The 70,457-nt window shown below is 56.1% G+C and overlaps 1 protein-coding gene across 1 annotated transcript; it reads right to left on the bottom strand.

The window, feature by feature from the left end:
• Positions 1 to 15,838: 15,838 nt before the first annotated feature.
• SH3RF3 (SH3 domain containing ring finger 3) lies at positions 15,839 to 39,054 on the bottom strand. Its single transcript, XM_030762821.2, has 3 exons — positions 38,681 to 39,054; positions 27,584 to 27,657; positions 15,839 to 17,129 (listed from the first exon to the last, which is right to left on the bottom strand). Exons 1-3 carry the CDS (start codon positions 39,008 to 39,010, stop codon positions 16,955 to 16,957), a joined length of 579 nt encoding a protein of 192 aa, XP_030618681.2. The 5' UTR covers positions 39,011 to 39,054; the 3' UTR covers positions 15,839 to 16,954.
• Between the last annotated feature and the right edge of the window lie 31,403 nt (positions 39,055 to 70,457).

The raw sequence follows: 70,457 nt of genomic DNA on the forward strand, positions 1-70,457 counted from the left end.
CCCTGGTCAGGCCTGGCCCCACCATGCCCCCGCCGGGCAGCCGGACTGACGTGAGCCGCCTGCCCCCCCCCCCAGTGTCTCTGGGGCTCCTCAACTTCAGGCCACCTCCTTTGGCCTGTGCTCGGGCTATAGCTCCCAGGAGGCCTCCCAGTCCCAAGGCGACCCTGCTCCCCGGCCTCAGGCCCGTCGACCAGTGCCCAGAGCTCCGCCTGGCCCGGCGCCTGCCGTGTGACAGACAAGCGAGTGCGGAGTGACGTCCAGCTGGCCGGTCAGGAGGGCTCTAGCGCCAGATGCTCTCGGCTGCAGGGTGACCGCGAGCTGCTTCCACCTTCCTGGGGACCCAGGACTCCCCTTTCTGGTGAGTTTCCCTGGAGTCACCCCGAGGGATAAGGATCCCTGCCACCTGGTGCTAATGTGCTCATAAAACCTCAAAGACAGGAAACAGCCGCTGAGGGACATGAGAGGTGAAATCTGGTAGTTGTTTCAAGCACAAAATAGATTTTCTAAGTGCAAAAGGGTTAACTGAAATCCTACGGAGCACCTTCTTAAAAGGCTTCCAAGATTTGGTTCCTACTCTGCGATTTCTGGGTGCCAGAAAGATGACCCCAAAAGCAGGATCCCTCCTTCAGAAGCACTAGATCCAAGTCCTTCAACGGGAAGATATGACTCCCACCCGCTGCACTTTCCCAAGATGAAACCTCCCTGTCTCCACTCCCGGGGCCTCCCCCACGCCCTGGGGCCTCTAATCTTTCCACCCCTGGGGGCTGGGGGATCCCGCACTGACAGCTGCCCCGAGGGTCTGCTTCAGACTGGCAGCTTCGAAGTACTTGTACTTCCAGGTCTCCTCGGAAGCACAGGCCCCTCCCATCCAGGGCCAACCCAGGCAGACCCATCCCCAAGCAGAACAGATGCCTGGTCGGGCCAAGGGACCCAGGTTCCGGGAAAGTCTGCGGTGCTGGATCAGAACCAGCCCCCCCAGGCCCCCCGCCCACCCCCGGCTCCACACTCCGCCCTGCATTCCCTCAACCCTGTGGGCTGCAGGGCCGTGGTCACGGGCTCACTGCAGACCCCCGAGCTGCTCTGTGCCAGCGGCCCGGCCGCAGGGCAGGCCCTGCAGGGAGCGGGTGCGACCAGGCCGGGGGGTGGGTGCGGGCATGCGGGAAGAGCGCTGGGAGAGCAGCTGGGGGGTGCACACGCTGGCTCAGGGCCCTCCTGCCGCACGTGAGTCTCTCTGACCCCCACCCCCCGAGGCCGAGCAGGGCCCACGTGCAGGGCCCGCCTGGAGCAGGGCTGACAGGCCCGACCCCCAGGGGCATAGCTAGCGACGCCCGCCTGCCAGGGACCCCCAGCAGCACCCCTACACGCAGGGCCGCCGCGCTCGGAGGGCCGGATGGGATTTCAGCGGAGCTCGGCACCGGGAACGCAGGCGCTGAGGTTCGGGTCTCTGCGGACGGTGCAGGTGGAGCTCACTGCCTTTTCCTGAGGAAAATTCAGTAACAGAAACAGCCTGGAGAATACTGCCAATTACCTTAAAAAACCTTTTGCCGTAACTAAACACGTGTGCATCTACGATGGGCTCACCCAGGGACAGACGGGAAGCAGCTCGCTGCGCTCTCAGTGGGTGAAATCTGTGGCTCTGGTCTCAGGGGGCAGGGGCAGCCCAGGACCCCGCGGGCAGGCCCCTGGCGCCCAGCTTGCCCCGGCTTCCCTCCAACGGCCGCCGGCAGCCCTGCTGCCAGGAACGGCAGCTGCGGCGCCTTGCACTTCACTCTAAATTGGGAAAAATTCACCTGGGGGTGCAGGAGGGAAAACACCCACAGGCGCCTTTTCACACCACTGCTTCTCGCTGTGTCTGACAGGTGAGAAAAGCAAGCCACACAGACAACGTGCTTGTCTCCCGGCTTTGACGCTGCCGGTCACGGCTGCACCTGCGGACACCTGCCCACTTCCTGCCACCAGATCCACATCACCTCTGCCGAGAGCGAGGTGGGAACCCCACACCCCCAGCTCGGCTGGCACGGGCTGCTGCCTGGCCAACCCGGAGCCGCCTGAGCTGAGGTGACACGGCTGTTCCTCGTTAGGCAGGAGCTGCTGGCAGAGCGCGGGCCTCGAGCGAAGCCAAGTGCCCCTAAGAGCGGAGCCAGTGACCACGGAGGAGGGCGGAGGGGTATCACTCCCCACGAGGCCCCCAAACACCCGACCCCGCTCAGGCAGCAGCCCCGTCTCTTTCACAAACTAGAAGGGGGGAACTTGCGGCCAAGAACCAGAATCGGTCACGGAGCTAGCACGGCTCTTCCCTTTCTGAGTCAGAGGTCCCAGGGAGCTTGTCTTCCAGGAAGGTCGTCCAAGGGAGAGGGTGGGACCACCCGCCCTCCTGGGGGGACCCGGCTATGTCTCCCGCCCAGGCAGCAAGGTGGAAAGAGTGGACCACGACGGGTGATCTTCAAGCAGACGTGGACGCAAAACACAGAGCAATGAGTCCCTTCATGCCCAGCCACCTGCCGGTCTCAGGACGAGGCAGCCGTCAGGGCCGAGACGGAGGCCTCTCCCTCTCCAGGGAGCGTGGGGAGAGCATCCCTCTGGAACAGGGCACAGGCGGTGAGGAAGCCTGAGCCTCTCTGCGAGGTGCCTGGGCCCCGAGAGCACGGGGTGGTGAGGGGTGGATGTGCCTCTGGGGTCCCAGGCAGACAGCCTGAGCCATCTGGATTGGGTACCGTCCCCAAGGGAGAGGAGAGGCTGCCGGCTAGGTCGAGCGGCACACTCTAATCAAAGGCTGGCTTTACAGTGAAAGGTTTGAAAATATCCACAGACCATGGCAAAGCCAAGAGAGAGAACAAGCCATTTCGAGAGCAAGGCCAATAAAGGGAGTGGCCCCTGCCGGAGACCCAGCACCCCCTCCAGCACAGCCCAGGCAGCGCGGAGGCCCGACCACCCGACACGTCTCATTGGCTTTGAATGTGAAAAAGGTGAAACAGCTCATCAACCACTTTTTAATGCAGATTACGTGTTGAAATGACAATGTTTCTGGATACTGGGTCTAATAGATTATACCATTAAAATGAATTTCATGTTTTATCTTTTTTTTAAATTGTTTTAACTTTCAAAAATGTGACTTATTGGAAGATTATAAGTTACATATGTGGCTTGAATTATGGTTTCATCGGACAGCACAGACTTAGAAATCTGGACTCTCATGGTGGCTTGGTGGCTCACCTGATGTCTAGCTGGTGGCAACTGAGGCAAGCTCCCTGGACTCGGATTTCTTTCTGAAATCAGCCCAACTTCCTTCACTGTTAAAGAAGAGCTGAAATGCCATCCACACCCACTAGGAGGCTGGCCTCCTCCTCTGGCTGCTGCCCCGTGGCTGAGCGGGTTGTGCACTGCACGAGGACAGCACATCGAGGGAGAAGGCCCTGCTCACGTAGCACGTGAGTAGATCTGTGGATTTGTTCTTAGAGATCTTGGCACTTGGCAGAAGGTGTCTAATCCCAGCAAAGTGAGTAGTTTACAATGACTTTGCAACAGGAGGAACGAAGCATCTTGAGGGGCCACTTTTTCTCATGTGTGAGAAAACTAGCTGGGCTCCGGTCACCCCTCCCCGAACCTGCGGCCACTGGAGCGCCACCGCTTTGCTGGCTTGGCCTCCCTCTGTGTCACGCGCCTGGTGCCCGCACGCGAGCCTTAATTTACAAAACGGGATTGGCGTCTGGTGCCCAAGAGGGTCAACAACCAGCTGGGCCTGGGCCGCCCAGGGTGGGCCACTTACCCTTTCGCTTCTCCTCTCGTCGGGTCTACCTCCTGCACTGGTGGGGCTGGGTGCCGACCGGCCGCCGGCAGGGCCCGCTCCGGCCTCCCCGTGGAGGTGGACGGCGCTGACGTTAGGAGGAGTGACGGCCGAGGCTGCCGACGAGAGCGGGATGGCTGGCCGGGGGCTGTGCTGCGGGGACCCGATGGCGGGCAGGCTCTGGGCGCGCAGGGGCGACACTGCGGCGGTGGGCCGGCCCTGCACCTGGGCCGGGTGGGCAGCTGGGAGAGAGGGGCGGAGAGAGCAGGGGGAGGTGAGTCTGCAGCCGGCAGCGTGGGGGCCACGGCCCGCCCTCCCGCCCACACCTCTGCTGAGTCTCCAGCCCCAGCCGCAGCCGCAGGCGGGGCAAGGAGGCCTCTGGGCAGCCGGCCGCCCCCGCCCCACCAGGAGCCGGGAGGCGGCCTCTGAGGCTGCCGCAGACGAGGCCCTTCCCAGTTTCTCCGTCTTTGAACTGGTGCTCTATGCTGTAAGGAACCAGTACGCTCAGGAGGGTTTCAGAACCACCCTGTTCGGCCCTTCGCAGACCTGAAGCCCGTGCAGGAGCCCGGGAGAGGCCCAGGGAGGCCCTGGGCTGCCGGGCTCCGCTGCGCGTGAGAGGACCTCTGTGGACAGCGCCGCCCCGGTCAGCCTCCACCCGCAAGTGGAGCGGCCCAGCCCTCGGCCGCCACGCCCGCTGCTCCAGCTGGCAGAGTGGGGGCGGTTGTGTGAGGATCCACGGACCGATGGCTCACCGTCTGCCTCCCCACTCCAGCGTAAGCTCCACGGGTGGGACTTTCGTGACTAATTCACTAACGTGTTCCAAACAACTGGAACAGTGCCTGGCATGTAGTACATGCTTAATAAAATTTGTCCAGAATGAACGAGTCTTTGAGAAAGGAGAACCCTGGCTAAAACATCTCTACAGATTTCCCAGAACTGAACGGCTGGAGAAGAAAACAATACTCCATGAGAGAGAGGCATGGCTCACAGCACAGACTGGTGGCAGGGTCGGAATCCACGGCCCTTCGGTACAATTCACCCTCAACCTCACCCGCCCGGCAGGACCCAGACACACGCGGCCGACCCGTCGCCCTGCTGGGCCTGCTGGTCAGCGACGTCAAAGCAGGCGTGGGCTGCTTGAGGACGAGCGTGGACACGCCGTTACTCCCAGTCTCTGCCCCTCCTCTCCTCTCTATCCCATTGTTTCAGTAGCTCTGGAGCCCCCAGATCCCGCTACCCCGCACGGGTCCACTCTGCCTCCCAGGACCAAGGTCCAGTGGTGCTTTAAAGAGAGCAGGTGAATGAGTAAGTGACCTACCTTATCATCCACTCTGTCCTTGCCTTACTCTCAGGCTATCACTTCCCACTTCATGGATGGAACGAACGCTGGAGACTCCCCCAGCGTCAGGGCAACCTCTGTCCAGCCCCAGCCCCTCAGCCTCCAGGGTGCAGGGTCCCACGGGGTGACCCTTCACCCTCACTGACACCTCCCGCACCCCATCTCTCCTGTCCTCGACTCCGCCCCTCCTATAACTGACTAACCCCCTCCTGTCTACCGGCACCTCCTTTCCTGCTGCCTTGACCCCTAGGTGCTCGGAACAGTGTCCACATGGCCCTTCCTTCCTTTTCACTCGACTCTCTGACGGGCCTGTGTTTGGTGTCTGCTTGTCCTCTGAGGATTCACAGTTACGGCGAGTTCAGGTTTGCATTTGTGGCTGTGATTCCGACTCACACGAGGGCCCATCTTCCGTCTGGGGGACCCCGCCGTGATCATCCTCGAGGATTCTCTCTCCTGGCCTCTGCTCTCTGCTTCTGAAAGTCGTGTTAGAAGTCATCTGGAGCTCGGCGTCCACCCCGTGTGTACTTTCTTCTTGCTTCGCCTCTGCTCCATCTCTGGACTAGCTTCTCTGTGGGGCTTCCGGTGTGGCCAAGTCCATCTCAGCTGTGTCCAGTCCAGAGCGTGTGTCACCCACAGAGGTTTCGTATTTAAATATATGTTTCCTTTCCAAAGTTTCAAGTTGCTTCTGTCCTATCCAGTGGTTTCTGATTCACATCCATCTACCTGCTGTTTTAATTTTCTTCTTCATAATACTATTTTTTCTTCCTTTTGGTGGGATGGACATTATTCCTTCCTTTTCCTTTTGGAGGAGCGGAAATGTGCCGATTTCAAAGCCTTCTTCGGTTCTCCTGCCCGTTCTTCAGGCTGCTGGCCTCTGTGATGCAGGACTTTCCCACGAACTGAGTGCAGGCTTGCCCTGAGCGTGAGTGTCTCGCTGCCCTGTTTCCTCTCTTTTATCCCCTCCTGCAGTTTTGTTGCTGCTTCTGCCTGGCCTCTGGGACCTCCCCTCAGAACCAGGTGTAATCGGGTGGCTTGAGTCTGGTCCTGCAGGAAAGGTGCAGATCTAGGCCTCAGGCCAGAGCCAGACTCCAACTCCAGGTGGGGCTCCATTCCCCCCCTCATCCCAGGCAGGGGCTCAGTACTGACCACTCCCAGGAGGGGGCTCAGCCCTTAGACCAGTGCGCCTGGCCTGGATCCCTGACGCCCTCCAGGGGCTGCCTGTCCGTGTTCTCCTGCAGGAGGGGAAAGCCGGCCACCACCACCTGCTTCATCCCGGAACCCAGGAGGCCAGCGTATCAACTCTCTTGTGTTCCATTCGTTTACCTCCAGAGTATTAAGAACCAACCAACCTCTCTGTGTTCAGAGTAGAGGGGGGTGGGATTTCCACATGAATCACTCTCCCAGGCTTCCAGAAGTCCTCCACTCACTTCTGTCTCCTGAAATACGGTTTCTCACCCCATCGTTCCATCAAATGTATCTGGACAAGATCAATTATGACTCCCCTGTCACCAAACTTAATGGACACTTTTCTGTTTTCAGAAAAAGTATCTATTAATCTAGCCATTTGTCTTCACACCAATATCACACTGATTACTGTGGCTTTTTAATATGTCTTGAAATCAGTGTTAAGCTTTCCAACTTTTTCTTTTCAAGGTTGTTTTGACTATTCTAGGTCCTCTGCATGCCAGTATGAATCTGGGAACCAGATTGTCAATTTCTACCAAAAAGTTGGGTGAGATCTTGATTGGTATTCCATGGAAGCTATAGGTCAGTTTTTGGCGAATGAACACCTTAACAATACTGTTTTCTCACTTCTGAATAAAGTATACCTCTCTACTTATTGAAGACTTCTTTCTTTCTTTACTTTGCAATATTTTGGAGTGTTCATTGTGCTGGTCTTACTCATCTTTTGTCAGATTTATTCCTAAGTAATTTATATTTTTGATGCTATTAAAATTGGTATCATTTTTTAAATGTCAATTTCCAATTATTCATTGCTGGTGTAGAGAAACAAAACTGACTTTTGTATATTGATCTTGTATCCTGTAACCTTGCTGAAACTAATTCACTGTCTCTAAAAAAGTCTTTGTCTGTGTCTGAGTGTGTGTGACTGTGGATTCCTTAAGGTTCTCTATGTACAAGGTCACGTCATCTCAGACACAGATGGTCTTCCTCTTTCCTCTCCCATCTCCACACCTCTTCCTCTACCTTGACTAACTGCTCTGGCTAGAACTTAACAGCACAATGTTGAGTAGAACTGGTAAGAATGGACATCCCTAACTGGACCCTGATCCTGGGGAAAGCTTTCAGTTTTGGGGTTTTTCTTAATTAATTTTATTTATTTTTGGCTGTGTTTGGTCTTCGTTGCTGCACCCGGGCTTCCTCTAGTTGCGGCGAGCTGTGGCTTCTCTTGTTGCAGAGCACAGGCTCTAGGTGCGCGGGCTTCAGTAGTTGTGGCGCATGGGCTTAGTTGCTCTGCGGTGGCATGTGGGATCTTCCCAGACCCGGCCTCAAACCGGTGTCCCCTGCATTGGCAGGTGGATTCTTAATCTCTGTGCCACCAGGGAAGTCCCAGCTTTTAGTTTCTCACCATTAAGTCTGAGGTTAGCTGTGGGTTTTCACAGATACCCTTTATCAGGCTGAGAAGCTCACTTCTCTTTTCTCATTTTCTGAGAGTTTTAATGTGCAGACGTGGACAGCGCAGCAAAAAAACTTGAGTCATTTGGCGCACGTCTTTGTTCTGAATCCTACTCTATGTTGGATTTTGTCAAAATTTTTTTCCACATCTACTGAAATGATCATGTTATGTTCATTTTTGAGTTTGTTAATACACTGAATTGTATTGACTGTCAAACATTAATCAAAGCTTAAGTTCCTGGGATAAACTCTACTTGATCAGGATGTATTATCCTTTTTACTTATCGCTGTATTTGACTTGCTAAAATTTTGCTGAGCATTTTTACACCTCTGTTTTGAGTGATATTGGTCTGTAGTTTTACTTTTTAATGTCTTTGCCTGGTTTTGTTACGAGGGTAATGCTGGCTTCACAGAAAGAGTCAGGAAGCATTCTCTCTTCTTTTCAATTTTCTGGAAGAGTTTCCGTAGAATTGTTATAATTTCTTCCTTAACCAACAGGTATAACTCATCAATACAGCCACTTAGGCCTGCAGTTTTCTTTGTGAAAGGTTTTAAACTAATTCAATTTCTTTAATAAACAGAGGTCTATCCAGGTTTTTTAGTTCACCTTAAGTTATCAATTTGTGTCTTTTAAGAAATATATCCATTTTGTCTAATTTGTTAAGTTTATTGGCATAAAGTTTTTTAAAATAATAATCCCTTATCATTCTGTAGAATCTGCAGTGATGTCAATTTTATTATCTGTGGTATTGATAATTTGTGTACCTCTCTTTATTCTTTATCCAGCTGTCTAGAGGTTTAACAGTTCTGAATCAGTTTGGATCCTGACTCCATCCGTCACCTGTTAGTCAGGCAGCCTCAGGCAAGTCACTTCATACTTCTGAACCTCATTTTCTCTTTTGTAAAACAAAGAAAATAGAATCTACCCTGATGGGTTGTTTTTAGTATTTAAGATTGTAGTCTGCGTGCAACGTACACATCTCACTTAGGGGCAACAGCTCAGTATTCACTAATTCAGTGCTCATGGAAACCTTACAGAACACCATAAAACCATAGAGGCTGCGAGTAATGGGATCAACTGTGTGGCCTTCTAATTTTAACTGATTTATGGTTTTATATTCAAAGTATTAAAATCTGTTTTCTGTTCACAGCATATGGTTGGGTCTTGTCTTTTTTTTTTTTCGTAACAAGCTCTGAATTCTCCTTGAGGCTATTCAGATGATTTGTATTTAATGTGATTATTTACATGATTAGGTATAAACCTACATTTTACTACAGGTTTTCTATCTGACCCATGTACTTTGTTCCCGTTCCCCTCTTTTTACACCTTCTTTTGGATTAATGGAAGTTTCTGTGATTCTATTTTATCGCCTCTGTTAGCCTGTTTGCTGAAACTCTTTGCTTTGACGTTTAGTGGTTGCCTGCGTCTCTAGTTTATGGTCACCTACCTACACGTCCTCACGCAGCACACGAATAGACAAGACTCCCGACAATGTGCATGGTGCTTCTGGGCCTCCCCTCCCACCCTCTGTGCATCTGCTACCACATACTTTACTTTTATATACATTTTTAATCCCAAACTGCACTATTTCTATTTTTGTTTAAACAGTCAGTTTTATTTTAAAGATTTTTAAATAGTAAGGAAAAAATCTGATGCATTTATCCACGTAGTTACCGTTTCTACTGCTCCTCATTCCTTTGTATAGACCCATTGCCAACTGGTGTCACTTCCCTTCTTCCTAAAGAACGCTGTTCAACATTTTTCATAGTGTGGGTCCATTGGTGATGAAATCTTTTAGCTTTACTGTGTCTGAATGATTCTTTATTTTGCTTTGATTTATGAGAGATTTTGTTTGCTTTTTGGCTGCACTGGGTCTTCGTTACAGCACGCAGGCTTCTCTAGTTGTGGCACACAGGCTTAGCTGCCCCTCGGCGTGTGGGACCTTAGTTCCCCAACCAGGGATCGAACCCCTGTCCCCTGTATTGGAAGGCAGATTCTTAACCACTGGACCACCAGGGAAGTCCCGCTTTCATTTATGAAAGATACTTTTACTGCGTATAGGATCCTAACTTGACAGATTCATTTCTTTCATGATTTATTTAGTTTCCTACTGTCTTCTCACCTGCAGAATTCCTCACAAGAAATCCACCTTCATCCTTATTTTTTCCTACTTCACATGTATTTTTTTCTCTTGCTACCTTTAAGGTTTTCTTCATCACAGATTGTGAACGATTTGATGATAATTTGCCTTGGTGTAGTTTTCTCCACGTTCCTTGTGCTTGGGATTCGCCAGCTGTCACTGATCTGTGAGTTTATAGTTTTCATCAAATTCAGAACAACTTTGGTCATTATTTCTTCAAATAATTTTTCTGTCCCACCCTTTTCTCCTTTAGTTTGGGGACTCCAGTTAGAAATATATTTGGCCACTTGAAGTTGCCCCATTGCTCACTGATGCTCTTTTAATTTAAAACAATTCTCTTTTATCTCTGTTTCATTTTTCATGGTTTCTATCACTATACCGTCAAGTTCACTAATATTTTCTTAGCAACGTCTAACCTGCCGTTAATGCCATCCAGGGTATTCTTGATCTCACACGTGTAGTTATTTCTTAAAGTTTGGTTTTGGTCTTTAAAGTATCTTCCATGTTTCTGCTTACCTTTCTGAGCATACTGAATGCAATTATAACATCTGTGTTAATATCTTTGTCCGCTAATTCAAACATCTGTGTCAGTTCTGAGTCAGCTTTCATTGACTGGTTGGTTGATCTCGTTGCGGTGGGGCATGTTTTCCTGCTCCTCCCCACGCCCAGTGCTTCTTTACTGCCATCAGACACAGGTGGGACGAGAGCGGTGCTGCCACTACCAGGCGAGGCCCCTCTGCACGGACGGCCCGGTGCCCTGGGAGCCGGCTGGCGGGAACAGGCACCTTCCAGCGGCGTATCTACGGACACTGAGAGGGAGGACCCTTCCTGTCACCGTGCTCCTGGCTCCGTGCGTTCCTCACACACACCTGCCTATTAGTTCTCAGCGTCCTGGTCCAGGGATGCTCTGTACCCGCTGGGCTTTTCTCTCTGTGCAGATCCCTCCCCACTGGGGCTCGGTCACCCAGACCCTCGTCTCCGCACCACCCCTCCAGGGCACCTGCTGGGCTCACCTTCGCTACCCTCGCCATGCCAACGCCCAGCCTTCTCTCCAGGCAGTGAGCTGGGATCCTCCTGTTTGTTCTCGTCTATCATGGATCACTGTCCTTAGTTTTCTAGTATCTAGTGTCTCACAAACCACTGTTTTATATATTTGTCTGTTTTTTCAGTTGTTTCTGATGGGAAGGTAAATCCTGACCTCGTTACTTTATCTTAGCTGTAAGCAGAAATCTAGCTTTATCCTTTGGATACAAAAATCTGATCACATCCATTATTTAAAACCCTTCAGGAGCCCTGCTGCCCTCAGGATAAAAGCTGAGGTTCCCTGACACAGGGGAAGAGAGCCATCCAGCTCTGCTCCCTCCTGCACTGGGCCACTCGGGTCCTCAGGCCCCGGCCCTCGGCGGGCTCCAGCCCCTCCCGCGCTCCACCACTCACCCCTGCACACTCAGCTCCACCGCTTTAAGACCTAAAGTAAACTTTGCCTCTGCAGAGAACCGCCACCGACACGCAGCTTCTCCTGCCTACCTCCGTCTCAGTCACATCAAATTAGGTCAAGTCACCCCACGTAGAAACCACGGTCTCTCTCCTCTCCCCGCTCTGCCCGCTCATCCCTCTGCTGGACTCCCTTTCTGCTTTGTCAGCCCACATACTTCCTCTCAGTCCTTTAAGAAGCAAGGCAGCATCACCTCTGGAAGACGGTTCACAGGCCCCTCTGCAGCTGCTCCCACTCCCTCCCTGGTCTGAGTGAGGTACCCTCCCACTCCATGCACCTTAGTACCTGCCAGGCCTCCACCCCAGTGCTTTTCAAATTCCACTGTAAGCGTGTGTTTCCTCGTCCTCCTCTCAGAGTGGGGGCAGAAACGGGTTTCTGGCTCTTCTCTGTATGTCTGGACCCCGGCAGAGGCCCCGGGTGCCCAGCTCTCCTCCAGTGCTTTTTGCTGATGAGTGAATGGCCGTACAGGGCTCTTGCCCCCCGGTGCCATGGCCAGTGCAATCGGGCCTTTGTTCAACTGCCTGACTTTGGCTCGGGCTGAGAACACTGACGAGGGCCGCTCAGGTGCCTTGGCTGGGGTTTGCGGAAACGGGCAATCCACTGCCTGTGCTGTCAGCAGTGTGCTCTGCCCTCTAGATGCAGAGTGACGTGCAAAGTGCCGTGGGAACTCTGTGGCATTTAATTACTGAAATGATGGGGGGAGCCTCCCGTAGCCTGGCTGTGGCAGCACAAGCATGGGGACAAGCCCTGGGCTGGAACGCGCTGGGGAAGCCGTTAAACCATCCTGCACCTCGCTCTTCCCACACGTAAAATTAAACAGATGGAAGAGCACGCCTGTCACCCGTGGTGGTTACCATGGTGATCGAGGACAGACACGCAGTGTTGTTCTGCCCTGGCCGTGCCAATTTCTTTTATTCTGCTCTCATTCCGTTCCATAAATGAGACGGGCAGGTCACGTTCTGCTTTGAATTGGGGAGGGTGCTGTAACGGCGGGGCATGGAAAGGCCACTGCAGGGCACCTGGTGCAGAGCCAGGGCAGCCATGCTGGAGGCACGCCCCAACCTCTCAGGGTCACCAGGCACAGGGAAATGCGTGAGGCGGGCTGGGTGAGTGGATGAGTGGTTCACAGGCAGAAGGGACCTGGCTTGGGACGCGGGCTGCCCAGAACCTGCTCGGGTGCTCCCAGGGCCTAGGAGACCAGCATCTCGGTGCACGTCTCACCAGCCATGGAGCAGCAGTCAGGGAGTTCCCGGGCTCACTTGATCATTAGGCGCTCAGTGGCCGCATCACAGCCAGAGGCTAAAATAAACACCATCAGCTGCTCTAAGCCAGGGCCAGCGAGAAGGTAGCGGCTGGGGCAAGAGGTCTGGCACAGATAATACTCCTGCAGAGACTCCTTTAGGACACAAACAGCTGGCTCTTCCCCAGGGCCCCGGAGGCCAGCTGCAAGAACAGACCTTACTTTTCATTAATTTAAGCAAAACCCACATATGAAGGACTATAAGCATTTACAGGGTCCCTGGGATGGCAGAGTCAGTCTTGGAGGCTCTACACCAGGGAAGTGCCAAGCCCACCCATGAGGCTTCCTTGTTACAGATCCCACTGCTGCTGTTTGGGAATACCACCCAGCACGAGGCTGAACACCAGGCACCAGAAGTAGGCCCTGCACCTACGGATGACCGGGCACTGGGCACAGGCAGTCCACCCTGCACCCATGGACAACCAGGCACTGGGCACAGGAAGTCCACCCTGTACCCATGGATGACCAGGTACTGGGCACAGGAAGTCCACCCTGTACCCACTATGACCGGGCACTGGGCACAGGAAGTCCACCCTGGTCCCCTGAAAAGCTGGGTGTTTCACCACCACCTTCACCCCCAAAAGGGACCCAGGGGCCCCTCAAGTTTTGTCCTCTGAAAGGAAGCCACATTCAGGATGTCTGTCCAGAGTCCAGGCCGGTGCCAGCACCTCACCCGCCAGGCGTGGACGAGCAGCACCGCCCCCACCGTGGCGAGGGGGGATTCACACACGGACGGGAGCCCCACATCTGGAGGCCGGTCCAGGTCAGCCAGGGCCACAGTGGACCAGCGCCCACGACACCCCTCAGAGCCACAGGCCAACCTTCCCCCGTAAGCCAGACCCCTCTGGGCGCCTCTAGGTCAGGGGACGGCACCGGCAAACTGCACCAGCAGCCCTGCCCCTCCCAGCTCTTCCACACGGCCCCTGTGCCCCCTAAATAGCTCATTATTTTGTCCCAGTTCTGCAACCCCAGCCCTGGGGCCAGACCACTGTCACCTCTCACCTGGACAGCAGCACCTCGCCAGTCCCCAAGCCAATTCTTCCTCCCCACTGTGCCCGGGGACGTCTGGTAAAGCGTCACCTCTTGTTCAGAAGCCCTGGGGGTTCCCGCGGCCTGGACCAGAGTTCGGCCCTGACCACTGGTAATGAATCACATTCGCCTTGCTGACTCCGTGCCCTGCGCGCTCCAGGGCTGTCCTCTGACAGGACGGTACCGGCGGCTGCGCGGAGCACGCGCCACGCCCGCCGGGGGCACGTCCTCGCACACCAACCCAGTAGGAGGGGCCCCAGCGCAGGACCCCCGCTGCCCCCCGGCCCTTCAACCCGCCCTGCTCGCTGCCCTCACTGCACCGCTCCAGCTGGAGGACAAGGACGTGCTTCTCGCACTTCTGTGCCTTTGTTCCCTCCCCCCTGCCTGGGTGCTACAGGCAGCTCCGCCTGGGACCGACCCCTCACCAGCCTCGTCACAGCGCCCGCCCCCCGCCACCGGCCCCGCCGCCCTAAGGGCCAGTCCCAGGGCTGAGAGCAGGGCCGGCTCTGAAACGCTGGGCTTCCTGCCAGCGCTCAGCAATGCGTCCCGACAATGGGGGGCGGGGGGCGCCCGGACACCCGCCCCGCTCGTGTCCCTTGGCCGCGACTGGGAGGGACTGTGGCCCCACTGTGCTGAGTGTCGTCTGGGCTTCTCACACCAAGGAGATGCTTTCTGGAGACTCCTAGCGGGCCGTCTCTGGCTGGCCAGAGTCTAGAAAACAGTGTACTTTACTGCTCTAAATAATTTACATTTATTATCCTTTAAGCTTTACTTTGAGAAGAAGAGAGATGATTTCTGAGAATGAGGCTGGGGTGGGAAAAGGAATTCTGTGTCATTTAAGTGAAATTCAGCGGTACATTCTCCTGTCCTGGGTCCCTTGTCACTACACGGTGACAATGTTACTGGTTCTACGTGTCGGAAAGTTACTGGCCTGGTTCCCAGGAGCATCATGTGAGCCATGCTTAGCAGCTCCTCTTAGCTCACTGCCAAGCTTCCAAGCAAGACGTGCTAACCCCTCTTCATGCCTGCACCATCCACCCCACACTTTCCGTCCTCTCACGCTACACTGGGAGCGACCTGGGTTCTCCTGAATTCTGGTCAGTCTGCCTATTGGTGAAGCCGCATGAAGGTGAAGAGTCGATGGCCATCACTCCCTCCAGCCTCAAAGCATTTCAGGAAGGGACCCTGTGGATCTGTCTCATTACCAGCTCTGTCCTGGGGGTGCTGCCTAATCGGGAGACCCCCTTAGCACCTGGCATTTGGACGTAGGTGACCCACAGCGGCTGACGAGGGTGCCCAGAGGCGCCAAGGTAACCTCACTGGTCCACCCAGTCCTCTGGCTACATGAAGTGTATAAACACCTGTGAATTCTCTACTCCATTCCAGCGGCCAGAACAGGCTAACATGATTAAGTCAACACATCCCCCAAGATTAGCAGAAGTTCATGTTACGACGGGCCCTTCCATGGACTGCTCGAGGCCTGGGCCAAAAGGATGCTCGTGACTTCTGACCCTGAGACCACCCTCCTCAAATTTTCCAGCAGAATGAGGCCCGTGGGAGCCTGCTACATACCGGGGGGGCCGGCGCTCCGGGCTTGGCTGGCCGCCGGCTGAACTGAGTGCCGCAGACAACTGCTCAGTGCGGGCGAGACTGCCTGGTGCTGGGCCGGAGCCTGGGCCATGGTGAGGGGGAGGGCCGGCCTCAGGGCCGTGGCCAGGCTACTCAGACTCCCACCGCCTGGGTGAAGCGTTGTGGCCATCCCCTTGGCCAGCGGAGACCCTCCGACCGCATTATTCCGGGGTGGCCCAGCCCCACCTACAGGAACCCTGAGGAAGTAAACAGAATGAAGTCAGGGGAGGGCACAGATGCAACCACGCCACACAGGCCACGTGGTCCGGGGACAAACCCTGAAGCACCACCAAGAGAACACCTGCAGGCATGCGATGCCCAGAGCTCAGGCTGGCAGCAGAGCCCCCTGTACCATGGCATGGTCTCTCGATGCAAATATCTGAGAAACAGCAAGAGAACCCTAAGAAACAAATGATGCTAATCAGATATTTTGTTCCAGAGCCACTGCCTTGATTTAGTCTAACAAACAGCTGTGTGTCCCCAACATGTGCAGAAGGAATGGGCTTGGACGCATCTGGCAGGCGGCAGGCGGCAGGAAGCAGGACCCGTCTCCCTCTGGACACAGCTTCCTGGCTCTGGGGCCTCCAGGAAAGGGTGCAGACAAGCCCTGCGCTCCTGACGGACGCCGGGGAACTTGCGGTTTCGCCCATAGTTTCCAGATGAAGCCGGTGTTGACAGCCCAGGAACACAAAGGAGCACAGGACCCCGAGACGGGCTCTGAGGGTCTGTTCTGCACGTGCCGGCGCTGAGCCGTGCACCAGCTCTGAGTATGTGGGTCTGGGCTGGGAAGCTCCTGGGGTCCGGTTTCGGGGATCAAATGCCTTCCATTTGTCTAAGAGCTGGGAAAACATCCCTTCTGTCCCCTCAGGATCTCAGTCGTGAAACCCCAGAGCCACACGTGGGGCACTGCCGCCGGGGTCCGGGGCCATGTGGGAGGGCCCCAGGGAAGCAGAGCCTCTGCGGAGCAGCTGTGGGGAGAAGGGCCTCCTCGTCCAGGGCCATGGGGCCACGGGGCTCACAAATGGTGGGCCTTTCCAGGAGGGACCGTGGGTGGCGTGGCTCCCCTCCCCGCTGCTTCAAAGGTGCGAGTCGGTCCGTCGTCAGTGCAGGTTTGGGCATTGTTCAGTTGTCTTCCTGGAAGTCTTGTTCCAAAGAGAGCAGAGGCCCGGGGGCAAGCCTCCAGCGGACCTGCGTGTCCTGAGCTGTGAACTAGGGCTGGGTAATCCAGGGTTCCACCCTGCAGTGGACGCTCCCCTCCATGGAAACATCTGACAACCCTGGGTCATCTCTAGCGAATTTTTTAACTTGCTTTTCCGAGGTTATAAAAACTACCAGTAAATTTGTAAAACACAGGAAATCACAAGGAAGAAAAGAAACTAATCACACATAATGCTCCGCTCAATAATAATGGTTAACTTCTGGGAATATGTAATCTTGCCTTCACATGTGTGAATGGCATGTGCTTCTCGCACACACACCCGCTGTACTCACACGTGCACACACGCACACGCATTCACACATGCCCACGTGCCCACGAGGTCCCGCCCTGGAATGCCCGCCCCCGTGTGCAGCTGCCACGCGCGGCTCTGCCCCTCACACCTCACCTGGAGACGGGCGTCACGTAGTTCCCCGGGAACACGCCCGAGAGCCCCGTCCGCAGCGCTGTGCCCTTGAACCAGCCATCCCGACACTTCTCCAGCACGCGGTACGTGTCGCCCTTGCGCAGCTCCAGCTCGTCGCTCTTCTGGGGCTTGTAGGCATAGAGCGCCAGGTACCTGCGGCAGGAGAGGCAGGCCGGTGAGGGGGCGCAGCTGGGATCAGCTACCAGGAGCGGCGGGCAGGGAAGGGACCGAGCTCCCCCGGTGACCCAGCAGCCACGGCCCCCACGCCCTGCACTGAGCCGGCCGGCGGAGTGCACGGCGGCCACACGACTCGCCCGAGGCCCTGCCAGACGGGATGGTGGCGCCAGCTCTCTGGGCCCCTGCTTCATTCTCTTCTCTCTGCTTCATGCCTGACACTCTGGGCAAGAGAAAGCCTTCGGGAAAACGGGGCTGAGCTACACAGCCCCGGGCTGGGTTTTCCTTGTTTCATCTCACCTGCTGCTTACTCATCCATCTAAGCTGGAAGAGACTCAGGGGCCCTTTTAAAGAAAAGGCAGCCCAGTTAGGGACTCCTCAGATCTGTGGCTGATTGAAATTCTGCTTTTCTTTTAAGCCTCTTGGAACAATTTAGTGGTGTGAACCCTGGCCTAGGGCTTAGAAGCTGCGCCCTCAGGCACCAGCTGTAAGTGCTCTGCTACCTTGGGGCTTTGTGGACCCAGTGAGTTTGACCTAACGAGAGAGTGGTTTCAGGCAAATACACTGCTCACGCGATCTGGGCAGGAAAAGTGGCGTGGCTTTCACTCCAACAGGGAACCAGATGCATTTAAAGACATTTGTTCTGGCCACACCACGCAACATGTGGGATCGTAGGTCCCCGACTAGAGATCGAACCCACGCCCCCTGCAATAGAAGCACGGAGTCTTGACCACTGGACCGACAGGGAAGTCCCAAGCTGCATTTTTAAGAAGTGTCATCTCCTGGGCAGCCTACCAGGATGTGCCTGGTGGGCACACTGCCCCTCCCAGGCTGGCTCCTGAAGACAGGAGCTCACCGACTCCCAGAGCACCCTCCTGACCCTGGAGGCCCTTCTTAGAAGGTGACGCAGAGATGGGACACAACTCACTGGGGTCAGGCGAGGAGAAGGGAGGCCCCCTGGCTCAGAGGGGCCTTGGGAGGAAGAGGCTAGAACAGGCGGAGAGCCCTGCAGAGCACAGACGTCCCGGCTGTAAAATTCAGTAAAATGAGATAAACTAAACAAAACCCACGCCACTTGGATGCCCCTGCCCTGCCAGGCGAAGGCCTGACCTCACCACTACCCTGCTCCCCTGGAGTGAGAGGATGGACTGGGTCTTAGAGACAAATCTGACAAGAGGAAGGACTCGGGCCCTCGGGGAGGGTGAACGAGGCCCCATCGGGAGGACCTCCTTGTCTGGGGTGAAGATTCACGCCAGCCACATGACACCAGGCGATCAACAAAGAGCTGGGTGTCATCCTTCTACTTGCACGTGTGTGCTGCTCGGGGGCCTCTTGGAGGGCGAAGAGGAATCTCTATAAACCAACGTCCCATGAAAACTGCATTCACACCCAGACTGCCTCACTGGGGGGCAGGATAGGGGGGAGGATGGGGGGAGGGCCGCTGGGCTGGTCCTGGGGGGCTACGAGCCAATAAGGATGAGGGCTGCTCTCAAGGAAACAGAGTGAAACACAGATCTCACTCGTCTGCCTCATTCTGCCCCTTGGTGGTGCGAGAACAGTCTTTCTGATTCTGCTGCCGGTGACCCACAGTGGCCAGGGGGGCGCCAAGCTGGGGGACACGTGGGCAAGTGTCATGACTTGGGCAACCTCCCTCGAACCCCTGGTCTGTGGGCTGAAGTCCTGCTGACTGAGGCCCCTCTTCCCAGGCTCCTGTCCCACGGGACTGCAGGGCGGGCAACCTCGAGGAGGGTGTGTGTGGAGAGTGCAGGTTCCCTTCTCCCGTGAGGAGTCCTGGCAGCTTGTCCTTCTGGGGCAGATCTTTTGTCCTCAGCTGGGATCCTGGCAGGTGGCCACCTGCTGCCCTGCGGCTGTGTCCATCTGCTGCTGAGGGAACCCAGGGATCCACCCAGAAGAGGGTGCATGTGCCTGTCCAGCTGAGGGGGCTCAGCAAACTGAGGTGCTCCCGAACACACACGCACACTCCTGCCTCAGGACCTTTGCACCTGCCCCCTCCACCTGGGGGCCCCTCTCCCCTCTCATCTGCCCTCCCCCACAGCGTGCTCCCCATGGGGTAGAGGCTTTCGTGTCCTGTTCGTGCTCCACCCCAGGGTCTAGAACAGTGTCTGCACCAGGCAGGTGCGCAATCAACATTTATGGAAAGAATAAAATAGGGACTCTGGTTTTGAGACTAAGATCAAGACTGTTGAAGAAAAAGGGGTGTGTGTGGTCGTGTGTCCATGTGTATGTGTGCATGTAACGTATCCGCATGTGCATGTATGCGCATGTGTTCATGTATGTATGTGTATGTGTGCACGTGTTTGTGTATGTACTTGTGTGTGTGTGTACGTGTGTGTGCACTGGGAACGGTTTCATCCAGCCCTGAGTTCTGCTGGACAAGCTGGGCTATGAGGATAAGTGGGGGAAGTGGGCTCTGAGTTTCCTCATTTGGGGTCCAAGTACACTGCTGGGACCAGAAGGAGGAGGGGTGCCCTGGGAGGTGCTCCCAGGAGGACAGAAGGAAAGACAGAGGGGCTGCTCTCCAGAAAGGAAAGGGAAGAAGCAAACAGAAGCAGAGGATGGATGACACAGGTGTGGGTCCACAGGGAGCTAGGTCCAGAGGGAGGTGGGGGGCTGGAGGGACGAGGGGCCCACATGGGAGCTGAAAGGGCATCTCTTAACAAGGATACCCACCGGCGTGCAGCCCCGGGGGGTCAGGGTCCCTCCACCAGGGCCTGGCAGGTGGCCTTTTTCTTTGCCCCCACCCACCCTTCCAGCCCCTGGGACTGGGTGACTTCAGGGGCCACCTGCCGTGGAGCTGTGGACACGGGGGCTCCTGCAGGAGGGGGCGCCGTCCCTGCCGGGAGAGGACAGACCCCGGGTGGCGAGCGTGAGGCTCGGGGGTCTCAGCTGCCCAGGGCGGGCCCCCCACCCCCGGCGCAGCGTCCGCCAGCACCCACCTCTACGGCGGAGTCAACTCAGGTTTTCAAAGCAAGTGAGTGTCAGAGACCTCGGCAAAGAGCCAACGAGCCGTGTGTGTGTCTGTGATCTGGGGAGCGGCCGTCAGATGACAGAGCAACGTTTCTGGGGACGAGGTGATGGTCTCTCTCAGCATTCTGGGATCCCCGAGCCATTAGGGAACAAGGTCTGTGTTGACTTCTCAGCATCTTCCCATCACACAAGAATGAGCATTCTTCAGACCGTGGGCCTCAAGTCATCTGGATTAAGCCTTTAAATCAGAAGAGGCTTCTTTCAAAATCCCACTGGTACTTTAGAGAAACACACCACGGTTCCTGACGAAGTCATAACGGCAGAAAACGGGCAACTGAGGCGAACCTGGCGGAAACCACCAGCCGACTCGCCCGGCCTGGACCAACTGTGGGCCCCGCCGCGGCCGGAGCGCCAGCCTCCAGGACCATGGGCTCTGCTGAGGCACGTCCTGAGCGAGTCTGCAGGCAGACTGGATCTATTCTGCGTCCCGCCTCCTCACGTGGGACGCCCAGAGTCTAACAGGGGGAAGCGAGGTTTCCTTCCCAGTTTCAGCTATTTATTTCTTGGATGCATACTGGTTCTGGTGCCCCTAACACATACTGGTTCTGGTGCCCCTCGGGCGCTAACCACGCGGGGGAGAGGGGCTTACTTCCAAGGATGCCTTCAGCCCCAGGGGAACGAGGCGCCCTCCTCCTCCAAGTCATCAGAGTCAGAACTCTGCCCTACCTTGTTGACGGGGAGCTGTTGACGGGCAGCTGCGCCCATGGGGCAGCGTGCAGAGCCCCACCCCACCTCGGGTGCCATGGGCCGAGGCAGGACGAGGGTGCAGCGCAGGAAGCTGGCATTAGTCATGGTCTCGCCCAAGCCCCACGTGAGCTCTGAGGCTGGGCTACCCACCCATTTCACAGCTGAGCACACTGAGGCTCAAAAAAGATGGAGAATCTGTGTTTACAAAGCAGCGAGCTGGAGGCAGGTGGTTCCGTGGCCGCAGGGACCTGGCGGGGGTGGGGGGCACTGCGGGAGGCTGGGGAGAGGCCCGGGCGGGAGAGGCCGGGGAGCGGGGGCTCCATGTGAGGGGCCTGTGCTGAGTGGCACCAGGGCACTAATGCCCTTGCTGTCTTCATCTTTATTTTAAATTTGTTCTCTGAGGAGTAATCCCTCCTCTGGTCTCAATACTTCAAGTTCAGCCTCTCAGTGTGCATGGCTGGGGGGCGGAATGTAAACAAATCTGACTTCACCTGGAACACCTCTGCCCCCCACCTCCCCACGGGCGTTCTCCTGCACTAGGGGCCTGCACACCTGCGTGCAGCTTGCGCTGGGGCGGCGCTGGCCAGGGGACGTGGCATCTGCTTCCCCTGTTGTGACTCAAGAAAACGCCCCGGAGGGACCAACCGGCTCCCAGCCCGACGCCTGCAGCTCTGCGGTCCCTGCCGTGCGCCGGGTCACTCCGTCCAGGTCCGAGTGCGGCCACAGGGTAGGGTGCATCCTTTGCACCCCTTCCCACCCCACGCCTTCAGCCGCACCCCCCAGCACGGCGTGCTGCCATCCTGGGAAAGCTGGAGGATGATCCTTGATCCTCACAGAAACTGGGGCCCCAGCCGGGCCTGGGTGAAATGCGGGAACCAGGCAGCAGCCACATGGTTCCCGGCGCCCCACCCTCCCTTTCCACTCCTTCCAAAGGCCTTGAGCTCAGCACAGGCCTCCACGGAGGACGCAGGGGGTCCCGCGTCACGTGCAGAGCAGGCCCAGGATTCGCCTCTGTGCGTTCACACACAAGGTTGGTACTGATTTCAGGCAGGAGTGGGAGCATCTGGATCCCAGCGCCTCTTCCCCACAGCCCGGTGGCCGGCAGGGGGCTCTCGGGCCTGTCGAAGAGGCGACCCTTCCTCCACGCAGACGCAGCCCTGTGTGAGGCGGGGGGAGTGTCAGACCCCTTCCCGGCGCCCTGGGCTGGCAGTGGAGGCCGTGACCACCGAGCCTGGCACCGTGGGAAGAGCTGCCAGCTCACCGTATTACTTGCTCTTTCCTACATAAGATCCTCACTTGCTGTTAATTGTCTACAGCCTCTAATCAAGCAGCGATGAAAGAACTTTAACGCCGTCATTAACTTCACACCCTTCCACCTCCATATGAGGCCTGCTCGTCTCTTCTGGAGTAAGGAAGGTTCTTTTCCATTCCTCCTGGGAAGAGTCTGCCCCTGCTCTTCTAGCTGCCAGGGCCGCATGGGCTCAGGTCAGCGCGACACGTGCCGCTCGCTGGCTCTCAATCGGCAGGATCAGCTGAGGAGAGGGTTCAGCACAGGAAGTTCCCGAGCTCGCCTCTTCGCACGGACACAGCAAGTCCGCAGCCACATGTGGGACCACCTCCTCGGAAAGGGACCTGAACACTGGCTGAACAGAGCCTCCACCACGAAGGGTAGAAGGACAGAGTGGAGACGGGCAGGGGAAGCAGAGAGACGGACTTTCCCAGGAAAACCCCTCCCCAGCTACCGCAATCCAGTCAGGAGGGACCACAGGGGACGGGTCTCTTCCCTGAGGAGTGAGGGATTCAAGCTCCACACGCAGCCCCCAACCCTAGATCCCGCTCAGCGAGACCAGCCCCCAAAACACCCGGCTTTGAAAACCAACAGAGAATACCCAGGAGGACTACAGAAGCACAGGGAGTGGAAAACCCGCTCTCAGTGGAGTTGAACGTGCAGACTCACTCGACCTAAAAACCAGTGCAAGAATACCAGACTGAACAGCTCACAGCCCACTTACTGACGCTGAAGCAGCTGCCAGAGAGGCGGGAACCAAGTGGGCTGCTCCCTGGGGACTGAGTCTCTGGCGGGAGCCATATCCGTGATCTCAGGCTACCTTGCTAATGCCGGCTGGTGGGCGCAATTTTGGAACGCTCCACCTAACCTGTTAGTGTCAGTAGGCGTGCCCTGATGAAGCGCCGCCCACCCTGCACTTTGGCTAGGCCTCACGGCCAGCTGAGCAATAGCCCCGCCCACCAGCATGCCTCAGCAGTAGCTGCAGCACCCCCACAGCGGGAGGCTGCACACAGCCCACACAGGGGACCCTCGAGGGCCCGACTCTGTGGCCAGGCAGGGTTGCACCTCTGGGCCCACACGACATCTCCTAATAAGGCCACCCCTTCAAGACTGGGAGCTGAAGGAGCTGATTTACCTAATACATAGAAGCAAACACAGAGAGAGTCAGGCAAAATGAGGAGGCAGAAGAATATGTTCCAATTGAAAAAACAAGATGAAACCTCAGAAAAAGAACTAAACAAAATGGAGATAAGCAATCTACCTGATAAAGGGTTAAAAGTAATGGTCAAAACGATGCTCACCAAACTCAGGAGAATGGACTTAATGGACACATACAGAACATTCCATCCAAAAGCAGCAGAAAACACGCTCTTCTCAAGCATACATGGAACATTCTCCAGGATTAATCACACCAGTTTACAAAACAGGTTTCAATAAATTTAAGAAGGTAGAAATCATATCATGCATCTTCTCTGACCACAATTGTGTGAAACCAGAAATCAATCAAAAGAAAAATTGGGGAAAACCACAAAAACATGGAAATTAAACAACATGAATGGACCATTGACAAAATCAAAGGAGAAATTTAAAAATACGTAGAAACAAATGAAAATAGAACCACAATGATCCAAAATCTATGGATCACTGCAAAAGCAGTTCTAAGAGGGAAATTTATAGTGATATGAGCCTACCTCAGGAAGCAAGAAAAATCTCAAATAAATAATCCAACCTTATACTTAAAGGAACTAGAAAAAAGAAGAAAAAACAAAGTCCAATGTTAGTAGAAGAAAGGAAATAATAAACGTCAGAGCAGAAATAGATGAAATAGAGACTAAAAAAAAACAATAGAAATGATCAATGAAACTAAGAGCTGGTTCTTTGAAAAGATAAACAAAATTCTCAAACTTTTAACTAGGCTTATCAAGAAAAAAAGAGAACTGGCCCAAACCAATAAAATCAGAAATGAAAAAAGAAGTTACAACTGACACCAAAGAAATAGAAAGGATCATAAGAGACTGCTGAGAACAATTATACGCCAACAACAACCTGGAAGAAATGGAAAAATTTCTAAAAACGTATAATCTTCCAAGACTGAATCATGAAGAAACAGAAAATCTGAACAGACTCATTACTAGTAAGGAGAATAAATTAGTAATCAAAATTCTCCCAAGAAACGAAAGTCCAGGACCAGAGGGCTTCACTGATGAATTCCATAAAATATTCAAAGAAGGTTTAATACCTATCCTTTTCAAACTCTTCCAAAAAATTAAAGAGGAGGGTAAACAAACTCATTTTACAAGTCAACGTCACTCTGATAATGAATCCAGATAAGGACACCACAAAAATAGAAAATTACAGGCCAATATCCTTGACAAACATAGATGCAAAAATCTTCAACAAAATATTAGCAAATCGAATTCAAAGATATTGATACATTAAAAGGATCATACACTGTGACCAAGCGGATTTACTCCAGGGATGCAAGGATGGTTTAACATCTGCAAATCAACCAATGTGATACACCACATTAACAAACTGAAGAATAAAAACCACATGATCATCTCCGTAGATACTGAAAAAACGTTTGGCAAAATTCAACATCCCCTTATGATAAAAAACTATCAACAAAGTGGATACAGAGGGAACATATCTCAACATAACAAGAGCCATATATGATAAGCCCACGTCTAACATCATTCTCCACAGTGAAAAGCTGAAAGCAATTCCTCCAAGATCAGGAACAAGACAAGGATGTCCACTCTTGCCACTTTTATTCAACATAATACTGGAAGACACAGAGAATGGACATGTGGACACAGGGAGGGGTGGTGGGATGAACTGGGAGATTGGGACTGACACATGTGCACTGCCATGTGTAAAACAGAGAGCTGGTGGGAACCTGCTGTATAGCGCAGGGAGCTCAGCTTGGTGCTCTGTGGTGACCTAGATGGGTGGGATGGCGGGGGCGGGGTGGTGGTGGCAGGAGGTCTAAGAAGGAGAGGATATATGTATACATAAAGCTGAAATCACTTCATTGTATAGCAGAAACTAACACAACATTGTAAAGCAACTATACCCCAATTCTAAAAAATAAAATAATACTGGAAGTCCTAGTCACAGCAATCAGATAAGAAAAAGAAAAAGAATCCACACTGGAAAGGCAGAAGTAAAACTGCCACTGTTTGCAGATGACATGATATTATACATAGAAAATCCTGAAGATACCACCAAAAAACTGCTAGAACTCATCAGTGGATTTTATAAAGTTGCAGCATATGAAATTAATATACAGAAATCTAGCAACAAACTATCCAAAAGAAAAATGAAGAAAACAATCCCATTTAACCAAGGAGGTGAAAACAGTGAAACCTATAAAATATTGATGAAAGAAACTGAAGAAAACACAAAAAATGGAAAGATATTTTGTGCTCATGGATTAGAAGAATTAGTATTGTTAAAATGGCCATACTCTCCAAGGCAATCTACAGAGTCAATGCAATCCCTATCAAAATTTCAGTGGCATTTTGCATAGAACTAGAACAAATAATTCTAAAATGTGCACAGAATCACAAAGGACATCGAATAGCCAAAGCAATCCTGGGAAAGAAGAACAAAGCTGGAGGTCTGGTGTCTCTGATTTCAAACCATATGGCCACAGAACTCATGCGTTAACTTGCCGTAGTCCAGTACGCTCGTGCTGGCCACGGTCCATGTATGACCACCATGACCAGCAGACACAATCCTGCCAAAAGGCTTGTCACCCTTTGAAAGATGTATCTGACTCCCTTCTGTTACCCAAATGAAAATCTCCACCCAAACAGGGACGGCCATGCTCTGGGGGTGAGGCAGAGGGAGTCGGCAGGGGGCTGGGGACCACACTGACCCCCTCATGCCCCAGGGCAGAGCAGTGGCAGGGGGAGAAAGAAGTCCCTCCAAACTCTGCACCAAACTTAAAATCCCTCCGTGATGTGGAAGGTCTGCATGTGGCTGAGGCCTCCAGGATGTGCTGATGACTCTCAGGGAGTGATACTCCTGGAACTGGGTCTCCAAGGCAGAGTGGCCTCCTTGGGTGGCTGACCTGGTGTACAAGAGCAGGGGCTCTGGGCTGCTGCCAGGACCCTCGGCGCCCAGGAGGGGAGGATCCGGCTCTCTCTGAACAAGTAAGAGTTACTGAGAGCCTGCGTTCCGGGCACCTTGCTGGGGACGCCAAGATGAAACACCCGGGCCTCGTGCTTCATGAGCTCTCCTGTCCCGCCTTGCACTTGGGGAACTACAGTAAGGCCTCACCGTCTCCCATGGACCAGGCCTGCTTCCTCAGGTAGAGTCCTGCACCCAGTTCTCATGAGCAAGACCCCTGCCCATCCCTCCCCTGGTGCCCCGGCCCCAGGTCTGAGTGAAGGCTGTTGGAACTCATCCAGAGAGCTAGTTGGAAGACGGTGCCTCTGTCCAGTGTTGGCGAGGCCTGAATTTCTGCCTAAAGACATGGAGACACCACTTACTAGCCTGTGTCCCCTCAGGAAGCTACGCAAAGACAGGTAGGTCCCAGGGTCCTTGGCTTAGTTGGTTCCGGCAATCACCCAGCCACAGCAGGGTGCTCAGGGACTCCTGTCTGCCGCCAGATAGAGGTAAGCGTCTGGCCTGGGCTCGAAGAAGGTGAACCTGTACCAGCGATGTAACCGCCTTCTAGGAATCCTTCTGAAGACTGGCAAACTGCATTTTCAAAAGGCATCGTTCGCTTGAAATCCATTTTGTTCTGCCACTACACAGGTTCTAAGTGTCCCTCTGGCCACACTGGACCTTGGGAACTTCCTACCTTGCCATGTTGTTTCCAAATTCATATTCTCCACCTTAAATGGTCATTCAAGTAACTGAACTCATTGCCACATAACAGAGCAGCCAGCAATGTGATTCTTCGGAACGCTCTTTAAATGGCGATTTTAAATGGCACGTCTTTTAGGAGCTGTCATTTAACAAGAGCAGATTCTCTAAACAGACAAGCATCTCACTTCCCAGCAACGGTTCATCTGGCTCGATTTGGGGATGACATGCAGCTGCTGTGCACTGGATGGCAGTGGGCACAGAGCTGCATCTGGGCAGTTGGTGACGTTGGCTGCTCTGGCCACCCTCCGCCCTGTGGGGCCCACCTCCTCCGGGGCCTCTGGGGCCCTTTCTTGGGTGGCCAGTGGAAGTGTCATCAAATATCTGGACCCCCCCGCCCCCCGCTTGTACCAGATGCCGGGGGGGCAGTGATGTTGAACCCACCAGCCTGCTGGCCAGGCGGCCCCGCCAGCAGTCCTGTGAGCTGCACAGAACCAAGCAGGTGACATGCTAGAAAACCCCACGTGGACACACTAGCTGGGGGGGGGGGGCGCTGAAGGCTGGGACCCCAAAAACATAAATGGCAGCTCACACGTTGAGGGGCAGCTGGACTTTGGGAGCCGTGCCCTGCTGTTCAGCCACTGGGGTGCATCCGGCCGAGGCGTCCTGGAAACAGACAAGAGGAGACAGTGAGTGGACACAGGCTCCAGGAGCAGGGAGCAGCCGCGGTGGAGTCTGGGCATCTGGCCCCCTCGGCTGCCTGACTCTGTGGCCTCCAGAGGCCCCGGTCCCGCTGCCCGGGTTTAGTAGCCGTCCTTCAGTCCAGAGGGGGCCTAGCAGCCAGCGACCCCCGTCCCTCCCGCAGCAGTTCAGGAAACCGCTAAGCCCGCGTCTGGCTCTGACAGAGTGGTGCTGTGTCCATCACGGAAAGAGGCAGGGGGGTGGCCGGCCTTCATTCTCAGGACTCGGATTCATTCCTCCTGTATTTGGCCGAGAAAATCCAGACAAAACCTTTCATGCTCCAACACGTCAGCTTATTTAGAAACCGTGTCCCCGAAAGCTAAAGAAAATCGGTCCTTTGGCAGTGGACAGGGGGGCAGCTAGAGGGTGCCAGGATGTAAAGCACTGCCTCTCCTGCCTGACCCGAGGTGCGCAAAGCTTCAAGGGTCTACTCTGCGAGACGACGGAGGAATGGCCCCCTTGCAGGAGGTTCCTGCCAAGTGTCAGGTGCACGGCAAGCTGGGTGAGGGCCAAGCAGCGGGCTCTGGGCTACAAGATGATGCTGGGCTATCCTTAGGGAACCCCGTAGACCCAGCCTGCCAGGGGCATCGTCCCCCGAGTCCCCTCACCACACACTGGCTCGTGCCACCCCTGCCCTCCCCAGGTGGCATCCCATCTTTCTGCTCAGGGTACTGGGTGGCCTGGCGAGTTGAACTCTGATCCCCAAAGATGTGCACGAGTCATGGCCCTCGTGCCTGTGAAGGTGACCTTATTTGGAATTGGGGTCTTTGCAGGGGTAATATGAGGCGAGGATCCTGAGATGAGATTATCCCACGAGACAGAAAAGAACAGAGACACCAGAGGTGAGAAGGTGGCGAGCAGACACTAGGGCGACGCGTCTGCAAGCCAAGGAGGTGGGGTGCTGGCGGCCAGCAGATGCTGGAGGGGCCTGGGTGGGGTCTCCATCAGCCCCATAAGAAGCCAGTCCACCGACAGCTTGATTTTGGACCTCTGGCCTCCAGAGCGCTGAGCAGGCACTGCCTGCTGCTCTGAGCCACCTGGTTTGTTACAGCAGCTCCAGGAAACTAACCCAGATGGGGACACCCAGGGGTATCTCAAAGCTGAGGGAGCTGGGGTGTCCTCCCCTCCTGGAGGCCTCCCACAAGGGCAGGACAGGGACCCTGGAGGAACAGGGACCCAGATGAAGAGGGAGCCAGGCAGCCTTGGGCAGAGCCCTCAGGAGCTGCTGGTGCCTTGGCCCTGGGCAGGTGGGGAAGGTGACCTGTCACCACGTGTGTGTCCTCAGGGCACAAAGAGCACTGAAGCACAAATCACAGAGAAGCACCTGGAACAGGCCTGGGGCGGCAGGACAACCCACACAGGACCGACCACCTCAGGGCCCTCTTGCTGTGCGGGGAGGGTCATTCTTGCCCATCGCTGACCAGCTCCAACCTCGAGTCTGGTCGAGGCAGCCTCCCAACCCTGTCCCCCAGGGACCGCAGCCCGTCAGCAGCCCCTCAGGCAGACGTCAGAACTGCTTCTCCTCGTCAGGACTCGGAGCTTCTGGCAGACTGAGAACATGTGACACCCACACAGAACGCCCCCCCCCACCCTCCCCAGGCCACTGACGTCCCGAGGCCTTCCCCCTCACCGAACTTCTGCACCTGCAGGAGGGACCCAGCTCCTCAGACCTGCCCCTGCGGCTGCCGTGTGGATGCTGCGGAGCCAGGAAGGCGGGAACGTCCCTTTCTGCCCAGAGACTCCGGGTCTCCTGCTCGCTGGGCACGCCTGCCCCCAGGAAGGGACAGCCCCGCAGCCAGGGAGACAGCACCCAGGCCCACGGCTCCCCTCGAGCAAGTGAGGGGCCCTCCCTGCTCGCTGACAAGGAGCGGGCAGGCGGCATCCACCGACCACCTGAGCCCAGGCCCGGCTGGGGGCGCGGACATGGCCTACGATCTCGGGGGTTTCCTTGGGGTGGGGAAATAGGCGTCAGGCAGGTCGTTACAGACACGGGGTCCCGGCAAGAGCAGGGCTGCAGAGCACACGACAGGCGCCGAGACTGGGTGTGGCCAGAGGGGCTCCTTGAGCACCCAGTGAAGGGAGAAGGAGGAGAAAGCAAGGTTGGAAGCAGAGGCTGGAGCACCAGGGGCAGGGGGAGCCCCGGGAGCCCCCCGAGCCAGCTGTGGATCCTGGGTGGCACCTGGAGGCCAAAGACACACCTGGTAGGGAGGGCACCAGCCCACATCTCCGCCGAGGACAGTCAGTCATGGATCGGTGGTCAGGGTGATGAGAGGGAGACAGGGGGTCTGGATGCGCAGGAGGCCGTGGGTAAGGAGGGTAAGAGCAGGGATAAAAGCGGCCACCCCCCACCCAGAGCTCAGCAGGGACCAGGCTCTGCTCCGAACACTTCGCCGGGAATAACGCATTTACTCCGCAGAAATGCCTGTAGGCAGGTGCTGCTTTCTGTCACCACTTCACAAAATGAGGGAACCCAGGCCCAAGGCAGGAGGCGCGTGGCTCACAGTCACCCAGCCGGCCAGTGCCCCAGGCTGGCCGTGAACCCGGCAGCCCATGCTGGGGGCCGTGTGCGTCCCCACCACCCCGTCCCCAGGGGAGGCGCCAGCAAGTGACCACGAGCCCAGGGCCCTAAGCAGCACGGAGTCACCACTTCACAGGCCTGTGGCCTCACAGCCAGCAGGGCAGGCGGTCAGTCCTCTTGCTTCTCTCTGACTCTGACGCAGGGGACCCAGGACCATCTTCCATCTCTAGTTCCCTGTCCCTTGCCAAGGAAGGCAACGTATTCGCAGGTTCCGGGGATTAGGACGTGCGCACGGTGGGCGTTACTCCCCCTCTACCTACACGACTAGTGGGTTCAGGGGCTGAAGGGCGTGAAGGAAGAGGATGAGCGAGTTTCCGGCCTCTGCGACTGGCTAGACAGAGATGCCGTGAGAAGGGATGGAGCACGAGACCTGGGGGAGGCCGACCAGGGGCTCAGAGGGGGCACGACCTGGACGTGTACGTTCGGGGGTCAGCACCAGGCTGATGTGCCCTCAGCTCTCAGCGTGCGGCCCTGGACGGGTTATGCCATCGAGCCGTGGACTTCTGCCCCGACCACAGTCGAGTGACAGGGACTGGATTTACCCTCCACCCGAACACCAGACAAAACATGAATCCCTGGTTCCCGAGACTTTGGAAATCACGCAGTGAAGACACAGGCCCTGGAGGGATGAGGAGATGGGGCCATCGCAGCCCCCAGCTTCTAGGTTAGCTGGAATATTAGACACAGTAATTTAAAGCTCTGAGCAAGCCCTCAGGAAATGCTGGCATCATTCTTTCTGCAGCCACAGGAGGTGAAGATTCGGCCGCAAGAAAGGGCAGATAGAGGAGATGGCTGACCCGAGACTCTGTCTGCAGACCGACACAGCCCCATACGACCTGGGAGAAGGACCTGCACAGGTGGGTGTGGAGGGCTGGGGGAGCACAGCAAATGGGATGGCGTGAGGGAATTGGACACCTAGGTTTAGCCTGTTTCTGTAAAACGGTAGGTGCATTTACATGGGGAAATTTACATACAAATGATAATGCTTTTACTTAGGGAACTGGGATTTGAGTTAGTATTTTTAAAAATCTGTATGTTCAAATTTTCCATCGTTTTACTATCAGCAGTGGTTTTCCACTACATTTTCAAAATAAGATACACAGAACGACAGAGTTCAACTACCTAAGGTCTGTTTCAAGATCAAGCTATGGCTGAGGTGACCCCATGTTTACTGGATTCTACACAAGCCGCCTTTGTGGGGGGCCAGGAGGGGACAGGAGAGGACCATGAGGGGACCCTGATGACTGGCCATTCTGCTGACCAGACCCGGCACCGCTGGCCACAGTGGGGCCGAAGGGCCTTAGCCAGGCGGCAGGGCCCACGCGACTGGCTTGGACGGAGCCAGACCCGTGACCCTGCTCTTGTCAAAGGGCCTCCTGTCCAAATAAGCTCTCCTGAAACAGCCAACCAGCCAAAGGCACCACACGGGAAGCCCCATGACCCGGCTGGGGGCTGCTGAGTCCCACCGTGCCTGGAAGGTGGCCCGCTGGGGGTCTCTGCACCCTGCTGCCTGCCGGCCACTCGGGCCGTAGTTCAACAGGAGGCGACACGTGCAGAGGAGGCTGGTGCCTGCCTCCAGGGCAGAGGGAGAGGCTGGCCATGGCTGTGGGCCTCCAGACCCCCACCTGTCAACTCCACGCGACACGTGTTGGGGGCGGCAGGCCTGTGGCGCTCCCCCAGCGCTGGGGCAACGAGGCTACCCTACAGGAGCCACGGGGAGCAGCTTCACCAGGAGCCTGGCCCTCAGCTGAAACCTGACACACGAAGGCCACAAAGCAAGGAAGTGGAATTTCACGGCCAGAGCCTCCATTAGAGCTGGATCGGGGGCATGAGAGGCCACACCTGTGACAACCCTTTTTTCCCAAGGTCAAGGTCGAGATGGAGACCATCTAAAACTCCACCCACTGAGCCCGGGGCTCTGACTTTTCCCCCCTGCGCAGTGCGGAGCCCAGATGAAGGCCCTTTGGGACGTTGTGCCCGGTGGTGGGAGCCTGGGCTGTGACTCCCCGGTGGGGCCAGCCATCCTCCTCCGGGTCCCGTCTTCATCTCTGTTCCTGTCGATGGAAGGTGGAGGGGTGTTCCCCGCCGGCAGCTGAGCTGTGAACAGCCGAGGACACAGACCCAGCAGAGCAGGACGCGGCTGCTGAGACGGCGGTCCCTCCAGGAGCCCGGGAGGCAGCTGTGTGCTGACCCTCAGGGGTATCGTGGCACGGGGGGGCCTCCTCTCAGGATTAAGGGCTCGCAAGCACCAGGCGTTGCAGGGGGCTCCAAGTTGTAGCAGTCCAGCCCTGGGAGGACGGCGCTGACCGGAGGCATGGCCACACCCTAACGCACGGCTCCTAGGACACACGGGGTGGGACGGGAAGTCTGTCTGAGGTCGTTCGGTGCAGCGCCAGGTTGTCTCGTGCCCCACGCCCTCTGGCTGCAATGTGGAACAGGCTTCCCGCCAGGACTGGGGCCTGTTTCCTCCCGGCTGAGGGCCCCGAGGCTGATTCTGCTCTGATTTTTAATGGCTTACTTTTAAATGGCTCTGGGCCTTAAGGGATTAGTGAAGGCTTCGCAGGAGAGAGGGAATCGGGCAGGGAAGAAGGAAGGGAGGTGAGGGCTCCAGCTGCTTTTGGACAGAAATAACTGGGACCACAGCCTGGGGACAGACCCTTCCTGCACCCTGGCGACACCCCGCCCCTCCCCCTGGGCCTGGCGCAGCCCCATGCACGCGGGGCCCCGACGTGGGAAGGTGGTCCACCGTGATGAGGTGGAATTCCTTTCAGCTGACTCGCAATGGACGCGTGCTGGGGCTCAGCCCAAAAGTCGAGCACGGCCCAACCCGGGGGAGCCACCAACAGTGTGAGGATGCCAGTGGCTCAGTCCTTGGGGTCACTGAGCCCATGGAGTGGGCGACTCCAGTGATCCCTTAGGCCTCGTTCAGCAACAGCCCACAGGCATTGGACAGGAGTCTATGCTGAGCGCCCCCGGACCCTGATTCTAAACTGTCAGGTTGTTAGCAGATGCCAGAGGCTCCACTGCTGCCCTTGCCGGGGCCCCTGAGCAGTAGCTGCGAACCAGGCCTTTTATTTCCCACTGGGATTAAAAAAAGGGAAAAGGGTCTGCGGGTTGGCAAGCTGCACTCCCGCTAAAAGGGGGCTCCAAGTCGCCTTCCTTGACACAGACCAAGACCCTAGGAAGAAACACCTCACTTTAACTTTTAACACGTGTCCAGAAAGCACTGTCATCACCCTAAAAAGGAGCCGTGAAACGGGCACGTTTTATTCAGCACACGCCACCACTCCACAACACAGGGTGAAAATCAGGCTCTTAGGAACGTGCTTCCCAAAGACAACTTCAGAGTAAAACGTTTACAGCCTGATTCTTTGCTTGGTTCCAAAAAGAACACCCAACAGCCTGCAGGGCCAGGGGTTTGGGCGGGGAGGACGGTGGGCGGGGCCTGGGCTGGCAGCTGGAGGTCGGAGGCCAAGGAACCTGGAGGAGACGGTCTGTCCTGGAGAGGGAGCCGGTCGCTCTGTGCCGACAGAACGTCCCCGGTTCTGTCCATCAGCCCCAGGAAGCTGCCTGGCCACCTGAGGCAGAGGCAACCAGGAGGCCAAGCTCACCTCAGGTGGCCCGACCGGCCCACAAACTACTGACTCAGCCCTGAGCTTCTGAGTCCAGGTCTGCTCGGCGGTCGACAGACTCCTCCGAGGTCACATCTGGCCGTGCTGTCCCTGGTTTTATAAATAAGGTTTTCTTGGCACCCAGCTGCTCTTGCCCACGCGGCAGCAGTCCAGCACGCTGAGAAGTCGGCCGACCCGCCTGAGGTGTCGTCTGCAGTGAGAGGACAAGCCTCCGGCCTCTGCCCTCATCCCACGGGGCCAGCAGCGGGGACCAAACGGCCACAGCTGTGCCAAAAGCGGGACAGGCTGACCTGCTCAGTGCAGGGGTGAAAATCGCAAAGCGCTAACGTGTTGGGGGCTGGGGGAAGGCAGTTACAGGCTACTTCTCACTCATCGAGCATCGCGAGGTTCGACTCTGAACCAACAGGTGGAGCCTTTTTCCACCAAGAAGAGTCACAGGCGAGGGGCTTCCCAGGTGGCGCAGTGGTTGAGAGTCCGCCTGCCGATGCAGGGGACACGGGTTCGTGCCCCGGTCCAAGAAGATCCCACATGCCACGGAGCGGCTGGGCCCGTGAGCCCTGGCCACTGAGCCTGAGCGTCCGGAGCCTGTGCTCCGCAGCGGGAGAGGCCACAGCAGTGAGAGGCCTGCGTACCGCAAAAAAAAAAAAAAAAAAAGTCACAGGCAGTCTCCTCGCTCTGCTTCCCCACACACGAGTCCGCCTGCTTGGTGGTCTTTGTTCACAGGAAGGTGCCAGTAGCTAGTGTAGACCACCCCCCACTTCCACGTGTGTCCACAGACGAAGGCATCGTCCCTGGCTTTGCACAAAATGCATGACTTTCACATCCCAATGACCTGTCTCCTGCCTTCAAACAGAAGGTGCCTCCTATGGAGAGGTGGGACTCAAGAGCCCGCAGCCCCATTCAGCGTGTCTGTCGTCCATCCATGTATCCGCGAGCCCCCCTGTGGAGGACCCCTGTGGGCACTGAGGGTCCAAGCACAGCTTCCGTCTCAGCCGAGCTCCCAGCCCGCCGGCCAGTGGTGGCCATGGTCGGGCCACGGCTGCAGGGCCTGGGTGCGCAGCCGCGCCCGTACCGTGGTCCACATGGTGGGCCTGGGAGGGGCAGGGCTGGGCGAGAGGAGCGGGGAGGTGGGGAGGGTCCTGGGCATCCTCATCCACGAGCCATGAGCCTCTGCAGCAGGGCCTGAAGGAGACATGGAGTCCCACAGGAGGCCTCGCCTCCTTCCAGAGCAGGCCCACCTCCCAGCAGCTGCAGCCTCTCCCTGTGCCGTTCCATGCACTCCCTGCCCCAAGCGGTGTCCTTGTCGCCTGGTGGGCCGGCTGGTCCCAGGGCCTGGGGTCCAACAAGGGTCCTCCTGCATCTGCCCGGGCTGCTCCTTTAGCCAAGAGCTCGCCAAACGAGAGGGAGGACGGAGGGACCGGCAGCTCACTAGGCCCAGGGGCCTGTCCCTCAGCCGCTGGCGATGGCCGGCGCCCAGCAGTCCCTGCCCTTAACGTCGCAGCAGAACAGACAAGGTCGGCAGCTGACGTGGTGGACGAGAAGCCCGGGCCGGGCGGCCAGTGTTCTCATTCCTGCAGCCAGCGAGTCGGGACAGCACTGCCCACGTCTGCAGGGAAAGCTCTTCTTGTGCAACGTCCTCAAGGATGAGACGGTTTAGTTGTCTCGTGCTTGCTTGGTACTTTTTTTTTAATTTTGCTCTGGACAAGGCAGAGAATTACCTTTGTAACTTTCTGAAAATGCTCAACACAAGCCCAGGCTCCCCACGGGCAGTGCGCGCAGGAGCCTGGAGGTGGGCTGACAGCGGGGAGCCCGGCGCGTCGGTGCCCACACTCCCCGCTTAGAGCCTGTCCCAGGCCGACACAAGAAGAGGTGGCGAGAGGGGCTGCAGGCCACCCCACACACAGGTGGATGCGTTGAAAGACGCCCGGAAGCTTCCAGTAGGGCTCTTCCAATTCACTCCTCAGGCGCTAGAGAAATGCTCCCTTTTGATGTTCTCGCTGCTGAATTTCAAACACTCCCCTCCTCACTGATTTTAAAGCACATCTTTCTGATCTCAAGGGCTTCTGTTGGCTTATTTGAAGCTGGCCTGTAAGCCGTGGTCTCTCTGAAGCTGAGAAACACCGAGTCTGGTGAGAGCCTGCTGGGTGCAGGTCCCACCCACGGCCGTCCACGGACAGCGGGCACAGAGACGCCGGTTTTGGCTTCCGTGGGTCACCTCTGCTCTCCGAGGTTGCCGGCCTCTGCGTCGAGCAGTTAAAGCTTACAGACAACACGGAGCCTCCAGGGAAATGGTGCCGTGGGCTGTTCCCAAACACCTGGGCTCCCCCTGGGTGCCCTGGACCCCACTCCACCCCCATCCCCACTGAGCAGAGCCAGACTGGAAGACTTGTTTTGGCCACTGAACATCTCCACGCGGGAGCCTGTAGGGGCCAGTGCACTGGTGGCCACAAGCCACCCCTGCCACGGCGGTGGGTACACTGCCGCCCGGGGCTGGGCCATCGGCCCTGCACAAGGCCGGGTGGTCAGAATTTTAGCGTCCCTGAGTCACGTGGTCTATTCACAACCACCAGCCCCGCTGTTGTGGCCTGAGAACAGCTGGGCAGACGACATGCAAGTCAGCATGTGTGGCTCTGCCCCAGCAAGGCTTCTATCTACCGAACAGGTGGCAGACGGACTCGGCCCACGCAGCTGCAGGTGTCGGGGTGAGGGCGCAGCGCCCCCCACCTGTGGCGGACGCGCAGTGTGCGTGGGAAGCAGGCCTGGAGGATTGGGGTTGCCCGTTCCGGGGCATAACCGGCCACGCTGCCCGGCCCAGGAGCTCCTTGCACCCCCTGGGGCTTCCCAGGCAGCGGGGGTGGGGGGGCGACCTGGGTCACCTGATGACAGGTCGCTCTGAGCTGTGGGCAATCACCTTCTTTGACCCCCGACCTCAGCAAGCAGACATCTGGACCCTGAGCAGTGGAGCTGGCCTAGACAGCCTCTTTCCCCGTCCCTCCTGCTAACCCTCCCTCCCCAGCAGCAAGGTGACCGCAGTGCTCCACTGCTCATGAGGACCTCGGCCGAGCCTGGACTTCTCCGCACGGCAGGGAGGAATGATTCATCAGGGTCGAGTGTGAGCACGGTGGGCATCGGAGGCCCAGCCCGACCTCTCCCCTGGGAGCCCCGCTGCGTGGTGGACATGCGGTGTGCGGGAGCGAGTTGGCTGCCTCACAGCTGCGCCCTCGGCAGCCGGCGGTGTGGGCCCTGAGCCCGTGGGAGCCATCACGGGGGGGGGGGCATCAAGCGGCATCCCTGGAGCCACGGTGTGTCATGCTCAGACCATTCAGAATGCAGCATGGCTGACTCAGGTCCCATGGCCACCCGAGGAGAGACGGCCGGGTGGGGGTCAGGAGACAGGACACGGCACACAGGGTGGGCGACAACCCCGTCCCTGCCAAGGACCTCCGAGTCCAGGGGTCGGGGAGAAGGCCATGAATACTAGCGACAAAAGCAACACAGCCCACGATGGACGCAGGGGAAAGCCCTGCAGGCCAAGGATTAGGTCGGCGGGTGCGAGAGGGCCGCAGGCCTTTCGTGTGCGTGGGCGCGTGTCTGTGCCGCAAGGGGGAGGGGAGGGCGCGGGGAGGGGCAGGAACAGCCGCGGGGCGGGGGGAGGGGGAGCCAGGCCAGCACGGGCGCACAGGTGCAGGATCTCTGCGGACGGCGCAGGGGAGACCGGTGGAGATGCTGGAAAGACGGCACGGTGGTGGCCGAAGTCTGAAGGGCTCCTCAGGCCACGCTAAGGTACTCAGAGCTCCTGGGAGGCAACGGGCACCTCCAGGAGCACCCAGGTGAAGGGCAGCGTTACCGCAGGGCGCGAGGGGCCGCCAGAGGCAGGCAGCTGGAGTCTGAGGATGCAGACCCAGAAGGTGGCGCCGGAGGTGGGGGCAGAGGGGGCGGGGCTGGCCTCTGGGTCCCACCCGTGACCACCGACCTACGCTGGTACCTGCCGTTCACAGCCCTGGTGGCTGGCCCTCAACTCACAGGGGCTCAGCACCACCCCTCCTGTCTCCCAACAGCTGAATTAGACGGGGCCACAGCCAGGTGGCAAACTGCTTCCCTTGACCTCGCACCCTTTCTGACGACGCTCACTAAAGTCCTGAGCCTGGTCACAACTTTCACTTCAAGTGTCACTGCGGGAAAGTGGGTCCCAGGGCCCAGTCATCTCATTCGTGGCTCCCACACTTCGCCTCTTGACTGACCAGCCTGTCGTGCGGCAAGCAGGACCAGCGTGGACGCGGCAACAGCCTGGCTCCAGGGCTGCCTGGTCTGGCTGGCTGAGAGCAAGGTGACCCCTTTGCTTCCCTGGTGGACGGAACCAGTGCCCCGTCCCACAGAGGAGGGCTCTGTACACACATGGTCACTTCTGGTTCTGTCCACAGCGAGCACGTCAGCCAGTGTCACGAGATGCTGAAGACACAGCAGCACTAACCCAGCCTTTCTCCCGAGTCAGAGGGCTGAGGCGGGCTGGGACGGGACCTTGAGAGGCCGAGTCACAGGCACTTGAGAAGCACCTCACATCCCCCTCGGCTGTCTGAATGCTGGTTGAGACCAAGACACACCTCCCACCAGGGCTTCAGGGGCCCTAGGGCGGGGACCCCAAAAGGCACTGTTGCCTGGCCTCCCTCACACCCACCCAGGGACCAGGGACGGGGAGCAAGCGGAGCCGAAGAGGAAGCCCCGGCCCCAGCGACGTTACCTGGGTGGGTGCACTGCGGGACAGGTGCGCCAGGTCCCCAATCCTGGCCGCGGCCCGTGGGTCGCTGGAGCTGATCAGCACGGGGGCGCTGATCTCCATGGAGCGCCTGTGGCTGGCGGCCTGTGTGGACCTGTGCGTCACGCTGAGCGCCGTGAAGGAGTGTCGCTTCTTGGCATTCTTCTTACTGTCCACACGCCGCTGGAAGGCGCTGACCGCCCCCGTGCTGCCTGAAGTGGGACCCGGGGCCGCGCTGGCCCCCGCACCGGGGTCAGAGGGCATGAAGGTGAGGCAGCCGGGAGCTGAAGCCGCGCCCAGCCTGTCCCTCTCCATCAGCTGCTTGGCGGCATCGTTGAGCTAAGGAAAGAGGGGAGAGGCAGGCGTCAGTGGACAGTAGCTGCACCCCACGTCCAGCCTTTTGCTCGCGCCTCAAAGCCACCAGAGTGTTCAAGCTGCCGGACCCTTCCAACAGCACGTCCAGTACGAACGGTGTGGAGAAAACACAGCGAAGGCCAGGGTGGCACCTGGACATTCTACTGAAAAGGTGTGTTTCCAGGGGCTGCTCCCTTCTCCCCACTTTGGCCGAGCAGGGCTGCCTGGGAAACACCCAGAGGGGGTGCCTAGGTTGGGAGCGGCCCTCATGTGCTCTCCACCTCGTGTACCAGCAGGACGCAGCTTCCCCGGCACGTGGCCACCCTAGGCTGACCAGACTCCCGGTGGAGAGGCCTCAGGCTGCCGGCAGAGCCCTGCCTGCAAGGTTCGGGAAGGGGGCAGAACAAGGGCCCTCCTGGAACAAGACACACCCGTAGACCAGGTGGGGACGGTGGGGTCCAAGGAAAGCATGAGCAGGGACCAGGGCGCGAGCTCAGTGCTGGCGCTGGGTCACCGTCCCAGGTGCCAGTGTGAAGAAGGGTTTGAAGCCTTTGTGGGGCGGGGGCGGTGCTGGAAGGACACACTGGATCCTGACGGGAGCAGGAGAGGAAGTGTGTGCACCAAGGGAGCCTTCAAGGGCACGAGGTCCCTGCAGGCAGGTGAAGGCCACATGGTGCTGGCTGTGGATCTGCAGGGCGCCTGGTGCAGGCGCCGTGCCACGTCCTCCCATCAGCCTGGAGCCGTGGGCCAGGCCAGGAAGGGTCCCTCGGCCCTGCAGGTCCTCCCTTGTATACCAACCGGGATTTGCGGCTGGCAGCATCTCGATGAGTTAAAACCAAACAAAAGCAGCAGCGCTGGATCTGCGCAGCGAGAGGGAGGGATGCTGTGTCCAGAGGCCAAGCCGATCACAGGCGCTGGGTGCGCAGCCGCCTTCAGACGGCTCAGGCACAGGCTGTGAGCATTGCCACTACAAACTCCTGTCCTTCACGGGGGTTTGTAAAACTCACTCCAGGCCCCAAACCGCGTGATCTAAGTCCAGGCTTAGCCCTGAAACGCTGCCTCCAATCAGGCTCAGCTGCCTCGCTCTGCTTTAAGGCTTTATTCGTTTGCCCCATCAGCAGTGCTGCTCGGAGAGCAAGCCGGTGCCCAACCCCCTCCCTCGCAGCCTTCGGGGGCCCTCTGACCCCCGAGGGCCGGCCTCCTCCACCCCGTGGTGTGTGCCCACCTGCAGCACCAACGGAAGAGCAGAAGCAGGAAGCGCCAGGCATGATGCCTTTGCTTATGGGCACCAGAACCCGGTCTAGACCTGCTTGCATGTGGCAGATTTCTGTATAGAAATAAGGGCACCGACGACGCCCCCGGGCTCAGATGATCCCATTCGTCCCCAAAGCAGCAGCCCTGGAGTCCCTCACTCAGTGCCCGGGGACCCTGCTGCGTCAGTATCAGAAACCACAATTTCAGAATCAGGAAACCCAGGCACGGACTGGCAGTGTGTGCGCACGCCCAGACCTGGGCAGGCAGGTCACCAGACCACTGGTTCCGTCCAGAGGGCTCTAGACTGAACGGAACCTTTAAAACAGGAGGAAGACTGGGAAGCCAGGCACAGGGGAAGACGTCAGGGATAAGAGCGATCGGTGGGATGCGCCCGGCGGTTTTCAAGGAAAACAACGGGGAACAGGCGCGCATGCCCACCGCTCCGCCCTGACCCGGGGGGAGGACTGTGGTCCCCACACGTCCGCACAGCAGCAGCGGGCCGTGACCGCGCCCTGGGGAGCGATGTGTGTCCTCCCTTCCCGGGACTCAGGGGTTGGAGGACAGGGCTCAGACGTAGGGACAGCACGTGTCTCTGAGCCCCGCCGCCCATTCTGGTCAGATCCAGCTCCACTTCAGTGGGCGCTGCCACCCGGGAGCCTTTCAAGACGCAGATTCTGGCTCAGCAGGCCTGGGGTGGTGCCCATATCTCTGCATTTCTACAGCCCCCAGAGACCCTGCCGCTCTCAGGAGAGCCAGCTTCAGAGTGGAAGCCCCCGCCCCGTGAAGCACCCATGTGACCTGGACGGCGGCCCTGCTGGCGCTTCCTTTAATCCACTTCTCCCACCGGGGGCTGAGGACAGCACAGGTCGTCACGGTGGCAGGCGGCTGTTACTCCTCAGAGCTTCACAAACTCAGCAGCTGGCGAGGAACGGTCTTCGCCTGCCCGAAGCTTCTGTGAGGAGACACTGCAGGAGCCCCCTTCGCTGGCAGGGGCAGGCAGGCGGCTCATGGGCATGTGGATCAGTGCTTCTTGGGGGTAAAACACTCTGCTTTTCACCAACTAAACCGTCCGAGGGGTGGTGAGAATGGAGCCCCAGCTCCCCTCCCCCCTCCCAAAGGCTGCATCTGGGGCACAGCGGGAGCCCCCAGCACCAAGGCTCTCGACAGCTGGCCAGGCTGGTCGAGCACAGGTGGCCGCTGATGACCACCAGCCAAGCACGGGGGACCGAGAGCTGCTGTCCCCCCAAAGGCTTGTGTGGCCCTTGCGCCAATTGAGCAGGTCCCAGGCGGCAGGACCACGGCTCACGCCTCACTTCTCCGTCTCGCCGGACACACCACAGCTCCCCTCACGCACGGCATGGGGGTGCTTATCCTGCCCTGCGGCATCTTCAGGGTAAAAACAACATATCCAGTGAGGTATACCTGTGCCTTTGGCAGTTGGAGGGGTTGGGTTCATTTTGGAGATTCAAATGTGTCTTTAAAAATCAGATCTTTTTTTGGCACGAAAATTAGGTCACGCAAATTCTCACACTGGGAGGCCAGCTACAGCTACCGAGGTTCGGGCGGAGAGGTTCTGTTCCCTCCCTTTTGTTACGAGCATGTGCCGGTGACCTCGCGGGCCTGCTAGCAGCCCCAGCCTGTGTTTAGCGGGACGGGGAACGCGAGAAGTCTGTTAACACCAGGTGCAAGGCTGTCCCCACCCACTGGAGGGTGTGTCCTACACCTGCTGTGGGACAGGCCCCCACGCGGGAGGAGGTTCCCATCCTGCAAGTTAACATTTCACACAGTGGGTAGCAAGGCCGGGGGCCCTGAGGGTGTGGTGGAATCACAGGACAACCGCCCCTGGCTGCTGCCCCACCACCAGCGCAGCCAGCTGCCTCCCCGCCAAGCCCCCGCCGCCCCCTGCGTTCCCACTCAAGCCTGCTCTGTCCCCAGGTGCCTGAGGCGACGAACGAGCCTGCAGTTCTGCTGCCAAAGTGCACAGGTGAACTGAGGCCGCCCTCCGGTACCTGAGGTTAAACGAGAAACATCCATCCACCAAGGTCAACACAGGCCAACACCGGAGCTGCACACAACTGCCTCGTCTTGCAGGAAAAGGCTGATTAGAGGCAAGGATTTGGGGAGAGGTGATGTCTAAAAACGGAAGCGGGGAGGGGCAAATGGCATTCACTTCAGCCCCCATCACCCCGGGCTGGACAAAGCCCACCTCTGCCAGCCACCAGGTGCTCCCCATGAGGGGGGCACCGCCGTCCACCAGCCCGCGGCCCAGCTGTCCTGCCAATGCGGCCCTGCTCTGAGGCGCCCCCTCCTCCTGGGCTCACCCCGCCTGCGGGAACGCGGCCGCCCTCTTCGCCCTGAGCCTCTCCGCAGGGTGCGTCTGAAAGCCGAGGGCCCCGGACTGGACGTTCCAAGGTTCCTGAAGGACCTGTGGTAATTCCCCCTGAAGGTGAACTTAAAGGAGACAAAGGCTGTTTTCCAGCAAAAGAGGGGGGCACAGGGCACCACTGCCTGTGCACACTCTAGGGAACCGAGGGGGGCGAGGTCCCCAGGGGCGTGTGGCTAGGGGCTGCCTGGGCACTTGCAGGGCACTTCTGACCAAGGTGACCAGTCCCACAGGGCCCTTTTGCCTTCAGGAGGCCACGGAAGTCCTTACTGAGGAAGGAGGGGCCTGCTGACACCTGGGGAGGGGACAGGAGGCGGGAGCCCTAGATGTCCAAGGAGGAGTAGCACGCAGAGGGGCTGGAGAGACACGTGGTTGGGAACGGGGGCCGGGGGTCAGCGGGGCCAGGGCCCGGCTCTCCTCTGTGTGGGCGGAGGGCTTGGAGGACTCCAGCGGGAGGACCCCCTGACTTCTGTCAATTTTCCAACGATGTCATTGGAAAATTCTCACAATTTAATGAAGAAAGCAACAGAAATACTGCTGCAGCACCATCCCAAATTCGTTCACAATATATGTAAATTTACACACAGAAAAGAACACAGGAAACAACAGCACGCTCGCAACGTTTCTATTCATTCTCCTCCTACACGTGTATTTTATTCATATTTGCTGGTAGGATTATGGTGACTCTGATTTTCCTCTTCACACTTTTCTGAATTTCCCTGTTTTGAACAACAGCCAGGTGTATCCGGAAGTCATTAAAAACAAAACGTGCAGATTAGGCCGGGACAGCTTCCGACATATGGTGAGACTTCCGGGGCCACGGGAGCACCATGTTTTTTCCACTCCGTACAAAGCCTGAGGTGCCCTAAAAGACCTTGCTGCTCCCCAGGTTAGACGCAGTGGCTTTGGGAGCTGAGGTTTCACGGCGGATCTGACAAAGGTTTCCTCCCCGTCGGTGGCTTGGTTAGGAGCCCAGCTGGGGGGTCTCTAGGGGAGCACAGGGCTCATCCCTGGCACCACACTCCCACCCCACAAGGGTGTCTGAGAGCTCAGAGGTGGACAAGAACCTACCAGCCAAAGCGGGAGGAAGGCTGAGAGAGGTGGGCCCGGGCAGGGCCGGCAACCCTGTCCACCCCCCACCCTGAATGCTCGCCTGTGAATGCTCGGGGGTGGGGCAGGACGCCCCTGTGGGTCTGTCTTCTTAAGCAGGAGGAGCTCAGGCCTGGGGGGTCCCCTCCCTGCTCCCAGCTGGCTCAGGGCAGCAGTTCTAGACAAGGGGGCCAAGCCCTCGGGCGGGAGGCCCAGGTCTATGCTTGAGGGCGAGGCGCTAGCGAGCTCCACTGCCTCCGGATCTGACCCATGTTCCTCCACTGAGATTTGTTGGTAATAAAGTTAGCACTTAAATTTCCATCTCTTAGACGTTCATCTTTCTCTCAGCTGGATCTGAGAACAGGGTGTGAAGACTTCTCTGGGGACTTCCCTGGCGGTCCAGTGGTTAGGGCTCTGCAGTTCCACTGCAGGACCTGGGTCTGATCCCTGGTTGGGGAACTAAGATCCTGCAGAAGAAGAGGACTTCTATAACTAAAACCTCAAGGGCAACTCAATAAACTCTCCCCCAAACTTACATGTTTAAGAACATATTAACATAGGAACAGTGTTGCAAATTTAGCAATAAGAAGTCCTAACAGGAACAGATTTCAAACACACATTCATCCCCCTTTAAATACAAAGGTTTACAGAAGCGTGAGTTAACCCCCGGGGATCATTTTTCTGTACCCGGTCTTGAGCCGAGCCTCAGCCATCAGCTCCCGCGTGGGGAGCTGGGCGTCACGGCCCAGCCTTCCGATCTGAATCTGCACCCCCTGCCCGGTGACTCTAGGCGGCCGGTGCAGCCCCCTGAGAGCCCAGGCTGGCTGCTCTGGCCTGGCCCACACGCACGCCGCCACCTTGGCCTTGGCCTCCAGCAGGACTTGAAGCCCGACTGTTACTGAGGAGGCCCCGCCCTGCACAGTTCACAGATCCTCGTTCTCCAAAGTACAGTGTTCCTTCCCTCGGAATGAAACAAGAAACTGTTCCAAATTGGTTTTTAAAGGATCGAAGATTTTCTTCCTTGGCCATACAACAGCCTCAAAGACAATACTCTCGCAGTAAGAATACAATTTTGCGAGGAGACTCGAGGGCCCCTAGTGCCGGACACGCCGTCACAGGAAACGAGGTCCCCACGCGGCCCTCACAGCACCAGCGCCGCTCCACGCCCAGCACCCGGGCCCGAGGAGGGGAAGGCCATCACCCCACGGCACAGACCAGGAGCCGAGGATGGCAGGAGCGCGGGGCTGGGCCCCTGGCCGACTCTTTGCCCTGCGCAGCCTGTGGGCTGCAGGGAGGAGCCCGGATTTACTCTGAGAGCCAGGGGCCCCCCGGGGGCTGTAGGCAGGAGTGAGGCCCGAGTCACCTTCGTTCAGACGGTCTGGTCCACGTGGGACAACGGACCCTGGGGAGGTGAGACCGGTGGAGGGTAGGCTGGGGGATGGTGACAGATGACAGGGCTGCTCTCAGGGGCCCAAGACCCAGCACAGCTGAAAACTTTTCGTCTAGAAGGTTCTCTCTACATTTGTTTTATGCTATCAACCCCCAGGTAAAGGCAGGGTTAGAAATGAAGGACACAGCTGGGGGGTGGTCAGCGGACAGAGGCCCAAAGGCCGTGCCCTGAGCAGGGAGGGGATGCGGACTCACCCACTTGCGGTGTGTGCAGCAAACTCGAAGTCCCGAGAATGACCAGGCCGGCCTCCCGCGGCCCCCACCCCCCACCCCCACTCGCCCGCTGCCCCTCAGCCCCAGGGAGCCCGGGCATCACTGGACCCGCACCGCAGCTCCTGCCCCTCCCCTCCGGCCCCCGGGGGCTTCTCTGAACAGGAGAGCTGTAGGGTCCCTGCCGCAGCCTCCCTGCCCCCTTCGAGCCCTGTTTGCACAGAGGATACGCTGCCCTCTAGACTTCATCTTCTCTTCTTCCTTCTCTCGTCCAGCAAGACTGTGGGTTTCAAGACGATTCTCCGCAGGGCCTGGCACACGGCGGCGCTCGATGGAAGAGTGACTGAAGGGCTGAGCGAGTGGAGGGGTGGACGGCGGCCCCCGCTGGCCTGCGACGCACAGCTCAGACAGGCTGGAAACCTGCTCTTTCAGTCCAGGGCTCAGACGCGCCAACAGACACAGGAACGGCCGCCCAGGGAGACCGCGGAGTCCTCAACGGCTTCACACCACAACTCTTAACTGCTCTGGCTTTGAGGATTTGGAAGAAATAAAAGCAACAGAGGACAGCTCTGAGTTCCTCTGAGGAGGCCGGGCAGAGGAGGTGAGGCCAGAGCTAGCCGCTCTTTCTCCCTTTGCAGTAACTGGCGGAGTCGAGGCGGCTGCAGAAGGTGGCGCCCCGAGCACACGCTGGTCTCAGAAGGGTCCGGGGTCACCAGTCACTCGCAGCCTCCTTCCAAACAGAAGTGCTAATCAAAGGTAACGGGAGAGACACCACGACGGAGGCCCAGACGGTTAATCTGGGAAGTAATTCGTGGTCAAGTCTTAGAACTACTGGGGAAGCGGCGGCTGGCACTGCAGGGCCATCTCCCCACAAATGCTCTCTGCTCTGGAGGGAAGGCACCCGGAGGCCCGTGACCCTTTCCAGCTGCGCCATCAGACTCGCTGTTCCTTCCGCACTGAACACAGGCCTGAACCTCAGCCAAGGCATACTCTGCGGTCACCTTATAAACACCCAGAGCCGAATCTCTCCACGGCTAAGTGTGCTTCTTTCACCTTCACCAAGGAGCCCCCCCCCCAAGGGGCAGGTGGAATCCTGCAAAACAAGCCTCTCCCCCAACTTATTTCTTAGACACGGGTCCACCAGACCCACTGCGTCAGACTCGGGGCTGGGCCCGGAGCTTTCCAGGGGACTCTGACACTCACTGAAGTTTCTGAGTCGCTGGCCTGGATGACTTGGTAGGGAAGGTAGGGATGTGGATTCCCAGGAGGGAAGCTGAGTGAAGGCACCTGTCGAAGCCACGGCCGAGGGCAGGGCGGGAGGGTGGGGAGGCCCAGGCAGCCTGCAGGGACACGGAGGCCTGAGGAACCTGTGTCCCCGACCAGGGTGAGGATGAGTGGACGGCGGGTGAGGACACAGAGGTTCCGAGTCAAAAAGCGTCCAGTGGAGGGAGCTCAAGTTGGCTGAAAAAAATCCCATCCTGCACGTACTTGGTTTTCAGGGTTATTATTGCCCATGTGAGCGACACGTGATGGGAAGGAAAGAAAGCAGCTGGAGCCTGGGCAGAAACGGTCAGACAGAGCCAGCTGGCTGCTGTTCCCCCGGTTGGGCGAACCGAGGCCCCAGGAGAGGCTTGGGCTCAGCGGGCAGCCAGGCCTGGCTCCTTCCAACATCGCCTGCACTTCAGCCGCAGGTTGAGACACTGTCATGCCTGCTTGTCTACTGAAGATGGAAGTCATCTCTGCTTTTTTCTGGGCCCACCTGCAGCTGGATTTCCAGGCTGTGGGCAGGGCTACCACACAGAAGCTCCTGGGGAGGCTGCAGGGGCCGGTTTCACAAGGCCTTGCTAAGTCCCACCATGTGCTTCCAAGAAGACAGGCTGAAGGTGTCCCAGCTGAGACCTCAGAAATGGCTGACGGCTTAGCCCTTACACTTTGACCACTTCTGTGAAACAATGGCCCACAACTCAACAACACTACACAAACCCACTAACTGCCTACTATGTGCAACCACTATGCCAGGACCCAGAAGGGAAAAGAACTGCTACTAGTCTGGCCTCAAAGTGGCTACTTATGTAGTTATGAAGACAGAGACGATGACAGGAAAACTGAGACGTTACATGTCACTCTGTGTACAGTACATTACAAGATGTTAACTTCACAAATTGTTCAAAAAACACTAAAGGGGACTTCCCTGGTGGCGCAGTGGTTAGGAGTTCGCCTGCCAATGCAGGGGATGCGGGTTCGTGCCCCGGTCCAGAAGGATCCCACATGCCGCGGAGCGGCTGGGCCCGTGAGCCATGGCCACTGGGCCTGCGCGTCCGGAGCCTATGCTCCGCAACGGGAGAGGCCACAACAGTGAGAGGCCCGCGTACCACACACACACACAAAAAAAACACTAAAGGAGGGAGTAATCAGGGAGAGCTGGTCCCTATGCACCTACCTATCTCCGTGGAGGAAAGTCCCAATGACCACACCCCAGCACCCAGATCATGCCTTGGGGTGCAGACCCGGATCCCAGCGGGGCCACCCAAAGGACACTGAAGTCCTGCCCCCCAGGAGCCCCACGGCTCCTCCCCTCCGTCGCCTCCCGTGCTGAGCCTGCCCTCTGGTGACTGGGCGTCGCCTGTTGGGTGAAGTGCATTAAGTCTTCACAAAGGCACAGTCAGCACCCGGACACAGAAACGCGGGCAGGACTCATATTCAGGTCCGGCGGGATGTCCCTGCCCCCAGATGCCCACTGACGTAGAAGCTCGTGAGAAATAGGTCGTGCAAACGGAAAAACAAAACGGAGCTTCAGGCAAGATCACATCTCCCCCACGTTCTGCGGCAGGAAGCCCTGAGTGGCGTCTCTCCTGTTTCCTTCCTGGGGTTTTGTCGGGTCACCTCTGATGTGGCAGAATCAGGGTGTCCTGAGAGTTAGGATCTGGGTGAGGAAGCAGGGGTCACACCTGCTTGGAAGAAACGGAGGAACCACCAGCCCACGCCACCCCCATTGGCCCACCCAGAGCACTGGTCGCAGGACAGTGTTTGGACCTGGTTGTAACCCGTCTCCACAGAGGATGAGGGCCTCAAAGACTTCCACCCAGTCCTCACGTCTCTGATGAAAGCTGACTGTTTACTCTGGGCCCTGGGCTGGGGAGACTCAGCATGGGAGAGCCATGGCTGACCTACTGCTTTCCCATTCTGTCAGAAGTACCTCTTGCATCCTAATTTTATCCTTATTTGTCCCCCCCCACCCAGTTCTACCGAGGTATAACTGACATATAACCTTGTATTAGTTTAAAGGGTACAACATAATGGTGTGTCACCCTTATTTCAAAATTCTAAACCACTGCAGGTTAACAAGAAAGAATAACAAGGATCATTTTTATCCTCTCACCTGAAATGCTAAAACCAAATTTATGGAACAGTTTTCAGACACGGGACATCAGATAGCTCAGCAGTGAAGAAGCTCATAAACCACAGGACATGGAGTAGAGGACGCAGCTTCGCAAGTGGGGATGGGGATAATCAGCCCCACGTTAGAGGCGCCCTAGTCCTGCCTGTCAAAGGGTAAGACGGAGGCACGAAAGCATCACACTGTTTCTGTATAACTTACATCCCAGGACAAGGCTTGCAAATATTTGCAGGAATGCAAAAACATCCAGCACTGGAAAAGCCAAAATTCACACCACTGGCATCCAGTTAAAGATACCAGGCAGGCAGAGAAGCAGGAAACTGCAGCCTCTACGTCGACGGTATAGATACTCACAGAGGCGAAAGGTCGGCCAGTGGAGCAGAACCAGAAACAGCCCGGAACACAGAGCCCGCAGAGAAGCACGACGCAACATCCCGAGCACCCCGCATCCGAGAGGCAGGGCAGCGTGCATGTCAGGAGACACAGCGGGGGCACGAGGAAAACGCCCTCCACCTTCCGGAGACGAGCCCCGGACACCCAGCCCAGCCGTCCGCGTCACAGAGGACCCGTCCACCTGTCCGTCTGCCGTGCGCTTCCCGCCTGCTGCCCCCGCCGAGGCCGTTTCCGCCTCCTTCCACATAGGTGGGGATGGAGCAGCCTGCGCCAAAGCAACCCTCCACGGGGAAGAACACGGAGGTTTCAACAAGTTCCGGGGCCAGGCCCGCCCAACCGCCGGCCGCGAGAGGCCATAGGACGGGAGAGCTGTGGGAACGGCTGCAGCCACGTGAATCCACCTCGAGCTTCACAGCGAAATGACCACCCGTGGCTGCAAGTCGCTGGTTCTGAACCGTGTCCAGGTGAACTGGTATCGCCGCCTTGTCCGGCATGGGCCTGGGGGTCTGTGTGGCTGCCCAACGAGGGTCCCGTCTCCGTGTCTCCCTCTGGAGAGCCTGCCTGGTTGCACACCCTCGGTAACTTCTAACAGCCTGACGGTCACACGACCATCCCTGTGTCGGCGCTAGGACCACTTCAGAGAAGTCAGCAGAGCTGGTTGTTTGCAGGCGGAACAGAATGATGGGAGGAAAGGAAAGGAAAAAAACGTAGCTAGAAGAGGGCCTTCATCCCAGAGAGCCCCTCTGCTCGGAGCTGCGGCCCCCGCTCGCGGGGCTGCTGAGAGCGTGCGGAACGGCCAGCCAGCCCCTCGGCTGCTCTGAGGGCCTCCCACCTCCTCAGAGGCCTCGGTCCCCTGAGAAGTGCCACACGCAGATGCCAGTGGCCGCAAACCATCACCCTCTGGGCGTGTGGCGCTGGACCACCACTCGGGGCTGTGCCTGGTACCTCACGGGGTCCTCCTCGTGTGCTTTTGGACGTGGCACCGTCCATACTTGCAGAGGGAGAAACTCGGTGCTGACGCATCACACAGCTCAACGAAGCTCAGGCGGCCTGCAGGTCCAGTCAGGCCAGGAGCAGCATCTTTCCAATCCCCGGGCCCGCATCCCCCAGTGGGAGCAGGAAGTTAGAACCCCACTCCCCTCTCCCACCGCCCATGCTGGGCACGACACGTGGGGTTTCTCGTCCAGGAGCTGCGCCCCCTCAACCAGGGACACCCCTGCAGGTCTATCCACCCACATCCCAACTAGAACGTAGGGTCTGTGGAAGCGCCGAAGCCGAGTCAGGGCTTGGGCCTCCCACGTCCATCTGCTTCTCCCCTGAGCTTGGGCGTGGACCTTCCACTAGAAGCCACAGACCCTCCCCAGCCTCCTCCCTGGAAACGTTCTGCCTGCCCCCTGGCCTGAGCTGAAAAACCAAGACAACGGTGAAGAAATAACCAGCAGTTACTGGGGGTGTGGGGGCGGGGGGCGAACCCAATGCATGAGGGGCAGCTCCAGGCTCTGGGCCTTTGAAACAATACAGACAACTTCAGAGCTGCGTGTTCCCAGAGAAGTTGGCGGCTTCGATACCATATTTAGAGACGGAGGCTCAGAATAATATGCTCTCTTCGTAAATAAAGTCACAAGGAGACGGCGGTGCTACAGGTGCAAGAAGGGCCAAGTTCAACATGGTAATTAGCTGAGGCTTCGACAACATCCGCCCTAATTTCCGCACTGAAGACAAGGCCTCGCAAACGGGAAGCAGCTGCCGTTAGCAACCGTACCATTTTGGGCATTACATCCATCCGGCTAAATCAGGTTTCAGTTTTTGCTTCCATCAACTCCCAGCATCTGTAAATAGCATCACTTCAGCAGTCTGCCCTCGCACGTCAACACCATTGGCCGAGGTCGTGGGACCCACCAACAGACAGAGGCCTGGATCTGGTTCCCCAAGGTCAGAACTCTCTGGACGCGCACTGGCCCTGGGATGAGGCTGCCTCACTTTCCGGGGCTCGCCCATCCTCCCCCATCTCTGTGTCCGGAAACCAGTGCCTGCAGGTGCGGCAGGGCTAGGAGGCCAGAAGGATGCTGACCCCTGACGTGTGGGGCAGTAGAAGGGGAGGGAGCGGGAGCCAGAGAACAAACTCTCCAGGTAAGTGCGTGGCTCCAGCCGTAGGACACAGGCTCTCAGCAGATGCCACTAGGATGCATCCATCCAGCTAGTGGAGGGGTGGCGGGGGCTGGCTCTGGTGGCAGGAGGGAGACAGGATTCCTGTAGCACCACTCGGAGACACCCCGCCCCCACCCTCCAGCCCCTCCCACCACTGGGCCGGGGCTCTGTCCCATCACTGCCTGCAGCCACTCCTCTGGGCTCCTCCCAGCCACCACTGCGCCCGCTCCGGGCCACAGAGCCATGCCGCGCACCAGGCCTCTGGCAGGTCCACAACTGGCCGACCCCGACCCCACCCAGCGCCCGCTTCCTCCCTTGGCTCCCGCCCCTCGCACGCCTCAACACCGCTCCCCCCCACGCCCCTCCCCGGTGAGTCCCCCGAGTCACCTCCTACGCAGTCTTGAACCCTGTGGTTCTCCACAAATAACCTTCTGCCAAGAGGCTGAGATGAGGACAGCTGGGCACAGACCGTCAACACCCTGTCCCCCACACCTCCAGAATCCCCCTTGTCTCCTCTTCCCTCCAAGGGCGGGCCCTCCTCCAAGACCCTCCCCTCCCAGCCCAGCTCCTCCCTGAGGGCAGCTTAGGCTCAGCCCCTCCCTCCCTGGGCCTGGGCTATCGGAGACAGAGCTCTGGCTGCACCCGCAGCGCAGTGTGGAGGTGGCAAGCCCCACCCAGGTCCTCAGTGCCCAGGGATGCACAGGCCGCCCGCCTGATGGGCCTGGCCCATCAGAGCGGCCTCCACTGCGTTTCGGCCCTAGGCCTCCAGGGTCAGCCAGGGTCACCACGAGGCTCCTCACCCCTACTCAGAGCTTCCCCCCTCTTTGCACCTCTTTTTCCAGATGCTCCCGGCCCCAGACGCGGCTCCCTGGGGTCAGCTCTTCTCAGTAGGGGGCCGGGGTCCCCGGGGAAGCTGCCAGGACGCACTGGCCCTCGTGTTGAGGCCGGGGCAGCCCCATCTCTCCAGGTGCCCATTACAGTAACTGGTCACAAGGACACGGGCTGCCGAGCCAGCTGGCCTCCAGGAGCCCAGAGCACAAAACGAGGAAACACACCGACACGTCCAAGTTCAATGCAGGTGACACTGGACATACAAAGAGGGGGAGAATTCCCACCCAGAAGGCCCCAGCCAGCAGGAGAGCTGATGGCTTCGCAGGCTCGGCCCTCTGGGCCTCCCTCCACCAGCCATCACCCACCTGTCCTTGTGGGCAGGGGGCGGGCTCGCCCACCCAGTGAGGCTCAAATGTGCACCCGCTCTGGGAGAGCTGGAATGGAGGCGTGCTCAGGCTCTGTGGACGGACCGGCAGACAAATCATGGTCCCTACACCTGGGGGCCCTGAGCGAGCATGGTAGGGACTGGAGGAAGCCCTTACCCCAGGGTCAACCCAGGGGTCTCCTCCAGAAGGCATGGGGGCTCCGGCCACAGTGAGGCTGGGAAGTGAAACAAAGTGTCCTCAGAAGGAGGGAGTCCCGGCCAAGGTCACCACGCGAGGTGGGGCCTCAGGGGAGTGAGCTGTGGAAGGCAGAGCCCAGGGGAGGCGCAGGGCGGGCGCCAGGAGAGTCTGATGAAGAAGATTTGGTGACCGCATCCTCCCTCTGCTTCCAGGCAGCCCGCCTGGGTTCACCCCACTGAAGGCCATGCGGTTCCTCTTTAGAGTGAGCTAGTCTGACAGCTCTCCTGCCTCAGTCTGTACCTCCAAGTCCCCAGAGCCCCGGCTCTGCACAATCCCTGCGTTCTGCAAATCCAAAAACTGGCCGCTAGCCACTTGTCTGGCTGCTGTCACTCTCACAGTCATTTATTAAGCACCTGCCACGTGCAGTCACTTTGCCAAGCATGAGGGACATTAAGAACGAACACGGGGACCAGGGTCTGAGTGGGAGCCAGTGAAGAGGCTAAGAAAGGACAGGAAGGGGGCTCCGCATGGCTCATTAGGTGAGCAGGAATGCAGGGCTTCCGGCACAGAGACCCCGAGCCTGGAGGGGAGTGGGGAGGCCTGGGTAGCTGGGGTCTCAGTGCAGGGACAGGGACATGGGGGCTCGAGGCACTACACCCTCGAGGCAGCGGAGCCCGGGCTGAGAAAAGGAGGCGGCACAGGGAGGATGAGAGAAACAGAGCTTCCATTACAGTAAGGACACATGCGTGTCAGGGAGCGGGTGTCTGGGCAGGAATTATTCTAAAGAGACACCAGGACAGGGTCTGAGGACCCCCAACCTGCACCCATTCCTGCAGTTGTCCCGTCTACCCTTGGGAGGCAGATCCCAGCCACGTGCCAAACCTCCGTCCCAGGGTCCCCATCCTGCACCTGCGCCTCCGATCCGGCGAACGCCCACTCACACGTTTCCCAGGCAGCTGGGTACTTCCTTTCCTCATCTGCCCGCTTTCGCACGGCGTCTTGGGTGTTTGGGGGACAGGTCATCCTCCTGTTCGGCTGACGAGTAGTGAAGCTCCACGCACGGGGCCCTGGGGGCTGGCGCCTGACCCCAGGCCCTCGAGGCCCAGAGCATGGAAGGGAGGCCCTGCCACGTGTGGGGTTTGTCCTCCGAGGACAGGAGTGACCTGGCCCACTCCGCTCTGTCCTGAGTGACACCCGACAAGCCGGCAGGTGTCCGTGGGCTATGCATTGGTCCCACCGTAGAGATGGCTGCTGGACGGTGCCTGTCCTTGGAACCAAGGGGGATGAAGGACAGGAGGTGGGCTCCAGGACGCAGGAGGAGGAGCTGGGAAGGCAACGAGGAAGGGTCTGGGCCAGGGTCGCGCCGACGGACGAGTGGCCCTCTCCCAGAACCAGCGGCCCAGGCCCCGCTGTGGATGCAGCCAGCAGCTGAGGAGAGTGTGGGTGAGAGGAGAGTCTCTACACTGCGTCAGACATACGGATGCTTCTGGAGACTGGATACCCCCTCAGGAAACAGCACGAGGCCAGGCCAGCTCCAAGAGGTTTAACCACTTGTCCCCCAGCCCACTCAGCGAGCCCCAGGAAAGAGCCTGCCTGGGATGGGAGCGGGTGCCGCGTCCCCAGAGCAAAGGTCACTCCGGAAAGGTCCTCCTTGGGCAGGTGTCACGACTGGACTGCACGCAGGGCCCCAGCAGCCTCCCCCCACGACCTTCAAACCACAGCTGCAGGGCTGGAGAAGGCTCCCTGTAATTCAGTCCTGTGAGGGCGTGATTTAAGACAGGGCAACACCCAGGGGGATGACCGCCACCCCAAACTGCCATTCGCCGACACAGGCCCCACTCCCTCCCGGCCCAGGCCCCAACCTGCAAAGACCCCAGATCCACTCTGTGGCCTCAGATGCCTGCTCATCGCCCAGAGGAAGGTGGTCTGAACTCTATCACCCCCGCGCGATGCCCTGGAGGCCGCGTGAGGATAAGCATCAGCTCAACGCTTCAAAAGGGAGTGGGTACAGAAACAGCGAACCGGCCTCGGGAGACACCTGGCCAGGGCCTCCTTCTTCGGTGCCTGCTGAGGTCCTGGGGTCTGTGGCTATTGCCAGGGCCCCTGGGGCAATGGTGCTGGGCCCGGCGCTGTGCCCGGGGAGGTGCGGGACAGGAGCGAGGGCCCTGCTCTGCCTCGGCCCCTGGAGGAGAGCCCAGCCCCCGGCTCAGGGGACCTGGGGGGGCAGGAGGCTGTGATCAGAGCAGAGCAACTGGGAGGGCGGTGGGCACACAGGAGCCCCTACGCCCTTGCTCTGAAGGACCGTCTCCAGGGTCCAGCAGTCGAGCCCCAAGGGCACTGACTCCCGCTTGGCTGAGAGTCTGAGCCACATGAGCCTCAGGAGGCCCTGCTGACTGGTTTCCAGCCCCGAGCCCACACTCTCAGCCTCTGGGATGACGCCCAAGTCCCTTCCAGAGCAGGGGTGCCAGTGCGCCGGGCTCGGCCTCCCGCGGGGGCACCATTACCTGCCTCAGGTTTCCTACAAAATTTTTTCTTAGCTTCTTAAACTGCATTTTAAAGAGAAGTGCAAAAATGTTAGCTACGTCACTTCACAGCTGCACCACCCCACCAGCACCTCCCAGATCAAGCCTCGAAGCCTCTCCACAGCCGGGGCCTCCCTCTCGCTTCTCCGCTCCGTCTCCCCAGGGCACCCCCTTCCATCAGCCGCGGGTGAGGGGGGAGTTCTGCTGCTCCTGAACTTCCTAAAAGGGAAAGTCTTCAGTGCACTCTTTTCCACCTTGTTTCTTTAAAAATGTGTCCGTGAGCTGCATCCATGCTTTTAAACGTCCGTCCTTTCACCTTCTCTGGCCCCCCTTGGGAAGTCCCAGCTCCGCGACTCGGCTGAGCTGACTCCGTTTTGGGGCGTTGCCACGGGCCCCTGGGACCTTTCTGTGAGTGGCTCCGTGAGAGTCTGCCTGGGAGGAGGTTCCACTGGCCAAAGATGCCGGGGGGACAGACTCTCCACGTGTGGACAGCACTGTGGGGGTTTCACGCGTCGAGTTCTTGGGTCTGAAGCAGCAGATGCAGAGACCGCCTCCCAGAGTTGGAGCAAACGCACAAGTGAGGCCGGAGGTGCTGTGGGCTGTGGTCCTTGCCGGGGGTGGGGGGCAGAGAGCAGAGCGTGTGTGTGCACGTGTGTGCACGAATGTGCCCCTCGCAAGTGTACCAGAGAGGGGAGCGTGTGTGCGGACTTACTGTTGGGGAGGGCCTGAGAGTCACCCGGGGAGCTGCTGCTTCAGAGTACACGTAAGAACCGCGCGTTCCGGACATGCAGGGGAAGGGGAGGAAAGGGCCGGAGATGAGGCTGGAAAAGCAGAGGCTATTCAGCGCCGCCCACCCCAGCCAGCGGCCTTCATCTGGCAGGTACCGGAATCCACTGGCCCACAGGGCTCAGCAGGGGCAAAGCTGGCCATGTCCCCTGCATCGTGTGTGGCCCGCCCTGGGCTGGGGGAGCACAGGCTCTGAGCGAGGACGCTGGGGGGAGGGAGTAGGGCCCAGCTGAGAGCCGTCGGCCTGGGATCTCACCCGGCTCTGGGCCCCTGCGGAGTCGGGGGCGGCCCTGCACACAAGGGGTGCGAGAGGCCAGATGAGGACTCCTCAGGAGGGTTCGGGGCCCACGCCCCATGAGCACTGGCTGAAACGACTCCTGCGGGTGATGCAGTGTGCACAGGCGCAGCGTGGGGTTAGCCTGGGGACGTGCGCGTGCAAACACACACACAGCCCATAGCGACCAGGGGCTGAAAGATCAAAGGCTCTGAACGCTCCTCGCTTGGCCACCGCCCGTAACTTATTCACTGGAAACCCAGAGCATCTTGGTCACAGAAAAGAGGCAGGAAGCCAACCAGCCTCAAACGAGCCCGAGCATGCTCCACTCCAGGGTTGGAGCCGATGAGCCGCCCCAAACCCCAAGTCCGGGGAGCCTCAATGTTCCCTTCAGTGGTTGGCAGTGTCCCCGGTGAAGCTGCTTCCTGTGGTGAGCTCTTCTCCCTAGGGTTCTGGGGGCAAGCCCAGCAGAACCTGGAGGGTCTCGGAGAAATGGGGCCGGGCCCAGGTTTCCCGTGAGAAGTAGGGAGCCCTGCCTCATTGCCCATGTGGCAAGATGATGGGCTGGGACGGACCACTCCCAAGAGGCGGAGGCACTTCTCACAGCCTCAGGGTTGAATAAAACCCACAAGTTGTCCCCATCTGAACTCCGATTATTGTGGGGTAACCTTCTTCCCCTGAGGAGAGGTCATCTCTGGTCTGGTAAAGCAAACAACAAAGGGCAAGAGAGGGCGTGGGTCTGGGAGCCTGGCCTCACCTCCCTGTGCAGGAGGGGTGAGTGTGGGAGCACGGCCTCACCTCCACGCGCAGGAGGGGTGGATCTGGGAGCGGGGCCTCACCTCCCTGTGCAGGAGGGGTGAGTGTGGGAGCGCGGCCTCACCTCCACGTGCAGGAGGGGTGGATCTGGGAGCCTGGCCTCACCTCCACGTGCAGGAGGGGTGGGTCTGGGAGCGCGGCCTCACCTCCACGTGCAGGAGGGGTGGATCTGGGAGCCTGGCCTCACCTCCACGTGCAGGAGGGGTGGGTCTGGGAGCGGGGCCTCACCTCCCGGTGCAGGAGGGGCGGGTCTGGGAGCGCGGCCTCACCTCCCGGTGCAGGAGGGGTGAGCGTGGGAGCGCGGCCTCACCTCCACGCGCAGGAGGGGTGGGTCTGGGAGCGGGCCTCACCTCCACGTACAGCAGGGGGAAGATCCCGGTCTTGTCTCCCAGCATTCCCTCCGCCCAGTTGTCGTCCACTCTTCTGATTACAGTCAGGACTTCATCCTGGAATCACCCCGTGTAGGCAAAGCACAGGGACACGCACAAAACGGATACAAAAACAGAACCAAGAGACCGGTTAGTGTCACTGCCGCTAAGGAAAGACTCTACGCGATGACTCATTCTGAGATCGGCGTGAAAACCGTCCCTCCCACGTCTTCACCCAGGATCTCTCTTCCTCTCCCATATTGATTTTAGCAGCAAAGAGCCTCCAGTGGAAGTGTGTGGCAATTTACAATCTAGTGAGCACTTTAAAATTCATGTTCCTAATATCTGCTCATAAATAAAATGGTTTTCAACAAATATAAATTCAACTAAGTATAAAACTTTCTATGTTCCTGCCTCCACCAAAGCACAAAAGATGACCCAATCCAACTCCATTTATTTAGAGTCGTGGAAGCTCTGAATAACCCTGTTAAATCCTTGTCGTGCCAGGCAGTAGCAAGGACAGAGGCAGAAGGCGGGCAAACGCAGGAGGAAGGAGGGGCGTGAAGCAGGGACACAGGCGTGCGGTGGGGGAGGCGCCATGAGCCGCGGGGACAGACGACAAGGGCGGGGGACAGGACGAGGAGCGAGGGGACGACCAGGCAGCAGCAAGCGTTGGGGGGCCGTGCTGGTGCCACACGGGGTGCAGTGGGACTGTCCACGGGCCGTCTGCCCAACCGCCCTCCACATCCAAACCTCCTGCCTTTGTCCCCCAGGGCCTGCGTGGACACCGGAGGCCTGCCTGGCGCTCAGGAGCTGACAGCCAGAGCAGCCTTGTGGGCCCGGCTGGGTCTGAAAGCACCGCCTGACTTACCAAGGGGCCTTCGACCCCTTCGTGTGAAGCAGTGATGTGGGGTGTGGGCCCCTGGGGTCTGAGGGACACTCCATCTGGAGCGTCCTGATGGACTTCCTGACATCACCGGAGAAGCTGCTTCCCTGTGAATGGAGGGGCCGCACAGTTTGGGGAGTTTATCTGGGGCGAGGTGGGACGAGGTGATGGGTGCTGGACGTGCCTCCCAGAGGACATGGGGTGGGAAAGGCAAGACCAGGAGTCTGTACTGGCAGGTCCCCATGCTCCCTTCCAAACCTCCCCTCTCCTAGGGGTTTAGGGGACAGCGCAGGGGCAACCGCACCCCTCCTTCTCCAGGTCCTAACCCCAATTTCCCAGCTTAAACAAGTACCAAATAACAAGGGCTGTGTGACTTCAAAATATTTCTTTTCCCAATTGATACAGTCCAGAAAACGCAACAGACACTGAGGGAATCTCAGGCTTTCCCACGTTTCGGGGTGGCTGGTTCTCCATGGCCGGGTGACACCAACAAGGGTTTCCTTGTAGTCAGTGCTCGGCCATCAAGGCGGCGGGCTTTCCTGATAAGCATTAGGGCCAAAGTGGCCGACTGGCTTGAGAAGGGATGAGCAGAGAGGGCACCTTGCTTATCTCACATAGAGTTCATGACCAGGAGAGCCCTGTACCCGTAATAAACTCCACTCAGACTCAGCCAAAGGGTGGCCCCCAAGACCTCGCCAACGGTGCAAAGGAAAAGGTAACTGAAGGCTTCCTACAAGCCAGAGCTTTTGCAAGAGCAAAATAAAAGAAGACATTTAATTTTGTAAAATTAAAAAGAAAAAATACCAGATTAATTTTGGTAAAAAATAAAATACCATAATATCTACACAGTTATTTGAGACTGGTCTAGATATTAGAGCCATAGAAATAAAAGGAAAAAAATAGGAAGTATAAATATTGGGAAGAAAAATCATATGATTTTCTACCTAGAAAAACAGAGTACTAGTTAAAAATTAGATTAAGTAAGAATTTGAGAAAGGCTGATAATTTTAAAATAAATACATGAAAATCATTGGGTTTCCCATCTACCAGCAATAACCAGTTAGAAAATGTGATTAAAATTGGCTAATCATTAAAAAAACAAAGTTAATTCTCTAATTCACTGTATACGCCAAAATTAATTCCCTAAGTATTAAAGATTTAAATGTTAGAAAAAAACCTTGAATAACCTAGAAGAAAATGTGAATAGATGTTTAATCTTGAGGTGGGGAATGGTCTTAAGAAGTAAATAACAAAGGTTTGGTTACAGAAAAATGAAATTCTCTACGTTAAGAACAGCAAGAAAACAAAAAGGGAAATAATCTAGAAAAATACTTGCAGGACAAACTGGAGACTAAGACCTAATATCCTTGCTACATAAGGACGTAAGAGACACAGCAGGAAAGAGAGACACATACTTTAAAAGAAAAACAGGCCAGGGGCAAAAATCAGGCAACTCACAAAAAAGGAAGAAAAGCAAACTGCTGTTAAATACATTTAAAAATGTGACACCTGACTAATATTCAAAAAAAGTACAATTTTAGACAGGAAAATTCCTTCTCCCTTCGTTGGTCTTTGGTGTCTTATCAGATTAGCAGGGATGAACACAAGCCCGCTCAGCGTGTTCAGCACGATGGCTACAAGCACTTTATCATTTCTGGTGGGGATATACATTTATGGCGGTGGTGTGGCAAGTCCTATCAAACACAAGAAGCTGCATATCCACTAATCTGACAAAAACACTTCTAGAGACTCTTTCAAGAAGATCACAGACATGCAAGAAGATTCAGCTCCGAGTATGTTCATTACAGTGTTTCTTCAACTAGAGAAAAACTAGAGACAACTGCACAGCCAGAGAGGGTTGGTTAGATAAAGTATGGTACATCAACCAATACCATAACCAACTGCAGCCCACTCCAGCCAGCCTGTCCTCCCTAAGGAGGAGGGGAAAGTGGAGATGCACAGGTAGAGCTCACAGCCTGTAGGTACAACTCCTTACACGACGGGGCTCTAATAACAGGATGAGAGGCTACAGAACATTTCCCCTCTACGTCACTAAAGGCCTATTTACAGCAGTACCTTTTACCTGGTACATTTTATGTCCAAATATCAAAAAGGAAAAAAAAATTACTAGACATCCTAAAAGGCAAAAAACAGTCTGAAGAGACAGAGCAAGCATCAGAACCAGACTCAGATATGGCAGGAATGTTGGAATTATCAAACAGGGAATTTAAAACAACTATGCTAAGGGCTCTAATACATTTAAGTAGACAGCATGCAAGAACAGGTAGGCAATGCAAACTGAGAGATGGTAAGTCCAAGAAAGAACCAAGAAGAAATGCTGGAGATCAAAACACTGTAACAGAAATAAAGAATTCCTTTTATAAGCTTATTAGTAGATTTAACAGCTGAAGAAAGAATCTCTGAGTTTAAGGATGTCTCAACAGAAACTTCCAAAACCGCAAAGCAAAGAGAACAAAGACTGAAAAAGAAAATAAACAAAAACCCAAAACAGAAGAGAATATCCAAAAACTGCAAGATAACTACAAGAGGTGTAATATACAAGTAACAGGAATATAGGAAGGAGAAGAAAGAAAAAAAGGAACAAAAGAAATATTTGACACAATAATGACTGAGAATTCTCTACCCTGAAAAATAACTCTTTTCAATAGTGAGAAAGAAATAAAGACTTTCTGAGACAAACAAAAATTGAGGGAATTTGTTGCCAGGAGACCTGCCTTGCAAGAAATGTTAAAAGAAGTTCTTTAGAGAGAAGAAAAGTTACATAGGTCAAAACCTTGATTCTACATAAACAAAGAACGTTGGAGAAGGAATAAGTAAAGGAAAAATTTTAAAAAGTTTGTTCAAAATAATAATAGCAACAATGTATCTAATTACATATGCTTATGTACATACCATATATATGTATATCATATATATAAATATATACACTTATGTATGTTTATATATAAGTTAAATGAATAACAGCAATGACAAAAAGGACAGGAGGAAGGAATTAGGATTATTTTGTGATTATAAGGTAACTGCACTACCTGTGAAACAGTAGTTTTATCTGAATGTGGACCTGGATTAGTTGTAAATGCATATTGCAATCTCTAGGGCAACCACACAAAAAAATTTTTTAAAGGTACAACCGATATGCTAAGACAAGAGAGAAAATGAAATCATTTAAATTGCTTAGTTAAAACTGCAAAAGGCGGGCTTCCCTGGTGGCGCAGTGGTTGAGAGTCCGCCTGCCGATGCAAGGGACACGGGTTCGTGCCCCGGTCCGGGAAGATCCCACATGCCGCGGAGCGGCTGGGCCCGTGAGCCATGGCCGCTCAGCCTGTGCCTCCGGAGCCTGTGCTCCGCAATGGGAGGGGCCGCAGCAGTGAGAAGCCCGCGTACCGCAAAAAAAAAAAAAAAAAAAAAAAAAAAACTGCAAAAGGCAAAAAAAGGATGGAAACCAAAAACAGGAACAAAAATCAAAGAAATGTGGTAAATATTAATTCAACAATATCAATAATCACTTTGAATAGCAATAGTCTAAATGTACAAATTGAAAGACAGAGATGGTCAGGGTGGATCAAAAAAACAAGACCCTACTGTATGTTATGTACCAGAAACCCATTTTAAATATAAAGATATATATATATAAGGAAAGATATACCACGCTAACACTAATCAAAAGAAAGCAGGGGTAGCTATACTAATTTCAGGAAAAGCAAACTTCAAAGCAAGGAAAGTTATCAGGGATAAAAAGGGGCATTACATAATGATAAAGGTGTCAATTCTCCAGGAAGATAACAATCCTTAACATGCATGCACCTAACAACAGAGTGTCAAAACACGAGAAGCAAAAACTGATAGCGCTACAAGGAGAAACAGGTGAATCCACTGTTACAGACTGGAGACTTCAATGCCCCACTATCAGAAATGAATGACCCAGCAGGCAGAAAATCAGTAAGGACCAAGCTGAACTCAACACCACCATCAATCAACTGGATATAATTGACATCTATAGACTACTTCATCCAGCAATGGCAAAATACACATTTTCTTTGAGGTTACATGAAACATTCACCAAGATAGATCACGTTTCGGGCCATAAAACACACCTTAACAATGCCAAAAGAACAGAAACCATACAATGTCTGCTCTCAGACCACAATGGAATTAAACTAGAAATCAATATCAGAAAGATAATTGGAAAATTCCAAAATACTTGGAATTAACACAATTCTAATAACATTTGGTCCAAAGAAGAAACATCAAGAGAAATCTTAAAATGTTTTCAAACAAATGAAAATAAAAATACAATTTGTCAAAATTTATGGGCTGCAGTGAAAGCAGTGCTTAAAGGTAAATTTGTAACACTGAATGCATATATCAGGAAAGAAGAAAGATCTAAAATCAATAAACCAAGCTTCCACCACAGGAAACTAAAAGAGAAGAGCAAGTTAAATCCAAAGTAAGCGGAAGAAAAGAAGAAATAAAAATTAGAGCAGAAATCAATGAAGTTGAAAACATGAAATCAACAGAAAATAATCAACAAAGAGCTGCTTATTTCAAAAGATCAATAAACTCAATTAGCTTCTAACCAGGATAACCAAGAAAAAAAGAGACGCAACACAAATTACTAATATTAGTAATGAAAGAGGGGACATTACCACAGATCTCATGGGCATTAAAAGGATAATAAAGAAATATTATGAACAATTCTATGCCCACAAATTTAATAAACAAAATGGACCAATTTCTTTAAAGATGCAATCTGCCAAAACTCTCACAAGAAACAGACAATCCGAGTAGGCCTGTATCTGTTAAAGAAATTGAATCAATAATTAATAAACTTCCAAAACAGAAAGCACCAGACCCAGATGGGTTCTGAATTCTACCAATATTTAAGGAAGAAATTATGCCAAATTCTCTAACAATTTCTTTCAGAAGACAGAAGCAGGAGGGCTACTTTCTATCTCATTCTGTGAGGCCAGAATTATACTAATACAAACTAGACAAAGACACAGTAGGCAAAGAAAACTAAAATGTCTCCCATGAACATAGTTGCAAAAATCCTCAATAAAATATTAGCAAGTTGAATCCAACAAAGTATAAAAAGAACTATATAGCATGACCAACTAGGATTTATCCCAGATATGCAAGGCTGGTTTAACATTCAAAAATCAATCAATTACTGTAATCCATCACCATCAACAGGCTAAAGAAGAAAAATCACATCCTCACATTAATAGATGCAGAGAAAGCATCTGACAAAATCAAACAGTTCATGATTAAAAAAAAAACCTCTCAGTAAGCTAGAAACAGAGTGACGCTTCCTCCACTTGAAAAGAACGTTCACAAAACCCTTCAGCTAAACATCATACTTAATGGTGAGAAACGTGAAGCTTTTCCTAAGATCAGGAACAAGCAAGGATGTCCCCTCTAACCACAGCCTTTCAATGTCATAGTCAAAGTCCTAGCAAATGCAATTAAAACAACAAAGGGAAACAAAAGGTATACAGATTGGGAAGAAAGAAACAGAACTGTCTTTGTTTGCAGATTACATGATTGTCTATGTAGAAAATCTGAAAGAATCAACAAAAAACTACAACCAATGAGCAATTATAGCAAGGTTTCAGAATATAAGATTAATATATCAAAGTTAAATGTTTTTCTACGTACTAGCAATGAACAAGTGGAATTTGACATTAAAAAATATAATATTGTTTACATTAGCATGTAAAAAAAATGAAACACTTAGGTATACATCTAACAAAATAAGTACAAGAGCTACATGAGGAATATTACAAAACTCTGGTGAAGAACGTCAAAGACGAACCCAGTGGAGAGATGTCCTACGTACATGGATAGCGAGACCCGATACTGTCAGGATGTTCCTCTCAACTTCTGGATTCAATGCAATCCCGATAAAAATCTCAGCAAGCTTTTTTGTGGATGTTGACAAACTGATTCTAAACTTTATATGGAGACGCAAAAGACCCAGAATAGCCAACTCAACACTGACAGAAAAGAATAGAGACTGACGCTATCCGACTTCAAGACTTACTATAAAGCTACAGTACTGAGGACAGTGTGGGATTGGTGATAGGATATAAAAACAGATCAATGGAACATAATAGAGAGCCCAGAAATAGACCCACATAAACGTAGTCAACTGATCTCTGATGAAGGAGGAAAAGCACGACAGTGGAGCAAAGACAGTCTCGTCAACAAATGGTGCCAGAACAGCTAGACACCCACCTGTAAAAAGAAATGAATCTAGACACACTTTATACCCTTCACAAAAGTTAAGTCAACAGGAATCACAGATCTAAATGTAAAATGCAAAACTATACAACTCTTAGAAGATAGCACAGGAGAAAATCTAGATGACCTTGGGTTTGGTGATGACTTTTGGATTCAACATCAAAGACTGGTCCATGAAAGAAAGAACTGATAAGCTGGACTTCATTAAAATTGAAAATTTCTGCTCTGTGGAAGACGCTGTCAAGAGAATAAAAGGACAAGCCACAGACTCGTGAAAATATCTGCAAAAGACACGTGTGATAGAGGACTATTATTCAAAACACACAAAGACCTCCTAAAACTCAACAGTAAGAAAACAAACAACTCGATTTAAAAATGGGCCAAATCCCTTAACATACACCTCACTAAAGAAGACATAGAGATGGCAGTAAGCACATGAAATGATGCTCCACATCGTATGTCATCAGGCAGATGCAAATTAAAACAACAGTGAGATAACACTACATTCTATTAGGACGGTCAAAACGCAGAACAATGACAGCACCAAACGCTGGTGAGGATGTGAAGCAACAGGAACCCTCATCACCGCTGGTGGGAATGCAGAATAGCGCAGCCACTCTGGAAGACAGTTCGGTGGTTTCTTACAAAACTAAACACACTCTGACCATACAATCCAGCAATCACACTCCTTGGCATTTACCCGATGGAGTTAAAAACTTACATCCACACAAAAAACCTGCACATGGATGTTCACAGCAACTAAATTTGGAAGCAACGAGATGTCCTTTAGTAGGTTAACGGGTAGATAAACTGTGGTCTATCCAGACAATGGAATATTATTCGGTGCTAAAAAGAAATGAGCTATCAAGCCATGAAAAGCCAGGGAGGAACCTTAAATGCATATGACTAAGTGAAAGAAGCCAGTCTGAAAAGGCTATATAGATTGTGCGATTCCAACTATATGACATTCTGGAAAAGGCAAAACTGTGGAGACAGTAAAAGGAACAGTGGCTGCCAGGAGTTGGGGGGAGGGAGGGCGGAACAGGTGGAGCACAAAGGATTTTAGGGCGGTGAAACTGCTCTGTATACTACACACGTGCATACGTGTCATTACACATTTGCCCAAACCCATAGGATACGTAACCCCAAGGGTGAACAGTAATGTAAACTATGTGCTTTGGGGAATGCAAAGTGTCAATGTGGGTTCACCAGTTGTAACAAATGTCCCATCTGGAGGGGGGTGTGTGGATAACAGGGCGGCTGTGCATGTGCGGGGGGGCACAAGTATCGGGAAATCTTGTACCTTCTGCTCAATTCAGGCATGAACCCCAAACTGCTCTACAAACGAAGTCTATTTTAAAAAAATAGCTAAAAGTACCTCAGACTGATGAACGTGAACAGACTATAGCACTCACAAAATATAGGTGCAGTTCACACACGTAACATCGAGAGGAAACAAAGTTGGACACGTGAGTAGGTTCTGCACCATCTGTTTATTGGAAGTTCAAGACAGACATGCTCATCTACGGTGTTAGAAGACACGGAGGGAAGCTGGGGTGCTGGCACCCCACCATTTCCCTACTGGGTAGTGATTATAGGACATATTCTTTCCAACCACCAAAGCTGCATAATTTTGATTAATACACTTGTCGGTACATTACACTATACTTAGATAAAAAGCTTGTTTTAAGGTCACAGTATTTCTGGTGTGGACAAGCCATGGCACGCCCTGAATCCTGCCTGTGGCCCTGATGCACCTCTAAAGGGACGTCACATCCTGAGGAAGCCGACACGAGGTGAAGAGTGTGAAGCACAGCACGCCAGAGAAGTGGGCACCAAGCCTGCGGCCGAGGAGGCCAGGAGGGGCCGCGCCTTCACCACTGCACTGAGGATCCCAGCTCACTGCGGGCCACCCAGGAGGTTCCGGCGACTGAGAAGCAGACACAGCTCCAAGTAAGGGACAGCTGCCCCCAAAGGAGCCCCGCCTCTTAGGCCGGGGAGCTTGTCGTCACCTGAGGGCCACGAGGGGCCGAGCTAGGCCTCCCCCAGCTCAGCAGCATCCCCCGGGCATCGCCTAGGTGTCCGGCACCAGGAGGAAAGCACCCCTCACCACGGGAAGCTCAGCACCCACTCGCAGGCAAGTGCAGCACGTGGCTCCCGAACCCAGTCACGTCAAACTGCTCCGGCGAGGCCGCGACACGAGCAGACGCAAATCCGGGCCAGGACCCGAGGACGCAGCAGGACCAGACGCTCCTCTCCAGCTCACGCAGCTTGGGGGGAGGCCGGGCTGTGCAGCGGGCAGCCACACCCAGAACACCAGCGAGTGACTAACTTCCCGAGGTCGCGGAGGACGGGTTCCCGCCCTCTGCTCTGCCGCTAACCCAGCTCTCACCAGGGACACAAGCTCGGGGTGGGGGGGTGGGGGGGTGGGGGGGAGCGCTGAGCGCCGGGCAGCACCGCAGAGCCGCCAGCACCAAATGCCGCGGCCCTGCAGTCAATGCCTTCTCCCGCTGTCCACGCGTGACCGGGAGAACGATGCCTGGATCCCCGTCAGGCCTCGGACGTGCAGTCCTATTTCACAACCCCGGGGCCGGTGCTTTCACAAGGACAAGGACAAGGGAGGCACCTGCTCTGTGGCCTCTTGGGAATGCGGAGAAACACGCCCGCCCCAAACCCTAACTGCATGCGACAGGGCGGGCCCGAGCCACACGGACGGACGAGCGGGGAGCTCTGCGCTGGGCCGTCACCGTCCAGGTCCGCACACCCTTCCAGGCCGGGCCACGGAGTTGGCGTTGCAGGATCTGCCGCCGTACCGTGCCGTCTCTGCCTCGTGCTCAACTCTCCTGTTTCAGGAGGGAAGCAGCCAGAGACGTGGAGTGTGACGGGGCCTGGCTGAGGGCCAGCGAGGCTGTGGACGGACAGTGGGCAGGCTGGCCTGTGCCCTGGGTCCCCAGCACTGCCCGGCGCGGAGGAGCAAAGGGCCTCTTCCGGACACCACAACGCTCCGAGGGATGGTGGCGGGGCAGACAAGATCTGGGCCAATCTGGCAGCATTAAGGATTTTCTGGACAAAAGCTGCTCCCACGACATCATTTCACTTTCAGATGCACGAGAACTTCACCTACAGTCTCCTCTGCAAGCGCTCCTCTCGCAGATGGGGGCCTTCCCTGTGCCGCCTCCCCATCCCCCCGTTTCCAAGCTCTGAGGGACACCAAAGGCCAGGGCCCAGCAGCAGAGCTCCCTTGGAAGTGGGTGGCCTTGGGGTGGTCCTGTGCAACCCTGAACACAGCGTGGTTATGGGAGGAGTGGACCGCCTTCCCTCCCAGGCTCAGTGGGCAACGCACTTGCAAAGGAGTTGGGCACCACCTAAAGGGGCCTTAACTGCATTTCTGATTAACTCACCGAACTCCCCGGTGTTCGTATGTGATTCCTACCGGGGGGAAAGCCGAGCTGCAAACAGATGGGGCTGTTAGGAAGCCGAGGCCTGAGGCTTTCCCTCCCTGACCTGCCAGGGGGCTGGAGTCTCTTTCCCCCCAGAAGTCCGCAGAGCGTGGCTGGCGGAGTGCACGGTCCTCAACACCACGTCAAAGGTGCATCTCACACTCCGAAGGCCCGGCCCGAAGTACCTGGAGAGTTCCCGCAGCAGCTCCGAGTGAAGCAGCCTCTGGGGCCTGACAGTTTCCTAAACGCGCCGTGGGGCAGATCACACGCACGGGACCTGGACACGGGCCGGCTGCCCGCCCTCCCGGGGGCCTCCCTGTGCCCCGCTCCTCTTACTGCAACCAAGTGGTTTCCAAGAGGCACCGAGGGGCAGACACCAGGATGGCCCTTCTGAAGCGTGGCCACGCGGCCTGTCCGCTCAGCGCGGACGCCCGCTCAGCCGGGCCACGGCTGCAGCCACCTCGCGCTGCCCCGTCCCTGACAGTCCCTCACTGTCAGCCGCAGACAGAGCGCCGGTCACTCTGGTCCCAGAGAAAAGGGAAAATCCCAAAGGAAAGAGCTCACAAACTCCCTGCACCTTCTGCTACAGACACAGCACAAGACCCCCCCTGATGGCTCCGGGGTCCCAGGGGAGGCTCTGAAGGGACTGGCTGCTGGGCTGTGCCCTCTTTCCTGGCTTGTGCACCGCAGCTTAGCTCCAGACGCTGCTGGGGGCTGGGAGGGCTCCTCCAACCCCGCCTGATGCCCAGAGAAGGGACAGTCTTCAGAGCCCAACCTGCTCTGAGCCTCTGGGGGGTTGGTCCCCTTAGGAAAGCCGCCTCCATGGAGGAGCCCGCAGGCTGCTGCCCAGCTGTAGGGCAGGTCCCGGAGCCGCCCAGCCCGAGCAGAATGCAGCACTGCCTGCTCCCTCAGGCTCACCCGCTTTGGTCACTAGGTCCCCGAGTCTTCCAGCCCGGAGAGCATCCCAACTGCCCCTCAGGACAGAGGACATGCAGTGGGTCTGGGCTGCCCACGATGGGCACGGCGGCCTTGACAGAAGGGCTCAGGGGTTCCACACCGCTGGGCAACCCTCTCCAAGACGCAGCCACTGGGACAATACAGGTATAGGCGCCCGTCCGCAGAGTCTCAGCTCCAGGCAGCGGGGGTTTGTGCAGGAGGCCCATCTCCCCCGCCACGAGCGTCCCGGGCCAACACAAAAAGTGACGCGCGTCTGACAGAGCAGGAAGCCAGCGAGGGTGGAAGCCAGAAATGGTTGAGTGCCTATTTTGAGGTTGGTTCCCTAAATGCCTTCATTCATTGAATCCTATCAACTCCATTTTATCATCAAAAAAGAGACTCAGAGGTGAAGTTGATGTCCCCAAATCACCGTATAAAAGTGAAAGTGTCACAATCTGAACCCGTCTCACTCCAGAGTCCAAACCTCAAATACATTTGATTTCTAACCACCTACGTCTGTCCTCCAATCAGAAGAACATAGTTTGGGATTAATGCTAGGTTCATTCACAAAGGAGAGAATCCCCACGTCAGGGACGGACGATTAAACACTCAGAGGTGTTAAGAGGATCACGTGGAAGGGTCTTGTGGTGACACCAGCAGGAGGGAAGTCTGCCCAAGTTAGGACAGCTGGTGGTGTTTTAAAAGGGCTTTGCCAACTCAAAGCACCCCTCTGGCTGTGCAGGGCTGGGCGGGTGGGAGGGTGTGAGATGAGGACGAGCAGGGGGCTGTCGCGTGCCCACGGGGCCTGTGTCCTCTCCGAGGAGCCGGCGTAGTGATGGCGGGTCTCCAGTCTCTGCTGCAGGGCAGGCGCAGATGGCTCTGAGATGAGACACACGTGGGCTCCTAAGGCCACAGGGCTGAGGCCACACAGGGGATCCCAAGTGCAAGGTCCCTGCACCCAGCAGCCCCTGACCGCAGCCCCTCCCCGTCACGTGGAAGGCACTGCGCACGCGGGCCTCGGGGGACAGCTGGGAGCCACCGGCTGACAGAGCAGGGACACTGCACTGTCTCCTTTGTCTTTTTATCCGCACATGCCCAGGTTTTTGGAGTGGGACTGCTAAGAAGTTATAAATTGTGCTTTTTATAGCTGCTTTACAAGAAATAATTATTCATTCTCTTCTTCAATTAAACAAAGACTTTGGTTTTAGAATGACTTTAATTAATGCAATTTTAACAGGACTGTTCAAAAGCTGACAGCAAGGTAAAAATCTTGCTTTGATGCACATGCTTCAAGCCTTTTTAAACCTCATCAATCCCATCACAGTGAAGTTTTTTAAAGGTAGTTAGCACCATCCGTGGACTTTAGACACTGCTGCTTCCCTTGCTGAGTCCAGAAGGG

This window comes from Delphinapterus leucas, chromosome 13, assembly GCF_059928025.1.
Source record: "Delphinapterus leucas isolate spDelLeu-1000000601 "Yukka" chromosome 13, BTC_Dleu_Yukka2, whole genome shotgun sequence".
Lineage (NCBI taxonomy): Eukaryota > Metazoa > Chordata > Mammalia > Artiodactyla > Monodontidae > Delphinapterus > Delphinapterus leucas.

Coding starts and splice junctions, on each gene's coding strand:
- SH3RF3 (XM_030762821.2), bottom strand. CDS start 39,010: ATGGAGAGGGACAGGCTGGGCGCGGCTTCAGCTCCCGGCTGCCTCACC. Junction 27,658..38,680: donor CCCGCAGTGCACCCACCCAG/GTAACGTCGCTG, acceptor GTCTGTTTCCAG/GACGCCTCGGCCGGATGCAC. Junction 17,130..27,583: donor GTCCAGCTGCCCCTCAACGT/GTGAGCTGCCAT, acceptor CTCCTGCCGCAG/GTACCTGGCGCTCTATGCCT.